General features: G+C 40.4%; 1 long non-coding RNA gene across 1 annotated transcript; it reads left to right on the top strand.

Annotated features, from left to right (window-relative positions):
• The first annotated feature begins 32,675 nt into the window (after positions 1 to 32,675).
• Positions 32,676 to 61,555, top strand: LOC132069871 (uncharacterized). The gene is made up of 3 exons (XR_009417838.1): positions 32,676 to 32,729; positions 61,037 to 61,160; positions 61,272 to 61,555. It is a non-coding gene; the product is annotated as an uncharacterized LOC132069871 (long non-coding RNA).
• Positions 61,556 to 72,089: the final 10,534 nt, after the last annotated feature.

The following is a 72,089-nucleotide window of genomic DNA, read 5'->3' as shown; positions in this document are numbered from 1 at the left end:
TCTATGAAAAACTTAACATAAAAAGAACTGTTTTCCTGTACACCAGGAGAATAACTGGCAAGGAGAAAATTATTGCAGGCTGACATTTCAAGAATTTGTGTGAGTTCATAAAAAAAAAAAAACAAAACTGATTTTTATGAAGATGCCAAATTGTCAAAAAAAGAAGTAGTTACACTCAACTACTGTTATGTCAGCATTTCCATTTTGTCTTTCTGGTTTTGTAGGTCATATATAAAGGCTTACTCACCACTAAACTGAGTTTAGGCTCTTTATCACACATAATGAAAAGGAAGTGTCTTTGCTTCAGAGAGTTTTAAGGCATCCTACCCTAAATATTACTTCAAGTTCAAATGAATCCCAAGGGAAATCTGTTCTGTGGATTTGCAAAACAAGAGTTTACTGATTTTTAATGTTTTAGGAGAGATTAATCTCTTATCCTGTCAGTCCAGACCCAAATACATCCAGGACTGAACAGTTTCATTCACAGGCTTTTCCAAAGCATTTGACAGATTGAGTTTTGAATCTGCTTCTTCCCTTGGAATTAATTTTCTGATGTAGATTCTGAGGAGTTTTCCCTTGACCAGCGTTCCAACTGATTACTGGCAGCTAAGGGACTGACAGAGATGGGTCTTTTTTTTTGGACTTGTGAGCATTTCTGTTTTGAAAATCTGGCATGCTGCCAGAATGGATTTTACTCTCCCTTAGAACATTTGTTGAGTATAATCTGTCAAACAGGCAAATCTGGAAAATTCAAATCTTCCAGGAATGGAAACTTTTTTTTTGGTATGACACAAACCTAGAAGTTTGAACTTGGTGGCTTCCAGCTCTTCACCAGACTGTGACCTAAACATGAGAACCTAGAACTTCCAAAATTCCAGTAAAGGCAGGAGCCTTGCAGCTCCAGACTGGGATGCCCATCACCTGCAAACTTGGGAATGTTGGGAAATTACCAACCTCTGAGTAAGTTCCTCAGTGTTGGTCTTCAAACAACAAAGTCTTTTGAGCTCACAGGGAAATTCTCATTCTCCTCCCTGGGTGACTCAAATCCAAACTCTAGAGAAAGTGTGTTGTTCTTCTTTATTCTAAAAGTTCCCAAAATGTTTTCCAAGACTATCTCTCCTTTCTACAAAACAAGAGAAAAATTACCTATATTCAGTAGTACTGTATAAGGCTGCAAAATATGGAATTGAAGCTGATGGAAATATCTGTGTTGGCAATTCCAGTAAGTCTGAGCAGTATTATTAGGATAGTAGTATTACTTAATTTTTGGAAAAAGATAATTTTTAAAAGAAATACTTATGTTAAACAGTTTTTCCACCTTCAGCAAGGTTTAATATCCTAAGATAATGAAAGTTCATTTAAAATAATCTCTAAAGCAGATTGGTCACCTTATATATTAACCACATCATACAGCTCCTCTGACAGTGACACAGTAGCTTCAGTTTTGCACTCACGTAAACTGAAATCTGGATTAATATTATTATTATTATTTATTTTTTTTATATGCATTGAAAAAGTCTCTGATGGACAGCATTAGAGAAAAAGCACAAGGACTGAGCATTTTTGCTACTATACTTTTGGTATCTTTTGCAAGTTAAACAGGCACTTTTTCACAGTATATTTAGATATCACCTTTATCTCTAGTGTCTAAATTTTTATGGCCAGTAGATCTCAAATGTAAAAAAAAAAAAAATACTCTTTCCTTGTCTGTCAGGAAAAAGAAACCCCAGAAAAATAGCACATTCTTAGAATCACAGTTTTTGTCCCAAAGGCAGTAAATGCCTGCAACACCTCCTTCCAGTCCAGCTGCCAGCTGGGCCCTGGAGAGGCAGGGAAGATGGGATTGACAGAGCCCCAGCTATTTTCTGCACACAGCAGTTTGGTCCTTTAGAACTTTAGTTATGGACAGCAGTTCTTTCTCCTGGAAAATCTCTCAGGGAAAGGGAATGTGTTCCAAGAGCAACAGGGGTGTGAATTTATGTGGAGGATAACAGGACTGAGAAGGATTCCTTTAGGTTTTATTATCAGAAGTGTCCATGGAAAGGGAACCACCTCATCAGAATGCTCCTGAATCTTGGCATGGGAGTGAGGAAGTTCCATTCTTTACCCTCTTCTGGATGCCACGTTTCTGATGTGTCTCCCCTCTCCTGTCACTGCTCAGTTCACATTTAGCTCCTCCCAAACAGATCCAAAGCAATGGCTTAGTGTGAGTAATACCTTACTCTGTAGTAGTATCCTACTAAAATACTCCAGCTAGGGAGGAAAAAATACGTAGGGAGATTAATGCCAAGGTTTGTCCAAGAAAATGTCTAAACCACAGAGGAAGAATTAATGCAGCAGTATTTCCATTAATATGGAGGCCAATGTGTCAATTCCACTGTCTACTCAGCATTTGCTCTCATTCTCTCCTAGACTTTACTTGCCCCAACAAACTCTCCAAGAGTGCCAAACCAAGAAGGGTTGCTGGTAATTTTCTCATCTGCTCCTGTTCAGAGGCTGGAGGCCTTTCTGTGGAATTACCCCCTCGTTTTTTCTTCTTCCAGAGGTAGCTGAGTGTGATTTGCCTATGCAAATGTGAGATAAAGCCTGGGAGAGAAAAGCACAGTGCTCCAAATCCTGGTAGGACACATAAGGGAAAATTGGTTAAAAAGCAATTTGCTAGCTTCAGAATCATCAAAGAATTCTGATTGCAGTGGTGAGGAGAGCAACTAAGTCCATCTGGCTTTCAGAAGGGTGGAAAGTGTCCTTTCATGCCAAAGCTAGTCCATAAATGTCTGGCTCAGATCCCAACTTTGTTGGCTCATTATAAGCACTTTTATTTGACCTTTTTATTAATGTCAGTGTTGTTCCAAGCACACACATGTCTTAGATTCTCAAACAGCAAGAAAATTAAGAGAGATGGTTCCATAAAAATTAAATATACAGCAGGTATCACTGTCCTAAATTCCTTGTCAGAAACCAGTGAGAAGAGAGGTCACTTTGTCATCTGTGGACTTTTTGTACTTGGGTGCCAAACTGAAAATGAACAGATTAAAAAAGGGTTGTAGTCTGTTGAAAGTATTATAAGAAATCCCACCATATGATGTAAATATAAATTCATACTTTGGCATTATTTATGCTTGTATAATAGCTTGTTTAAACAGGAAGTTTTGTTGTTTCTGGTAGTGCTATATCTGTCTTATGGTCTGTTACTTGACACTAACAAACTTATTGTGTTTCTTGGAAATTATTGTACGTAAGGTTCTATGTCATAAAAATAGGAAAAAAAATTAGTTTTAAAAATGGGACCTTTTAGGAAGTTTTTTATGTTCATGAAGAGAAATTGAGCTATAAGTGTGAGTTTAGATGTATTTAGATGAGCAGATAAATCCAGTCTGAAATTTCTTGATACCTGTAGGAGCCAAAATGAAATCCATTATGTTGTCATGGCTTAATCCCGGCCAGCAGCCCAGCCCCCCACAGCCTGTCATTCATTCCCCCATCAGCAGGATCAAGGAGGGAATGGGAAGAATAAAAGCTGAAAACTCATGGGTCACTTCAATGAGGAAAGCAAAGGCTGCACACAAGCAGAGCAAAACAAGGAATTAATTCCCTTTTTCCCATGGGCAGGTGCTCAGCATCCCCAGGAGAGCAGGGATCCCCATCACACCTAACAGTGATTTGAGAACGCAAACCCCATCACTCCAAATGTCCCCTCTTCCTCCTTCTTCCCTACCCTTTATATCCTTAGCAGGATGTCACTGGGATGTCCCTTTGGTCAGCTGGGGTCACCTGTCCTGGCTGTGTCCCCTGCACCCCCAACCTCCTCCCAGGAGCACGAAAAGCAGGAAAGGCCTTGGCTCTGTGTGAGCCCTGCTCAGCAATAACAAATCCATTTCTGTGTGATCGGACCCAAAACACAGCCCCACTTCAGCCACTGGGAAAAAAACTAAGTCTACCCCAGCTGAAACCAGCACAAGTGTGCATGGCTTAAAAGAACATTGTGACACATAAAACATTCTATTTGTTTAATTTTTCATCTATATGTCCAAGTCTAAAATACATGGGTAAGCAAGAACTGGACCTCCAGCTTGGAAATTTTTTTTATTGCAGAACAGGGTGACTCAGGAATTTGGAGTGGATGGAGTTCAAGCCATGTATCCAAATCTGGATCAAGCTGGTCATGATTGCAGGGCAGTGGCGGCTGCTGTGTGTGTTTGAGGGGCTGGGGGGCACACAGGCCTATGTGACAGGCCTGGGCAGGGAGATGGGAACACCAAACCACATACACTTAATGTAAAGTAACCTCACACAACCCGGTCCTGGCAACCTCAGGCCAAAGGCCAAACATAGAATGGGCACTGAGACAGAGCTAAACTTTCCAGCCTGAGTAGTAGTGGCTTCAAACACTTTTCAGCAGGGCGGGTAGTGAGAACGCGCCTTTATTGCCGCCGGCCCTGCTGTACCGAGCCTGTGGAAAAACTGAAGAGTGGAGCTTCCAGCAGCGCCAGCCTGGTACTCCTTAGAAACCCTTTCCCATTCCACCATTGTGCTTGGCTTCTGCTGGAAATTTTGAGTCAGCCCTTTGGGCTTGCACCTCCACCATGGCTGACAGGGGTTCTCAGCTGAGCACAGCTTTGCAATCCATTTCCCAGAGTTAGAGCTAAATGCTGCTCAGGATGAGGTGGCACTGTTCAGAGGAGGGATTAAATTAACACTGTTTTATTCAGTGTCTTTTAAATTATCTGCTCAATGCCCAGATAAAGGGGGTTGTCATCGACTGAGGGCTGAAGAGAGGTCAGGCTGGAACAGGCCCAGGACAGCAACAAGAGCCGGTCACAGACCCCAGGTCTGGCCAGAAACAAGGACAGGGTCAGGTACAGAGACACTGCCGCATTAAGAGTACAGAAATTTGGTAGAAATAAGCCCCCTTGCTTTCCACCTCAGATATCAAAGGGCTGCGTGCATCTGGGCTGAATTTCTGATAACAACTCACTTGGTTATGGGTCACATGCAGTAAGGTCCCAGAAGCACCAACAGTGTGGGTTACACCCTAATTTAGTTCTCATCCCCAATCACAGTGTCGCCAACACTGTGTTTTACCAACCCAACCCTGTAAATCTGGTTTAATTCAGTAATTTTACCAGCAGATACACCAAGAGTGCAACAGGTTTCTATTTTTTTAGATTTATTTTACATTTCTTGAAGTTAAACTTTCCAATTAAACTTTTCCATTTCTTGAATCTAAACTTTGGGTTTAGATTCTGTCAGATTTCCACTTATAACTGGACTAGCTCTACAAAATCCTTGTGTAGCGCTGTGTACAAGTGTTCCTGGGTACTCCAGCAGGGTTGGAGGCACAAATCCTCACAAAGAGTTGTTCTGATTTGTGGATGAGAGAGGACCAAGCTTGTCAAGTTGTTTGCAAGATGGTCAGATTATCATTCTCTAACACTGAGGATTTCAAATGCCCGTTTGTGCTTTGGAGGGAAGTAGAAGAGAGACTGGAGTCAAATACTCTGCTGTTGATGTCATGGTGGTGGCAGCCATTTTGTATATAGTGAGGGATGCCAGAGGTACAAAGCGAGAGTTTGCAGAGCATCTAGTGCAAACACAAACATGAGGCTTTAAAATGTCTCCCACTTCTACCTGGCTGAGGCAGCAATTAGAGTCATCCAGCTTCCCCTTTCTGACCTCTCACACTCAGATGTCACCATGCACGTGCATGTCATGGCACATCCCACAGAAATCCCTTTACCACATCCCACATTGTATCTCATGGCTTTAGGTCTCATTCCTACAGATGGTCGTCAACATCACCCAGACTCACAGGGAAAGGCTGCTTCCAAAGTGATTCTCAGCTCAGGAAACCAAAACCTGGAGGCAGTCAGGGTCCTGTCAGAGCTGTAAGACTCTCGGTGAAACAAACAACTTGGAGCACTCAAACAAGTTTTCTTCTGGCCTTTTGTGTTTTTCAGATGTTCCCAGAAGGGACCTCTGCTCCACAAACAACACTGCTATACATTTCAGTTGAGGATGCAGAATGCACAAAAGCAGTTGTAATTCCTCATTTTGGTTTGGTCCTGGCCAGCATAACCCATAGCATTTTGTGGTAAACAGCAACCTATGATTTACACCTTCGGTAACACAATTCTTGGGACATTTTAATGACGCAAATTTCCTTGGCCCAGAAGTACTGGGATATAGAATGCTCTGGTCAAAATCAGGATCCAAATGGGAAGAGCTTTGTTATGTAGTTCAGAACTCAGTGATCCAAATGGAGATAGTTAGGAAACAGCATTACTGGGAGTTTGGTCTGCATAATATATGCAGTTCAATGGCAACTTTTCAGGCAGATTGGCATAGATTTCCTTTTTTTTTTTTTTTCCCCTGTAATTTTAAGGGTCTCTGGCCCAACACAGAGGACACAGATTGGTCAATTATGCCTCCAGCAAAATTTCTGGTTTTCTATTGACCATGACTTGTAAATTCAAAATGCAGGTTTTTTGGGTTTTTTTTAACAGAAGTGTCTCCAAGGATGCCAAAGACCACTCCAAATTAAGGCTGAAGGCCAGCTGACCTTATCTTCAGACACCAGCACCATGCTCTTTCTTCTTGGCCCCCTTGAACTCCCCATCTGAAGATTTCCTTTCCTTCCATAGATGTCAGACAGAAGACTCTCATTTCCTGAACAAACCCTATGAGAATAAGAAACTTTTTCATTTAAAAGTGTTACTGTGTTAGTTATGTCTAACATACAGAGCTGCTTATTTGTTCTATCATTTTGCATTGGTTTTCATTAAAAAAATATGAAGGAGACATTACACGACAAACACGAAGTAATGAAAGAGTTACACAATATGGTAATGATAGTTAAGCCTCAAAGTACACAAAGTTTAATTTGGCTTGGATTAGCACCCCAAAGCTCTGGTCCCTATTAAAATCTCCATTTTAGACAAGAAATTGGACCTATCTTTCAATAACAGAGTGTCTGGTTAGAATTACAGCCTGTCCTGGTTCTTGTCACACTGAAAATGTCGCAGGATTAGTTTTCCACATGTTTCCACACGGAGAATTCCTCCTTCCAGCCCCCGCGTGATCTGTGTAGGATAATAGGATGCTGACTGAGGTTACATAGCAGTGGCTGTGTGTGTACGAGTCAGGCAAGTGTACAGCCCGTGAGTAAATGGGTCTGGACAACTGAAAAGTAAATAAAATGCCATAAATTTGTATCATTGCACACCCTGAGACCAGAGTTCATCTCATCATTTCAGGGCAAAGGTGAAGCAGTTGTCCAAGAGAGGGATAACTGATGAAATCTCAAGTTTAGGGTTCCATAAAAATGTCTTGAGAGACAGTGTAAGATTTAAACATCATATGTGTCACACACATCACCCTGTAATCAGAACAGCTTTTTGAGACCTAACGTAGCAAGTTTGAAACCTACTCCTCATGAGGCACCACAGAGAACACCAAGCTGCTCAGATTTAGAGTCACAGAATATCTGAAGTGGAAGGAGTCCATAAGGAGTCCAATTCCTGCCTCTGCACAGGACAGCACCAAAAGTACATTCTCTTTGCCCTCTGATGAAAATACCTGTCTCTGAGCACCCCAGACCTCATGGCCATACCATTTCATGCCTCTTTCCACATTTTCCTATATTCTTGTCCTGTCTGGGATAAACATTGGAAAGAAAGGTATCTTTCTCCTTTCACTCATCCCTGGAAAGGATTCATAGGGAAGATGTGGTGTTGGTAATGAAGACTGACAGATTTATGACTTGGCTGAACAAACTTTAGGGGCTAGAAAAGGACTTGCCTCCTTCTCCTGCACCATTGTCCTGCCCATTCCCTACTGCCTCAGTGGCTACTGGAGAGGAAAAGAGGCAGGTGATTCCTGCCAAAAACTCCCAATGTCTCTCCCTTGCCACTGTCCTGGCTGCTGAAACAGGATATGCCAAACTAATCTCCAGGTCTGAGGCTGGAAGAGCAAAAGTGGTTCTTATCAGTTGCCTAGGGCTGTAGGCCATGCCCCTCCCTGAGCCGTAACCCCACTTCAGCACAGCAAATATCCTCCTCACCATCAGGGAAAATATGGGAAAGAGACCCTCTGCATTTCCAGACAGCTGCATCACCTGGGACAGCTCACCCCTATTTCAAGTGAGACCAATAATCCTGAGTTTCATGTCTTTTTGGGCCACAGCCACCTACTTCAACAGCTGGAGCTGGAATTTCCCTGGCAGGATAAACTCAAGTGCCAGAAGTCCCTGGCAGGACACTGAGAGGATGAGCCAAGGCAAGTGGAAGCACGTCTGAGCCATCCAAAAAGCTGGTATGAGCCTGTTGTGGTGGTGTGGTGGTGGTGCATGAGGGATTAGGATGAACCTCACTCCTGCCAGGGAAGGATCCTTGACATAACCAGTGACCCTCTTTGACTTCTTTTCCAATTAAAGGTTTCCTTCATGTGCCTGAGTGCAATTTACAATCTCAAATCGTATTTTTAACACAACAGAATTTATGCTGCAGCAGACATGAGTTTATCTTAACCATAATCCACTTCTTCAATTAAAACTCTAAAATTATTGTGAGGCTTCTAGACTTTTCAATACTTTTTAGTGGTTTCTTTCCTCACACATATAGTTTTGCTCAAGATTTGATCCCTGAGGATCTTTGCTCATCTCAGGTATCACAGTGATAGTTACAAAGAGCTGTCAAACATTTCCTGGTTTTGTTGCAATAATTTAGACTCAAACCCTACATAATTTTCTAGAATGTATGGAAACCTGCAAGCATAACACGACTCTCAAATTACATGAGACTCTTATGGAGTTTCCATTTTATTTCTAATAATTGCATCATGTTAATTTGTGTTGCTAAGTGAATTCTTTAACAGGGTAAATTTTTCTACTCTCAGCTCATGGAAATGGCATGAGATTTTAACACAGGACTCTCCAAATCTAAACAAGGTTATAGTTTATGTTATTTGTGTGTTAATTTAGACCAGCAGGTATCAAGCTGTACAGACTATTGGTGCACAAAAACTGAAATTTTCTTCAATTACTTGTTGCATGCAAAGGCTTTGAAAAGAGGCCAAATTTTTCATTCTTTAATAAACAGTGAGAAATGGAAGATTCTGATGTATTAAAGGAGGAAAAAAATGTGACACATATATGTAAAATTTAAGAGAAGGAAAAGGAGTAGGCAAAACTCAGATGAAACTCTTGTGGGGCTTTTTTTTTCTTGGTTTGGAGTTTTTTCTTTATATAGTTTTTTTAAAATTAATTGTATGTCATATTATCAAGGTTATCCCTGAAAAGTGAGTCATGCAATAACATCTGATTTGTCTTGGGAAGGTGCGGCCTTCCTGTTGGAGCTGTGAACTTCCCATTGCTCAAACAAAAGGGAGTGGAGCATCCTGAGCCAAAAAAGTGAGACAGGAAGGGTCTGCTGAGATAGGATGAAACCTTAAATGGAAGATAACCTAGACCCTGAAAGAAGAGGGGACATTATTATGCAGGCTTTTACAAAGAAATTAGTGAAAATTTTAGTAAACTTTAGATCTATTAAAATGATTTCTCTATAAACATGCACTCTTAAAATGTTTGATGTACTTTATTGTAGTTGTAAATGATAACCAGTGCCATATTTCTTTTTCTTAAATGTACATCAGACCAAAATATATCTCCCACAGTTGAAATTCAGCTGTGAATTTCTCCAAGGAGATATAAATCCATTAGTTCACTCATTTAATGAGTACTTCATGCATGATTTAAGGGTTGGGTGAAGTAACCAAAACTAATTTGTTTTACACAAAGTCAACAGTCCTTTTTTTAAAGTCTGCCTTTGTTTCTAGAGCTCTTCATAACCTGTTTTTCAAGCCTTTCTATTTTATAGCAGAGAAAGGAAACTATTCTACACTCTTTTGTTGAAGAAGGTTTCACTGCTGTAAAGCAAACAAAAAGTAACTCCAAACCATGACATAATTTTTTGTTGTATCTAAGAGTAATCAGTAAGTAGTGTTCAGCCAATATTTGAAATAACACAGTCTGGCTGTCCTGTAGTAAAAATTGCAAATTTCGTAACACATGAAAGTGCTCATTTCCCACCTTATCTGTGGACACACATTTCAGTCCAAGAGCTCCTTCCTTGCCAGGTAAACTTCAAACATGTCATTGCTTAGGGCCCTTTCTCCTTCCAGAAGAATGTGGATTGGGAAATGCTGAGAGAGAAAGATTAGTCAAGCAGAAAGTTCTGGGTTGATTAAATGAATCCTCTTTCCCAGAACATATTAAGAATATGGAATAGATAAGTCTCCCTTTCCATATTTTCAGTGATAACAGACGTGTTCTTACATAACCTTGGAACCACGTGCACTGATCCATGCCCTTACACATTTACAGAGGACCAACTTAGGAAGGTGTATCCTGAACCATAACAAAAAGAGAAGTGTTTAAGAATGAATTTGTCCTTTTTGACAGTAAAATCCAGGGCTGTCCAGCTTGTAGTCCATAAGCTGGACCTAACCACTGATATCCAGTGCATCACAAGCCCCTGTGGCTTGAGGACTGGGGAAGATGGAGCCCTGGGGCTGTGTGTAGACCTGAACTGGGGAGGTGAATTTGGCAGTGCCCAGAGCAAACACTGCTGCTGGGTAAAAGCTGGACAGTAAAAAGATTGTCTCCCAGCAGGACACAAATGTGTGCTTTGGGTTTGAGTGCCCCTCAGAGCTGGCTGGAGGCTGCTGAGGTAAGGGTAAGGTCAGTAAGGGAGGATAACTCTCAGTAAACCTGGGAGGAAGGATAAAACAGTGCTGTGGAAAGGAAAGTGCTTCAAGATAGGTGGGTTTTGCCCCTAACTCCTTTTCCTTGCTAATTACTGCCACAGGACTTTCCTGCTAATTTCCTTTTACCTCATCTGTGGGTAATGAAGCTGTCTGGCCAACACATCTTTGGGAGAGAAGGAAACAAGAAATTGTGATGTTATCTTTATGGGCTGGTTGGATCCCAAAAGATCTCTTTTTCTGTCCCCTGCTTCCTTTATTTTCACAATGGGCTTTGTGAGTAAAAAGCAGGAGCCTTTGGTGGCCCAAACTCCTCTCCCCTGGCCACAGGGGCTGTGCCAGTCAGAGAAGGGAATCCATTAAACTACACTAAGTGTCCCAAGTCCTATTTCTGATCTGTTATGAAATATTTAACTGTTAAACCCTAAATAATTGTGTTATTACCTGTTTGTCCAGCACAGGTTTTGTTTGCTATATTGTGGAGTGAGAGGTGTATTGTATCATAGGGGCAATTAGAAATCCAGCTCTCCAAATCAACAGGAGTTGAGTTTGCCTAATTGTGCTTCAGGCCACTGAACAAATCCCTCTAAATATTTGTTAATTACTAAATTGTTCTGCTCTTTGAGACAGTAGAACCAGGGACACAACAAAAGCTCTTTTGTTGCAGTACAGAAACTTTCTATGGTTCCTACAGCACCTCCCTTCAAACTGATGGGGAAGGAAGGAAAATGTTTACTAAGAAGCTGTACAATCCATTCTGTGCAAATCCTTCTGAAGTGTCAGATATGCTAGCACAGAAATAACATTTTTATTCTAAAGAATGGAGGTCTGCAGGTGAGGAAGTTATTTTGGAAGATATAGATGAACATTTTGATTGTTTTTCCTTGGTTGTCAATGCTCAGCCTGGCACAGGAACTTTACAGACAGTTGGAAGCTGTTCCTGTTATTATCCTGAGCTGTGAAGTGAGAGATGGCTGAAGAGCAAGTTTTTATCTCCCTTTGCTCCAGGATGACAGTGACCTCTGGTAGAAATGTTAGAGAGATGCATTAATCACTTAATCAAGAAGTGCCAAAGTTCATTTGCTTGTGCCTGAGGGCCCATCTTCAGTTTGGGTATCATCTGTCACATAATTTACAAACACAGAAAACCAGACAGCCTCTGTCTTGAATAGATTATTAATAGATGAGACAAAAAGCAAGGAGAAGAAATATTACATGTGGGCACAACAATAGCAATTTTATTTTGGTCTTTCCTGGAGTGAGGAGGAATGAATAAATTGAGGGATGTGTGGGAGGGGTTAGAGCAAGTAATCAACCAGCATGAGGGAGATAACATCCAACAAAACCTGTACAAAATGCTGATGAAAACATTCTCCACATGTCTCTGCTTTGGCTGCTCCAACTTGAAAACCTGTCTGGCTCCACTACAAAATTACTGAACCCGCTTCTTTGAAGAGTATGAAGGAAAATCTGAATTTCAAAATAAGATAAGTCTTCTGCAAACTCTGTTTCAAAACTTGGAGGGCAGCCAGGGCCCAACAAATCTCAGCAGTTCCTGATGTAAAGGCCCTAAAAATGGTGATCACAGCTGACTTCTCTGACATCAGCTCTGTTACATCTCAGGAGGGGGAAACACAACATGTAGAGGCACTTCTCAAACTGGTCTTTTGTGTTCACTTGGCTTTTTAAGGTGCAAATCTTTTCCTTAAGGTATTGAGCTAAACCTTTACTTCAAGCAGTGCAGCTCTCAGACTGCATATTTAAAGCTGATTAAGTCAGCTTGTGAGCATATAGATAGGAAAAAAGTAGTTTTATGAAGTCAGTGAAAAAATAATAATGATTTCACATGCAGAGTTTGCAAGACTGGAGTGTGAGGAGGCAGAAATCATTGGCAGACACTTAATGATCAGGTGGTTTGCTGCTACAATATCATCATATTTCCAGTTATGTCAGCAAATCGTGAGGGAGAATCACTGCAACACTACAACAACTCAGTGCCTATTAGGAGTGTGAAAATAGAGACAAAGAATTCTGAAATGCCTAGCTCTCCATAAACACAGCTCCTGTGTAATTTTTTAGTTAAAAACCTACCAGTTAAACTGGAATTTTCTTTATAAAAACGTTGAGCTGCTACATTACTTGTGACTCCAGTTGTGAACTTCGTTGTCACAAAAATCCAACTTGTGTAAATAAAGGTTGTAATTTTTATATAGTGGCAGTACCTAATAACAGTCATTCTGTTTAGACATCTTGCTGTATCTGCATGTCTTCAGTAAGTTCATTTCTCTGGATTGACTACCCCAGCTTTTCCTGCTGCCTTTCCTGTAGGTAAAGCACAGTTGGTGTTTATCATTAGCAGATTGTTAATGAAGGATGGCCTGGAGGCCATGGTGAAGGATGGTGTTACCTGGGTGTTACAGGTGGACACCAGAGCCCACTCACCCTTGAGAGTACCTGTACTAAATCTCTGAAGCCCTGGAGATGGAAATGTAGGATTGTAATGCTGTGGAGTCCTTTCAAAGGTTTGGTTCTAAAAAAGCTGTGGCAAAGAATTTCGAAAAGCAGCTAAATAGCAGCTCCAAGAATCTGATGTGCTTGCATTGCCTGTGTTTTCTACCCTACAAATAAGAGGGCTGTAGAGGAGCACTGGAAATGAGCAGGTTTCCTTTCTTCTCCCCCTGCTTCTGAGCTGCAGCATCAGGCTTTCCCTCCCCACAAAAGCACCATGTGGTAAAGAGCTTGTGGAGAGACACTGCCCTTTTCTTCTTGTGGAAAAAAGGAGCTCCTGTTTTATGGTGGCCTGGAGGCTGCAGAGCTGCTTGCTGCCAGGGCTGCTCCTCCAATGTTTTCAGCAATCAGCCTGGCTCCAGGGAGAAGCTAAGCCCTGCTTCTCCTCTGTTTAACTCTGCAGCTCCTCTCCCCCTCTCCTCACAAACCTGAGCACAGCACCAGCACAAAAATCTCTGGAAAGAACCACCTGCCTGGGCACAGCTTCTGTCTTTAAGAATGGGACTTTGCTTCACTTTTCATCTCAGCTCTGGGAAAATGTCAAGAGTGGATGAGTCACATGGCCGATCAGATCTGAGTAAGAGCTTTTTTCACTTGGTGTATGAACAAGTTTAGTGCTAACCCCAGTGCCTAATCAAAAAGAGTTTTAATAATTCCACAGATTTTGGAGCATTGTCAACAGTTGCTGACATAAAAATTATCATCACAGAATATCACAGAAAATATTAGTAAAACCCTTTATAAAAAATTTATTTTCCACCAACACCAAACAAAATTAAAACTGCCACAGGAAAGACTGGTATTCCTGGCTATTTCAGTTCTTAGTTTAGTTCTTTTACCCTTTTTTTTGTGCAATCAGGCACTAATGTACTTAAAAAGATATTTGACAAGCTGAGACTTGCAGGCCATTTCAGGAAGTTTCAGGTAGGCCTTGAGGAGTTGCTGATTAGCTTTTATCAGCAACTGTTACTCATGCCTCAGCCACATCTCCTTGCACCAAGCTGCTGCTCAGTCTGTCACGTTCACTTTTATACCAGATCCTGCTGAAAGATGATTCTATGTGAGGGCCAAATGTTCAAACACAAGGGATCAACACTGATGCCCTGACTGTGGTTTGCTCCTCTCTAATCAGCAACTGATACTTGCCTCACATCAGAAATTTCTGGTTTAGATATTTATATTTTATCCCTTTGCAAGCCAGGTAAAATTGTGCAAAGTCCTGGCTGATGCATTAAAGGATCATAGCCTCTGCACCTGAAATGAGAATTTAACAGTAATAATGGGATATTAATATGTAATAAACATAAAGGTGGCATTTGCAAAAAGATTGTAAAACTCTCTTTCCATTACTATCCAGAAATTCCTGCTTAATAGTGACATGAACAGATCTTGAAATCTTCTCTAGCTATCTAAACCCAAAAATCAAACCAGGCAGCTGTTTCTGAAATGCATAGAACATTATGTCTTGACAGTTTTCTGTGAGTGGACTGAGAGCTCTTCTGTGTCTGTCACTTATTGAGCTGGGAAGTGCCATGCTGGCAGACCTGAACTGCTCCACTGTGAGGAGTGAGAAAGGCTTGAAAGTAGCTGCATGTGTTATTTTTCATATACACTGAAGGCCTTTTCATTTTCCAGGCCTCCCCAGAATTAAATCCCATTCAATTCTCTATTCAAGCTTCCATGCAGTACTTGAAGACTGATTATTCAGCAGGCTCCATTTATTCAGGTTGGGTTTTTAGCACAATATTTTGGCTAGTTACAAAAATGTAATAATTCTTCTCCATTCTTTTTTATCTTCTTTTTCTAATGCGGAACACCAGTGCAGCCTAAATCCCCAAGGACAGAGTCAGTTCTGCAAGTTATTACTTGGGTGTACTAAATTCTGATGGCCATACAAACATGTCCCTGATTCACTGATAGAGCTGTGATCAAAAACTCAATCTCTCATTTTTACTTCCCATAGTATCATTTTTATCGTCATCTCTTCCTCTCTCCTTAATGCCAATATGAAAAAAGGTGAGGCAAACATCAGACTTCATACAGAGCAAGTGCCTTTCAAAAGCTGTAAACCTGGAGATGCTTTTCTCATGAATATTAAGAAGTTAAAGGGTTCATATTTTGAACTGAACTTTCTTCCTGAAAATGTCCTAAAACAAATTAGCTTGTTTTCAACTATTATGTTTTTGGTCTATTCAATAAAGACAGACAGCAGAAATAATTTTTATTCTCCTCTTCTCCCCTCTAAAAGGGAGGGTTAATTTATCAGGTTTCTTTACAAATAAGAGTACTTTTCTTCTGCAGTGTTTCTCATTTGAGCACTTATAATTCAGATATGATTGTGTTTATTTCCCTGCTTTCTTCTTTACCAGATTCTGACACCTGTCCTGAGTTTCTGTCCTGATGCCTCTGTACATTCATGCCTGTGCCTCTGTTATGTGATGAAGTCTGGACACTGACTTGTGTAACACCATGTCAGCCTGGAGGAACTGACTGGAATTTATGGCCTTGGGTTAATCCCTCTGCTTTTCACCTTCCTTTTGGATAACATTCATTGCATCATGTTGAATACATGCCTGATCCCTTGGTGGTTAGGTTAACAACGGTGGGATCCTGCTTGGAGACAGGGCTGGGGCTGTAATGTCCTTGCAGCCTCAGCTGTTTTGCTCTGGTAATTGTGCATACACTTTCTGCCTGCTGTTTTGATCCTGCTGTTGCTATTGTTTGTTGGAGACCCACGCTGCCTCTGTGCCCAGCCTAAATTCCATTGTACCCACCCCACGGGTCTTTTGTGCAATGACAAGCCAGCAAAAATCCTGGCATGCAGCTCCTTTGTTGCCCGAGGGAGGTATGTGGGAAAGGCAGCTCAGCACTCACTGGGGACAGGGACTTGGCACACGCTGCCCAGCAGTTTCCACTACACGTCCCTTGGGCTGACACAGTTTTGCTTCAGGTGCTCCTACATTCATTTTCTGTGTTTGCCATCGAGTTCTGTTTGCCAGAACAGCAGAGGAATGCAGCTGCTGGGATTTTATACCCTGGTTTTCACACTTCCAGCAGCATGTCCTACTAATGTGTTATTTGTATTACAGGAGTCCCCACGGGCCTTGCTCCACATCTGAATCCCATTGTTCTGGCGGTGTAAAAACAGAGGAAGAAACAGTCCCCAGCACAGAAAAACTTACAGAATTTTACTGTGACTAAAGGAGAATTTAGGACTAAAGGAGGATTTAGGAGGACCTCAGCATCCAAGTCTCTGAGAATTTCTAAGACCTTTCAATTTTGAAGCAGCGCTATAGTCCTGAAAAAGGACAGGCACCAGGCAGAGGTCATAAAGGGTTATCTAAAATAAACAGAAACCACCCTGTGCTCAACCTCGTGCTCCTCCACAGGCACAGAAATACCCTGAATGAACGAGCAGGAGAAAGCCAGACTAGTCCCGTAGGATGAGAGGAGAGACAGGGTCTTTTTTTGCTGGAACAAGTTGGGGGAAGCCCCCAAAAGAAGCAGAGACGGCAGATCAAAAGGGGCAGCAGCTCCTGGCACACACAGGGACAGTAAATTTCAGATGTCTGCACTGGGAATGTTTTGTGTTACTCTGCTGTTGACTATTAATATCAATGACATTTTTTTGTGTGATGGTTTTTCTTCGTGACTCACACAAAAGAAGACAGGCCACAGACGATGTCTTCAGTTGGGGATTTGGCTGTTTGTAGCTTTCTTTCCCTTTCTTCTGTTTTCTCTCCCAGGTTTTATCATTGACTTTAGCAGGCCATTAAAGGCTGATGATTTTTTCCTAGAGAACAGGTATTAAATAACCAAAGGCTTCCGAAGTGCAGGACCAGGCCCTTTGGATGATAGCTGCTGCTGTTGGTAGTCTTGGTCCCTGCTTTTCCTGACCCATGCCTCTTTTAGCAAATCTCTGCGGGGCTCCAGGACTTTCCATTTCACACTTAGAATGTTGTCATGGTGTTGTCAAACAGAGAAAGAAAACCTCCACTTTGATTTAGGGAGATTAATAATGGGGCACAGCCCTATTCAGAGTTCATTTTCTTTCCTATCCGTGGATTTTAAGAGCCTTGCTCTGGACAGTGTGAAGCCAAGACTGTCACATAGCTGGAAGGCAAAGATGTGCTCCCTCGACTTCGAAAAAATACTCTTGTTTTGCTTTTCTGCAATGTTATTTTTTGTATAAGTCTCTCTCTAGTCAATATTTATTGCTGGGCTATGTTGTCCATTAAATCCTGATGGTGGGAGGGCTGAAGCCTGGAGCCTGCTGACAACATCCTCATCTCAGGAACATTTTGCTGGCACCGGGGACGCTCCAGCGCTGCCAGAACGAAACGCAAAGCGACTCTATCGCAGATAGGTCACACAGTGTGTTTTGGACTCCATTCCCTCCATCTGTTTGCCATAACTATCCCCTTCTGCTCCAGGAAAAAGCTTTTTCTGGAGCGTGTCATCCTGCTGTACTCTCGCAGCCGAGTGCTCCTCGGCGGCAGCAGCGGTCGCTAAGGCTCAGTGATGAGCTCACCCCTGCGGGAAGGGGAGGGACAGCTTCCAAAACAAAGCACGGCCCTGGAGACGTGTAAAATGGTCACATGCAGCTTGAGGCTGGTGCATAGGGAGCTTGGAGGTGTTCTTTTTTCTTCTTTTTGTTTTTAGGGTGTTCTAGAGCTGAAAGGTCTTAATGTTACGAAAAGCAATAGTGCAGAATATCTTAATCCTTTGGTTTCAGGGGCCTATTTGAGCCCCATTCTGTTGGATATTTTGTTTGTTTCTTTTTCTCTCCCCAAGCAAGAGACATTATTTAACCTTTTGGCCTTCCATGTGAAATTACTGATATAACCAGGTTTTTTCAGGTACCCTCACGTACTTGCAAGACCAGCAAAAAGATAAAATTACTGATAGTGCAGAGACCGATGTCTCTGTCAAACTTACACACCACAATAAAGATGTGGCTGGAGTAGAAGCAAAGGCATTTGGTTACACAAAGTATTTAAGAGAAGTTTGCAATTAGAGCCTTGTCTGCAATGAAGGCTCAGCTAGATAAAAGGTGAGTTTGTTTACTAGGGTTTTTTTATCCGTTTCACTATTATATAAATTGATTCACCTCAATAAAAATCAAACCGTTCAGTACAATCCATCATGAAAAATTCTATGGAAGCTTGGTTTTTTGCTACAAGATGCACTTGAGGACAGATGACACTGGAATGATAGTAGTGAGGAAGAAGTCCAGAAAAAATATTGGAAATTACATGGGTTGATCCTGATCTCCTCTGTAGAATTTTATCCTGATATCAGATGTGAGTCCCCTCTGAGAAATTAAAGACTGATTGTGATCTAGGTCCCATATCCTACCTGAAGATTTAAAATGCTCTGCAGGGCACTGACTGCTCCTTAAACTTTATAGAAACCTGCTCCCTGGCAGAATCCAGGGCAACAGTCAAAAGGACTGTTTATTTTTGTTTTATTCTAAGGCATAGTAATTGTTTGGCTTCCTGTTGCAAGACACCTGCATACATTGTGCTGCCCTACTGATCCAAGGCTGGGCTCTAAAGAGGCTGTTCCTGCCTGCCTATGTTTCCAGTTCCGTGGGCATGTGTCTATGTTATTATATCTTTCTCCATATGGATTGTTTTTCCACTAATTTCTCTGCTTTTGTTTTTCCAGAGCTGACTCACCAAAGTTTACATAGTCTAGAAAAATAGATTTCTAAGTCAGACCTTCCTTCCTAATACTTTGCTGTCTCTTGTTTCTTTTTTCTTTTTTCTTCTCTCCCCACATTTGGCAATGCCTCAAAGTCCATGTGCCAAGCATTGTATAAATAGGAGTAGTCATGGTGGTGCCCTGAGCAACTCACAGCTTAATTAAAGACAGGAAAACAAGAACTAAATGTAAAACAATAGGAAAAAGACTGAGGGCAACAGTAAATATGTCACGGATTTAAAATAGGCTCGATGTGCACAGTTGGTGCAGAGCTCCAAATCAGAAACCCAATGTCTTTGGCACCAGCTTCCCATGGAACCAAGTGACCCCTCAGCATTTCCTCTGCCTTCCCTTCTTCCCTTGGTCACTCATGGAGAAGCTGCTCTGCTGTTGGCCTTAATGGTGCTCTGCAGGTTGGAGGACATAAATGAATTAGAGCAGCTGCAGTCAGGAGGGCATTCCCTGAGCTATTGGCTCTGCTTTAAGCTTGATTTATTTTTGTTTCAGGAAAGAGTATTTTCAGCTCTTGTATCCTCTGTTATGCAGCTCAAGCGCACCTACTGTGAGTGCTTGGTGTGCAACAATCATAACCAAAATCTGCTGGGTTCCTTTTTTTTTTTTTTTTGGCAGATGGGCAGAAGCTGGAGATGTCCTGGCATGGCCTCTCTCCTCCTCTCACAGCCCCACTGCAATGGCTCAGCAGTCTTCTGACAAGGGTGAAGCTGCTGTCCTTGCAGGGCCTACAGAGAGATAGCAGCATTTCCCAGCACAGCTCATCTGCTGATGTCCTATTACGCGTCCTATTGCAGGCAGACCAAGGCACAAACACCAGGGTTCACTGTTTCCCCAAGGGATCGGTGTCTACCTGGGGAGTACAGGGGCTTGGAGGGAGAAAAGGAAGGAAGGCAAGACAGAGGAAATACTGGTGCCCCAGAGTCTCCTTTTCTGCAGGCTGAGACACCCCCAGCTCCCTCAGCCTCTCCTGGTTCTCCAGCCCTTCCCCAACTCTGTTCCCTTCCCTGAACACACTCCAGTTTCCTTCTCGTCATGAGGAAGCAGAAACTGACCCCAGGATTAAAGGTGTGGCCTCACCAGTGCCCAGCACGGGACAATCACAGCCCTGGTCCTGCTGCCACACCATTGCTGCCACAGCCCAGGTGCCCTTGGCTTTCTTGCCCACCTGGGCACACCTGCACTCATGTTCAGACACTATTGCCAATATTGGGGAAAATAAATTTTAAAAAATCACTTATTCTAGTCTCTTCTGAATGGATTTTTCAAGCCTCAGTCTTATTTTTGACATCTGACAGATCTGCTTCCTCAACATCAGTATTCTAAAGAAAGCAAAGGTAAAAATCTTCTACTCAAAATTACAAAATATTGCATGATCTCCTTTTTCACATAAATGAAAATGCACATCACTTAGACACATTAAAAGTTTCCATGTTAAAAAGATGACATTAATTACTGCAGTGCCTTCTCAGATCCTGAGTCCTAGTTTCAGCTGAATATGAGTTCATTTTCTTCTTGATAGCTGACACAGTGCTGTGTTTTGGACTTGATATGAGAATAATGCTGATAACACACTGTTGGTTTTAGTTATTGCTAAATAGTTCTCACCCTAAGCACTAAAGTCACTGATTCAGATAGAAATTCTGCTGTGCTTATCTGGGACATGGAGAACAAATGATGACACAATCTAAAATACACAAGAAACTTGCAGTAAACTAAGTCCAAAGCCAGCTAAAGTCTGTTCTCTGTGAAGCAGCTGCTCTGCTGTGGGCAGTTGATTTTCCATTAGAGTACATTTGGGATATCTGCAAAATTATAGCTAGAATTAGAATTAATTAGAATTCTGCTTTGCATTGGATACTATCACAGAATAATAAATGCTTTGAGTTGGAAGGGAGATTTTATAGCACTGTTCCCCAGGTGTTAAACTACTGGAAAATGGAACCATTTAAAAATTTGAAGCGAAGCTAAAAAATAAAATAACCTATTGCCCCTGAGACATTTCTGCACATTATTACACTTGAGGGTTTTTACTGTAGTTATCTTAGCCAAAGATCTGATTTGTTTTTGAAACCTATACTGAAATTGCTATTTATGTTTGCATTCATAAATCCATTTCCTTGAAGTAGTAATGCATGGTATTTGATGATGTTTTGAGCACTGAAGAGCTAAATTATTCTGGTTTTTTTATCAGGGAGGACAAAAAAGCACCATCTCTGTATGACAAATGAACTGCAAAATCTGTGCTTGTCTCAACTAGATTTTAGGCTATTTATATTTTATTCCATCCTTTTTTTTTTTAATTCTTTTCTTTCCATCTGCAGAAACACTGGTGTACATAGCTGACATCTGGATTAAAAAAAAAAGCTTTGAAGGCCAACATATTGACTCTTAAGTCTTTGCTTTCACTCTTAATAAGAATAATATTTTCATTTTGTAAAGCTAAAGAAATGAGGCTCACTCACAGAACAGGTTACATTTCCTGAAAGGATGTAGAGATATCAAAAAGTGGAAAAATAAAAATAATGGGTGTATACTGAGAGGATTTTAAAGAATAGATGTGAATGAAATGTTTACTTTAAATAAACTGCAATCTGGGTCAATAATTACTTAAATTTTTTTGGTGATGAAAAGATGGATGAAGAGAGAGGACAGTCCAAGTGACAAAATTAATTAAAAGAAGTCAAGATGTAAATCAGTTTTTCAGTGTTGTAAACAAACTGAGCTGTGCTCATCCTTTCTGTTTGATTTGGATTTTTCTGGCTGGAGATTGGAAAAAAGGCAAATTTCTGAATTAGAACAGGAGTTTTCTTATAGTATTATTTCACAGCTTTTTCAGAAGTAAAAAAAGACAATATAATAAATCATTTCTTTTCATGTCTGAAAGGTTTTGAAATAGGAACCAGTTCACTTCATAATACACTTGTTCAACTCAGAGCAAATGGTAATTATATAGATATGTAAATCAAAATTGAGAATTAGAATTATAAATTCACAAATGCTTGTCTCAGATTTCACTAATTGTTTAGAATTAATAGATTACATTTGAAATGATAAAATTAGTAACAACCTTGATAAAATTTCAGGATTTAATGAAATCTGTTACATCAAAATTAAAGTGTTTGGTTTTGTTATGATTTTTTTTAATAATAATGCCTACTTATACAAGTATATGTAATATATAGAACCACTTGTATATAATTTTTTTTCTACTATCTAGAAATAAAAGATTTGATGTCTGATATAAACTGCCCTAAAACCAAGCAAGTCTTTCTGATTAACACCTGATTAGCTTTTGGATTGAAATCTCAGAAATCTAGGGGAGAAAACAAAGCATTAAAATAAATTACAGAATCCTAGAAGGTTGGAAGGGATCTCAAGGATCATCTGGTCCAGCCTTTCCTGACAACAGCCCAGCATCCTGTCCGGCTGAATCTTAAATTTGCCCAGTGGTGCAGAATCCAGTATTTCCCTGGGGAGATTACTCCAGGGGCTGATTGTTGCTGTGCAAAATTATCCCCTGGTGACAAACTGGAACTTCCCAGCAGTAGCTTGTGCACATGATCGCCCATCTTTTGCAAGTGACTCCCTGCCAAAAGGAAGGCTCCACCCTCTTTGCAGCCCCCCTTTAAATACTGGAATGGGAGGATACAGCTCTTCCAGCTTAGCCAGGTCTCCCTGCAGTTTGGTTTTTCCCTCTGGAGTATTCCCTTCCCCACTCACTTTGGTAATTTCACTGCAGAAAAAACAAACAACTGTGAGGAAAAATCTCTTCATCAAGGTACAGAATGGGCTGACCATGTTTATAAAGATAAATAATAAAATTTAAAACTGTTTATAATCTTGTTTATTTGTTTTCCAGAGCAGAGAAGAGTTGGAAGTCAATAAAACACACGCCAACAGGCCTTAAAAACATCTCAGTTGGAGAAATTACTTTCTCTGTTCTCTCGGCTTTCTCCCTCTGAATGTAACCACCTGGCCTCTAAACAGCTTTTTCCTTGTCTGCTCTTACTACTAAGGTTTATTACAGAGATAAAGCAGAAGTCCAGACACCAAAAATCTGACTTTTGTTCCCAGATCAACCACAGCCTTTCATGTGACCTTGGACCACTCAATTATCTCAACTTCAAAGGCAAGAAGGAGGATAAAATTAATCACTGTGGTGCCCTCAGATACTGTAATGGAAGGGTCACTCTCTGCTACCAACTAAATTTTTTAAGGGAAAAACCAGACTAGGAGTATGCTGACATAAATTAAAAATTTAATATCTTCTCCTTTGTCCTGCCCCTGCCATCTGTAGGGTAGCCACCCAAAACACAGGAAAAAAATTATATATCCTTTTCCACTGAAGACGTTACTAGGTTTTAGTGACCTAGAAGGATGACCTCTTCCTGGAAATCCTAATGGCAGAGGCTCTTAGATATTGTAGAAAACTAAAATTTTCCATAAAACTGTGCCTGTGTTCCATCTGTTTGTTCTGTGTTTGTTTTCACCTGGCTGTGTCCCTGTGCAAGCTGCAGCTCACAGGATGGGAAAGGAGTCTCAGAATCTCACCTCGATTTTTCACTGGCAGCTTTTCCTCAAACACAAAAAAAGTGTCCTTTCATTTCAACCGTTTTTACAAAAGCAAGACATTCTTATGCAAGGCATTTGTGTAGCTCCTTCTCTTTAATAGAGCTTTTGAGTTGAAAAATAATGACATAGAGGTGTTTTCAATGTGAAGACAATCTTGAATTAAACCCAGATCTGTTCCAAAAATAGTAAATTCCACGGTGATTTTTGCCTATGCTGCATAATGATGATAACAGAATTTCTTTCAAGCAACTTTTTTAGCTGAGAAGAAAATGAGTACTTTTCTTTTTTTCTTATTGTGTACCATCTTGACTTACCTAAATACCTCTTAAGGGAGACACAGTTCAATGCTCTCAGCATTAAAAACTGCTGAGTTTCTGTGGTCTGCATTTTGCAAGAAGGTCTTGCTAAATCAAGGACCCCATGACCTCAAAATCACTGAAGCTGTGTTGCAGCCTTATGAAATCTGAAGCCTTTTATGGTTTATTCTGAACAGAATGGGAGGCAGAAATGTGTTTTGTGGTGTGCCACAAGTGAAGTGTCATGGAGAGAGAGAAAAGCAGAACTGAGCCTGTAATTACTGATCTCTGGGATTTGTTGTGAGATATATGAAAGGAGCCCTTTGAAGGCTCTTAACTGAATTCATATAATCATCACCACAGAATCATCACAGACTGGTTTCAGTTGGAAGGGACAATAAAGATTAGGTGGTTCCAACCCCCTGCCATGGGCAGGGACACCTTCCACTATCCCAGGGTGCTCCAAGCCCCATCCAGCCTGGCCTTGAGCACTGCCAGGGATCTGGGGCAGCCACAGCTGCTCTGGAAACCTGTGCCAGGGCCTCACCACCCTCAGAGACAACAATTCCTTCCCAATATCCAAACCTCCTGTCTGTCAGTTTGAAGCCCTTTCCCCTTGTCCTGCCACTCCATGCTCCTGTAAATTGTCTCTCTCCATCTTTCCTGTAGGCTCCTCATTCTTTATTAAAAATCCTTTTGTCCATTAGCACATTAGGGATGTTTGTCCACTGACTTTGATTATTAAGATGGCTTTTGTGAGTGTGCAAACCAACCACCGATCTCTGTGCTGTACCCAGCTGAGAACTGTCCCTTCACAGAGGCGACACCCAGTTTTCCTGTCCTTTCCTGAATCCCTGGAATGAAAGGAAGCAGTAAGGAGGGAGCTGTCACTGAGTACAAATCCAAGTGTGACTACATTGTGACTACACTGTCCATTGGCACAGGAGAAGTTACTTGCAGACAGAAAATGACACTTTGCTGCTCAGTGTGAGAGGAATTTTGAAGCTCAGAGAGCAGAGGTCTCCGTGCCATGGCTAACCAGGGCTATTTCATGCTCCCATTTCCTCTACACTGATTTTGCTGACTCAAAAACTGCTGAAATTTTACATTGAAAAGGGATGACTGATTTTTTAATACTCTGATGAAATTATGTAAAAGTACACCAAGGCTGCTTGATTGATTAGATGGCTTCGTTCCTAAAACTTTATGCTTAGGTGGAGATCTCAGTCCATGTCCAAAGAGAGATCAGTTGTTGCCTGACCCTTACTGCTCATTTCTTTCACCTGTCATTGTGTCTGCCAGCACAAAACCTTTTGCTTTTACCTTATTGCGATTTTTCCCCCTAAATCAGATATTTCATGCATTTTCTGTGAACATAATTACAGTGCTCTTTGGTGTACAACAATGGCACTAGCAAGCTCATAAAATTCAGATATTATGGCAGGATTCACAATGCCACCTCTTGCTGGTAATTTTGTTGGTCATTCCTAAATTTTTGATGCACAAAAAGACTTGCTGTGAACATTTTTTCTTGGATTCAAGGGTATAAAATTTTTTGATAAATAATGACTGGACTTGTATCTGCACTGATCAGAGGTGTAAATGCTGCCCTAATTGTTGTTGGATCTTCTGCACACTAAATATGAGGGGGGACAAAGCTGTTAAACACCATATTTAAATGTGTAAACAAAGTTATAAATATTCAGCAGAGTTCCATCATGCCAATGTTAAGTACTTTGTAACATCTGAAAATTACGTATAAAAGAATTAAGAATCTTAATTAAGGAGTGAGAGACACTCATAGGAAGTGCACTAATGAAAGTGCCTATGAAAGCCCCTTTTCACTTGAGAGATGACCTTCAAGGGAGCTGATATAGTGTTTGGTTAGGTTTAGCTCCTAGAATTTAAAATAAAAAGAAATTACAGAAGTTGGTTTTCTGAAGAGATGTCAGCATTTGCCAGACACCAATGTGACACCATCTTGATTAAATTGCAGCTACACAGCTCTTTGATTCACTGTTTTCTCTAAACTTTTTTTCCACATTACTTAAAACTCCTGTCTCTGATATGCATCTAATGCTTGCACGCATGAAGAGTCTGAAATATTTATTTTAATCCCTTACAGGACACCACATTTCTAAGTCTATTTATGCAGCTCCTTCAATACTCTGTGGGGCCATCACCCTGACTTTTCAAGCCATGAAAATGCTCCATCCAAAATAAGATTTAAAGCAATGCAGTTGTTTTTTAATAGCCTATCAGGAATGTGTTAAGTCCAGACTGTGCAGCAGACCCAGCAACCCCATGCTCTGTGTGTTTATAGGCATCAGCTTTAATGGCCCATTGTGATAGATGAGAGATATTAAAATCTTACAGTCACTGCCCGGTCATTTACAGTCAACAGAGGGCTACAAGTGAAAGGTCAGGCCTAGAAGAGTTGGAAAATCTGCTAAGCAAACTCTGGAGCAGGGAATGGGCTGCTCCAGGGGCTGGAGGCCACAGCTGATTTTTCTGCTCTTGCTGTTGTTCCTGGCCCAGGGTAAGTTTATGCACAGCCCAAAGCATTTAGGATGAAATATTCCCCTTAATGTCAAAATAAATGTGCACATGATCCACTAGAGGGTTTCTTTAGTTGAATACATTTACCTGGTATGTTTACTAGAGAAAGAGACTTGTTTTGTTTGATCAGCCCTTTCCAGGCAGGCTGTTCAGTGTGAGAGAATGATTTCCAAACTGGTTACTTCCCAATGTGCTGAAGATCCTGTCACTCCAAAAGACATTTTAGCCTCTGGGTCCTACCACTGCCAAGCATTTATTGCTGCCCCTGGGGATCAGCTCAGGTGCTGGCTCTGGAAACTGGAGCATATCAAAAACAAGGATCCAAAAAGAGCACAGTCAGCAGGGCCAGCAGCAGAGTCACTGATGAGCAAATATTTATGCTGCACAGAAGTGTCCATTTTATTATTTAGTTCCCTGAATAAGACTGTGTCTCTGAACCAAATCTGTTTATTTAATCAATGAGAGTCCAGGAGCAGCCTGAAGCATGAAGATGACCCCAGCTTCCCTTTCCCAGCACCCTGATGTAAAGATTAAAATGATGGAGGCAAACTCAGGTTGCTTCAAGCCACTTTTCCCTGCTTTGTCCTGGGATCTGGCTCGGTGTCAACCAACTCCCAGTGTGTCACATAACTGATGCTTTCTGTATCTCTCTGCCTGTCATTCTCACTGGACTTTGGTGGCTGAAAATGTGGGAACAGCATAGCATACTCCGGTTCCACAGCTGATAGTGATTCCTGTGAGAGCTGGGTAGCACTGCTGAGACATCCCTTTCCATGAGTTATATCTCTTGCAGAGAGGCCAGGGAGCTGATTACACCCTTTTAAGGTCTCTTTGCTCTGGTGGGATGGCACGTAGAAACCCTGGAATAACTGGGAATAGAGCAGGATGCCACAGGAATAACTACAGACAACTTTTTCTTGTGCCTTCAAAAATATTGTTTTAGTCTATCCTTTGTGTCTGAGGGAAAGAAATGTTCTTTAATTGAATTGGAATATTTAGATTAGTACACAGCTGTGGTGCTGGGGATATGTGTGCCCTTCTACATTCATGCACAGGCTGGCTCCTGCTTTTTTTGTGGAACAGAAAAGCATTTTTTGTGCTGGGCTTTGTGTTGGTGTTGAAACTCGAAGTGCAGCGGCCCCAGCCACTGCCTTACATAAACCCTGTGCCTGTGCAGTGGACTGCTGCCACTGTCCTGTTTGGAGCAACAAGATTTCCTTTCTGACCTACTTTTCTGGTCACTGCTTTGAGCCAGGCCATCAGGAGCATTATTAGAACATTTTATATCCTTCCCGTGCCACAAAGCTGCCCTGGCACCACCCTGAGCAGCCAAGCAATGATCCCATCAGCCCAGAGGGATCCACAAGCAACTAAACAACTCCTTTGTCTTCTTTTCCTGCTGCAGCCAGCCCAGCAGATGGATTTAGTGTGCCCTAGGAGCAGGCAGGAACTGCTCAGGTGCTCAGGAAGGACCTGGAATGGTGCTCAAGGATTTGCTGGAGCATATCCTGCCTGTAATTGCCTGGGATAAATGGATATCAAGGGGAGTGATACCAGTGGAGCCAGCTTGGGCAGACAGGGTTTTGAATTGTTTAGGTTGGAAAAGACCTTCAAGATCACTGAATCCAATCTGTGAGTGATCCCCTCCTTGTCACCAGCCTGGAGCATTGAGTGCCACGTCCAGACCTTTCCACGCCACCTTCAGGAATAGGGACTCCAAACCTCCCTGGGCAGCCCCTATCATCCTGTCCCTCTTCACCTGGGAGCAGAGGCCACCCCCACCTTGCTTTAGCCTCTTTTCATGAAGAAATTGAAGGAATATTGAAGGAGTAACCTAGAGATAATGAAACAAAATAGAATTTCTTCAACCTTCCAGTAATTGTAGAATATGAAACATGCAGCCTTTGATTACACAAAACTTTCTATAAAGAGCTGTTATAAACAAATAAAAGATTTTCATGGAGTAAAAACAGTAAGGATAGGACAGGCCCTGTTGTATGTCTGTATCTCAATTTAGGTAGGTATTGAGGATGGCAAAAGGCTGAGACCAATCCTTCCCCCTCTGAGAGCTGTGAAGTCAGTGCCTGTTTCTGTCTCCCTCTCAGAGCTGTTCCAGAGAGGACAGGTACCCAAATCTGAGTCATTGTAATGATATTTAATAGAAAACATCAATTGCCTACCCATAGCTTGTACTCTATAATGTTATTTTTTTACAGCCATCTGGTTAAATTACCCTCATATTTACTGGAGACTAAATTTCATGCTCCGTTCTGCTCAATTCCTTGCACTATGGCTGACACTGGGAGGGAAAAGCAGTTTCAGCAGGCTCCTCTGCACAGGAGGAGGGAGCAGAGGATGGGAACTCTCCCAACAGAGAATCACAGGGACGTGGTTTCCTTGCTCAGGGAGTCCTGTTAGGCTGAGAGGAAGAAAACAACAGCAGGGGAGAGGCTCTCAGCCAAAGGCAGGCTTGAGGGCAGCTGATCTTGAGCACATCCTGCAGTGACGAAAGAAGTGTGGCAAGGAAAGCGTGCCAGTGATCCATCATGTTTTGCCTACAGCTCCTTCACGAGTTCCATTCAGCTCAAAGAGTGCCTGGGTTAAGAAAACCTCCTGTAACACTCACCATATGTGCTTATGCATGTCCTGAGCTGCTGAGGATTGTCCAAAAAGCCGGAATTTGGCAAAAAGAGGCAGTCTCCTCGGGTGGCTGAGCAGGGTTTCACGGCCCACAGTGATCTGTTATCCCTTTCCTGACAAATGCCCTCAAGAGTCCGTGCCTCAGGGATCAAAGAATAGACAATTTTGCAATACAGGTTTTAAGGGGTCACAGCCCCACTGTGGTATGACCTAAACCTGAGGCCCCACAGCTCGCCAGGCTGTTACCCTGGCCATGGAAGCAACATGGCCTGCCTGTTTTTATCCTGGGAAATCTGTGCGACTTTAAATCTGATTAAGGTGTTATGATCAGACAGACTTAATGAAGAAATAAAAGTTAAGGAGTTAAAATCAGACATGCAAGGCTCTGGTGAAAAAAGTTAACAAGTTTCATGCACTTGGAAGCTTGAAAAATTTGGTATTTCTGACAAAATATTGTCTTTCTTTCTGGGACTTTGTAGCTGCTCAGAACTCCAAGGGACATTTTATTTTGCCTGTGTAACATATTTGAATGGTCTATATCTCAGAACATCACAACTTCCTCATACAAGGCTGCTGTCATAATTCCTGTTCATTATTTTGACATTGCTAATTTTAAAAGCCGGATAGATTCTGCTGTTGTCATCTTAAGTGTCCAAAATATTTCTGTAACAGCTTCCTGTGCCTTACTAAGCGCCCTGTTGAAGGTAATCCCAAAGATTACCCAAATCCCTGGGCCCATAAGCAGGTGCATGGCACTCCTAGAAATGTTCCTATATCCTGGAAAAAACAAAAAAGGAATGTGATTTCCTAGCTGCCTGGTTGCTTGTCATCCTGCAGCACAGTTTACCACCCACACATTTCTTTGTGAGGGTGCAGCACAAACAAATTCAGTGGAATAATCAGCACTGGAAAAAAGAAAGCACTCACTCCCTGTTTTCAAATTATTTTTTATTCTGAACTAGGTGTGTGTGCATGTGTGGGCTTTTTCCTTCCCCTCAGAGTTGGATTATTTCATCAATCTGGGTTACAGGATGAGTTGGGATGTTAGGAGGGGCTGTTAAAGTTCAGGAGGGCAGGAATGAGCAGATGTTGGAGGGAAGGGGGTAGGAAATATCACAAACTGCTTTTGTCATGAGAGTAACTAATGTGACAGCTTTTCCATGATTTCTCTGAAATGCCTGCTCACAGAGGGTGCCTTGTTCAGGAGGCAGAAGACAACCATGACTGCTGATGACCATCAGCTTCTAAACATTGAAATATCTTTTCCCTCCAGCATCTGGTTGTGCCTCTGGTACTTGATGGTGCCAGGAATCAACCTCACCTTGTGCTGTTAGTCAGGGAAGCTGCTGCCACTGTTCAAAGCAGCACAGGAGGGCATTGTGAGGGAGGACAAGCTCTGTGTCCCTGCTTGGGGCTGGGTGATCATTACACTGATGCTTAATTGCCTCAACACAAAGGGCTTTGAGAGCTATTCAAGGGCAGCAAGTACTCTCTGTTTCCTAATCTCTTCTGAGCTGTCAACACTGCCCATCCACTTCTAACCTGGAAGTTTGCTCAGTCTCTAACTGTATTCACAGGAAAGGGAGTAAAGTTGACAGGATTTGTCCCTAAATACTGGTGGTTTTGGCAGCTGAATGGAGTTCACATGGCTGGTTGTGTTGCCAAAGAATGTGTATGAACTTGAATCTTGGAGACTGAATGCAAAGTGATATTTTTATATAAAACTATCTTCAGTCACTGTTACCTATTTAGCCGTATGGTGCCAGTCTAATACCAAGTGTAAGGGAGACAGCTTAAATACTGCCTAGGACAAGATTAAATAATCTGAAAAAAGTTTCATAATTCTTCATCTTTCTCCTCTTATCCCAAGGTAAACCCTCTGGTTATTTCCTACACCATTTCACTTATTTCCCTGTTGCTCTGATTGGGAGCTGCTGTGGTCTGTCACTGACCTAGTGCCAGGCACCCAGGAGAGTCACTCGCTCACCCTGCCCCGCTACAGCTGAGGACAGAAACAAAAAAATCAACAAATGCTTCGCCATGGTGTTCAGCAGGGCCTGCAGAGGAACCTCTGCTCCAGCACCTTGAGCACCTCCCCCCCCTCCTCCAGGGACCTGGTGTTTCCATGTTTTCCCTTAGGTGTTCTCACCTCTTCCTCTTATCTGATTAGAGACAAAACTGTGTGACTTTGGGTTTTTAGTCTTTACTATGTCATCACAGAGCTGTTGCCAGGCTCTCTCATTGGCCCAGTTTTGGTAGCAGCATGTCCATCTTCAGAGCCACCAGCCAGTGGCTCTGCTGGGCAGGGAGGAATCTTCCAGCAGCTTTGCACAGGTGACATCTTCATGGCTCCCCTGCTGCCAAAAACCAAGCCCTGCAAAACCCCGATCCCATCCTGTCCAGATTTCATGAGCTCGTGGAACACTTCAGAAGGACCAGGATCAATGAATCAAGGCAGGGGGTGAGCCCAGGGATTGCTTAGATTGCTTCCTAATCACTCTTTATAGTGACAGATTAGGAGCGGCACTCACATGGCCATGGGGAAGAGCTTTCCACTAACGAAGAAATTTTCTTCTTTCTCTGTGTCTTACTTCTAAGCTTATTTATTAATCTGTTCCTGGGAAAACTGCAGTGTAAGTAAAAGTGGTGGGAACTCCCCAGTTCAGTTTGCAAAGCAGTGGCATTGTACTCTATTAATTAATTGTGAGAAACAACTGCCCACCTTGAAAATTTTAAAAGGTTTATTAAACCTTTACAAGAATACAAAAAAAGGACTAAATGAGGAACTCCTGGAACTGCCCACATGGCTGGTTCGTTTTCAAGATGGATGCTGAATCTTTTACAGCCCTGGGGTTGCATCCGCCAGCCCTGGCCCCTCCTAAAGTCTGTCAGTCAGCTCTTTGTCATTTATCAGTGGAGACTGCTTTCATGTCACTGGTGGCAGGTCAGGGGTTGCCATGCTGAACCCTCTAAGCACCAAGCTTTTCCATTCCCAGCTGCCCCATGCAAGGGGCACATGTGCAGCCTTCTTTTTATCTGTCCTGGACAACTCCAGCTGTCTGATGGACACAATACAGGGGGGAAGGGAACTCTAGGGAGAACATAATCATAGAGGACATTTGAAGTACAATAACATAACTATACATTACAAAAGCTTCTCTTAATATTCACACAATATTCATCCCTTAACTGTGAGAGCAAATAATCTCATTACCCATCTATAACATTAATGTACAATTTTTCACCTGCTTGGAGTTTTGCAAGATCACCCCCAACATCCCTTGCTGCTAAATTGGAAAGATAGGGGTTTGATGGGTGGAGTGTGACATGGATAAGGAATTGTCTGGATGAATGATTTCAACAGTCAGCAGCTCAACATCCAAGTGGAAACCAGTAATAAGTTATGCCCCCCTTTGGGTTCATACTGGGATCAGCATTTGTAGGGGGACACAGTATGGGTAAATGAAGGTGGTGTAGAATGTAATCTTACCCCCTAAAGAGTTGCAGCTGAACCAATTACTAAAGATTAGGAGCAGGCCTGATGTTAACAGGCCACACCTGTAGCCAATAAGAAGAGTGTTATAAAAGAGTGGATTGGGGGGGAACTGGAGTCAGTTGGCTGCTGCAAGGACGAGTCGGTGCCTGGAGGGGTTGCCTGCCAGAAACATCAAGGAGGTAAGAAACTGTAGCAGTATGGAACCATTGCAATGTAATGCTACTAGAACTATTGTAATATCTATGACAACAAGCATTATTTAATAACTCCAGCAATTTTTTTGTACACAGAAAGAGAGACATTTTTACTAGAGCCTGGAATGACTGAACAAGAGATGACTTGTTTTTATCAAAAAAGGACAAGTTTAATTTGTTTTTTAGTAGTAAGGCAACTGAGAAGCAAATCCTGAGTTAGCCCTTTTTGCACATCTGCTTCTTTTGGAAACTTGAGAGCAAGAAGTTATGCTCTAATTCAAGGTTCTAAGTACTTTTATTATTCACCAGATAAGCAAAGATAAATAATAGAAGAGCAACAACTTCTTCTGAAATAGAGTTGTGGAGGGATAGAATGTAAGAGAATAGTGCAGAAGGTAATCTCACACCTGAGGAGTTGCAGCTGTACTAATCACTAAAGATTAGAAACAGGCCTGCTCTTAATAGGCCACAGCTGTGTCCAATAAGAAGATGAGTGCTACAAAAGAGTGGGTTAGCTGGGTGTGGAGAGAGTTGGAGTTTGGTTGTGTTGTGAAGATAGTTAGGGGTTGTTGTTTGTAGTGAGAAGGAGTCAATGCTGTGAGGAGTTGTCCATGAGAAATCACGAAGAAGGTATGGAAGCCTTTGAAATAAGGTGACAACATAGAATGATGAGAAAAATATTTCAATGAATCAGACAGGGATCATATTTCCATCAGTATATAATAGTTTGAGCTTGATGTTTAGCTGAGAAGCCTTTATTTCTCTCAAAATTGCTACCCCTTTCAGATTCAAAAAGGAATACAAAATGATGTAATTTCTGGTCAAAACTTTTTAAAAAACTATTTGAAATCTTTTGTTCTTTAAGCAGAACAAAGTGATACTTTCACCACACAAATTAGCACTGCAGGGCAGTGGTTTTTAAATGGGGAATGTCTATAATGAGAGCTACTATCCCATGCCCTTGGCTAGAATGAAAAGTCTGTAGAATGAAAAGTCTGTAGAAATATAACTTCTTTTTAATCTGTATAAAAAGTTGTTGAAATTGGGTAGAACTCTAATGGGGTCTTATGAAAAAAAAACCCAGATAAGATAAATAAATTTCTGGCTGCACTAGTATGGAAAAACAAAAAGGAGCAAACAGAAGCAGGGGTTTTGGGGCTTCAGAGCTCTTCACCTTTGCTTGTTGAGTTGCTTTTTAGTGTTTTGGAGAGGTTTTTTGAGCGTTGCATCTGAGCCTCTGTGAAATAATTACACTGATGGTTTTGGTTTCTAATGTAGAGCACAGAAATCTGCAAAAGCCATTGGGCAAATTTTGCTGAATCTTTCACCTCAGATCAGCAGCTCTCAGGTCATTAATCATGCTTTATAAGCTTTAATAGACTAAGTGTTTTAAAGACATCTGCTGAGTCTCAAAGAATAGAGTTGCAGACTTTGCTGTTCTGAGATTTCTGTATTAAAACAGCAATGTTGTTAGGAGAGAAAAAATGACCCAACAAAAAAAGCTTGGCCTCTCCCTTTGGTTCCTGCCATGCTGCCGGAGAGGATGATCATACAAGTCATTTATAACTGGAGACTGAGGACATTAAGCTCAGCAGGCATTAAATATTTCCTTAGATAAAAGCATTGTTACTACCATCACTTGCTCAGGCAGTGAGCATGTAAAGAAAGAATTTAAATAAAGAAGTGCTTTGCATTAATTGATATAGGAATAAATCACAGTTTTGTCCTGCACAACACTTCGTGCATGCCTGAAAATCACTGCAGGTGACTAGCCTTTTCCTTGTATACTCTTTATTTTGTTCTGATTCAGCCTCTCAAACACATCTTTTGGTGAAGGCTGCTTGAGCGAAAAGACATGAATTTAGTTTGTTTTGTCTCACATTTGAAGTGATGCTATGCCAGGCTTGGAAAATAAGTCTAAGTTTGGTTAGTGAGTCAGAAATATCGTTCTGTAAATACACCATTGCACTTGTTACCTTTTTATTTGTAGGGTTTTTTTCCCATGTATTTTACTGTGGAGAGTAGCAGCTTTTCTGTACCACAAAAGACTTCCACAATGGAAAGGAAGGACAGAGGTGCAAAAGAGCAAGCTCTTGGTTATGGTGAAAGTTTGTTCCCAAACAAACAATGGGACAGGCAACAGTCTGGCATGGTTTTGAGCTTATTTGTGTTGGTCTCCTTTCATTCAGTGTTGTGTTATTTTGATTTTTGTGAAGGGAATTTTTGTTTTGGTTTAGGTTGGTTGGTTTTGTAAGTCAAGGTTGTGTGCAGAATTTGGATTTTAATGATAATTCTGAAATGAAGCATCAGTGCTTGAGCTAAATGCTTGTTCTGTACTCCAGTGTTTAGTCTCCAGCACTGAAGGTGCACTCAGGAAATCCAGTACCTGCTGTTTGAAAGTGCTTTACCTCAAATGTGCGAAATGAGAGTTCATTTGTCCTTCTCCCACGCTTTCCTGGGAAGCAACCCCATTCCCAGGCTGACTGCAATCAGAGCTGTCTTTCCATTTTCCAACCCCAGCAAAGCAGAGCCTGAAAGAGAGATGTTCTCACCATGAAGTTGAGGAACCACTTTGCTTCAGTCCAATTGATATTTAAGGTCATCAAACCCCCTTCCAGGTTGTGTTAATGGAGCAAAATGGCCAACTTTGAGGTGGCACACCCAGCTGTAACTTTGGTACTTCAGTGGGAGAATTCTGCTCCGGGGGTGTAGAAGAAAACATCAGCTGCAGGGCTTGCTCCTCATTTCCAATATTTTTCTTACAGTACTTGAAGAAAGTGTCTTATGCTGAGTCAGATTTTCTTTGTCTGAGATGATTTTTCTTCCTGGTGTTTTCTACTGGTTAGGGAAAAAAAATAAATAATATGAGAAATTTGCACATAATCCAAAGTAACTTCCCCTTTCTCTTCCCTGTGTTTCTCAGTTTGGTAGTGTAGACATTGATTTCTCTTCCAGCCCTTTGAGGCCCAGAATAAAGCCAAGAAACTGAATGAGAAGGTAAACAGAGGCAAAGAAAAATAGGTATATGATCAGAGACACCAAGCAGGTTCCTGGCAGAATGTGGAACTGAGCCCTTTTGCTTTCTGCAGAATCCAAGCTTCCCTTAAAAGGATAACTGAAGGAAATAGGTCAACTCAAATAACATTAAATCATGCTGGTTGAAAATGTATCCCACTCCTCTCTGAGCTGCAGGATGGCACAGAGTGTTAAAACTCCATTTGCTGATGAGCGTCTGGGGTGTACAAGGGAACTCTCTAGGATCTGAGCAGTGTCCCCTGCTTTGTGTGACAGGTTTCCTAACAACTTTCTCACTCTATCTGCTCTCAGCTGTTCTGTTTCTTTTCTTTTTTTAAGGGAAACTTGAGTCATTGCCACTTTTAATCCTCTCCTTGCTGCCTTAATGGGATCTTCCTTTGCTTCCTGCTTTTTTTTTTCTCTTTCCATATTATGAGAATTTTATTGTTCTCTTCATATAATTTCAACACTTTTCACTTTTTCTCTCACTGTAAAAAAATGGAAGCCTTATGCTATAGCATTTTGAAATAAAACTCCAGCATAGCACTTCTGTTTCAGCTGCTCCTGGAGAAAGAGGAAGGCAGCTTTATTTCATTTAATTTTTTTCATAAGTTTTTTATGATCCTGCTCTTGAGTTCAGAGTTTTGACATCATGCAGGGTCGTCTCCAAAAATACTAGTTTCAAATTCATTGCTGAATGTTTAATGAATTGCAGAAACATTTCCTAATGGACTTCGTGCAATAACATCTTCTACAGGATGAGTCCTGGGAAAGGTGGCAGAGTTGAGGATGAATGACACAAAGGAGAGAGGGAATTATATTTGTCTTTAGAAAAATTGTCCAGAAAGGGAGCTGGAAAATTGAATTGAATGCTGCCTATTTGCTGCTTGAAACTAGTCTGTAGATAGATATGTCGTAGCCTTCCAAAAAACCTGATTTTCAGGGCAGACAGATGAAAAGTCAATTTTTAAAATTTCTTTTGGCTGCTTTGTCCATTTATTAATGTGATATGTCCACATTAATGAGCTGAATGGGTCGGAGTATTATTAACAGTGGAATAGAAAACAGCACTGAATATCCTAGAAATCAGAAATTGAAAATGCGTGTTTAAAGCTAATCCTTAGGCCTACTGTAGTGTGATACTGCTTGTTGCTAATTATCTTCCTGTTTATCTCCCAGCATTGGCTTAATTTGCATTTACTATTTAAGCCACACCTGCTAAAGATAAACAACCTTGCTCTAAAGTTTTCCAGAGCTGATAAATCCCAGCCTTATTTGACTTTCCTCAAATGCCAGGATCTGAGCAGGTGCTTGAACAGAATATGAATTTTAATTTCTCCAAGGTTTAGCACAAGGGATTGAGTCTATATTCCCTGTCCATTGTGTTTCCTGGAAGCAGATTGTGCCTTTATTATTTCTTGCATGTTCCCAGAGTGCTCAGATTCCTTAGCCTTCATCTCCCCCTCCTTCTGCCTGGGATGAGCATCCCAGAGAGACAGTGCCCTCAGAGGGTGGACAGGGACACTGTGACAGTGCCAGTGGCCAAAACCATAACCCGGTGTTAAATCCATCAGTCAAACTTTGATGTGGCCCTGTAAATCTGATAATCATCTAAGCCAGGCAGTAAACACAAGTAGTAGCAGTATTAATGGATTTTTTTTTCTGCCTGTGAAAAATATTGTCCCAGATTGTGGAGCTTTTTCCAGGTAAGCTTAGAGATAATATGGTTTGGATATCAGGAGTGAGAAGCCCTGCAGTTCTTTCAGGCTTAATTGAGTTTTATTGTCTTATTCTGAGAGCACTTTTGTGTTTTCGTGCTGAGGCTCTCCTTGCATGAGGAGCTGTTTGACGTCGGTGCTATAAAAGCTGCAGTTCATGGTTCACAGGTTATGTTTCTGTGTCAGCAGTGAGGTAGAGTGGCCTGGGGCTAAAGATTCCTCAAATTTGAAGCATATTGATCCTTTTTCTTGTAAGATGGGAATTCTGAATAAATTTTATCCCCTGGCATTGATTTGCAGAGAACTTTGCAGTGAATGTTCTGTGTGGTTGCATTTATTCAAAATAAATTCCAGTTCTGTAACGTGCTCAGGGAGGGCGCTGGAATGAAAGGATCCAGCGCTGGAGATGGGCAGCAGGTGGCACCCACACACCGTGGAAATTCCTGCCTTGCTGCGTCCAGCCAGGTGAGAATGGCTTTTAAAACCTGCTGGGACCCAGTTTAACACACGTTTACCTTTCCTGGGTTACACATTTGGTGTTTGAAACAAAACAAGTGGGATTTGTTCTGTCTAGCAGCATTTGCAATGTAAAATATGCCCACAAAACTTGTCTGTTGCCTTAATGTTTGTGTTACACGCTTTGTTCTTAGGTATGGTGTATAGATTAACAAGTCAAACAATAGAATGGAAAAACAGTTATGGGAGAAGTGTGTTTCAGAGTTCTCCAGCTTGCCTGACCTGCCCCTTATCCTTGGGAAAAAAACGTTGCTCCTAACTCCCAAGCTGAGGAGGAATGCTATAACTCTGGCTGATTTTAAGAAATATATAAATACGTTCTGGAAATGAGAAGATAAGAGGGACAGCTTTTTGCCCAACTGCAACATAAGCCTTTATTGTTCACAGTCTTTCTTAATCCAGCTCACATCACCTCCTCACCTTGTTTGTTTATTGTTTGTGTTGTTTGGTTGTGGGTTTGCTTTTATCCTGCACTGGAAATAAATTGTTATTTACACACAGATAATTTTATGTTCTGTTTTGGTGATGTTTGTAAAGATTTTAAAAGATTAGTCCCCAATGGATGTTCTGCTATTTTAGAATTTTCTAAGCTTTCTCGCAGTTTGTTGGTGGCCTAAAAAATAGATCTTTATAAAAAAATAGAATTCAGTGTACACCAGTGTGCACTTTTAAATGTGTAAAAAGGAACATTATCAACGTTTTGTGCAAATATGCTCAATGACTGGTTTATAGTAGCTTATATTTTCAGATGATTTCACTGTAACAGGGCCATTCTTAATACAAATTCATAACTTGAATTATGGAATGGTTTGGGTTGGAAGGAATCCTTAATAATATCTGGTTCCAACCCCCTGCGATGCCCCTTTCACCAGACCAAGGTGCTTCACCAACCTTGCTTTAAGCACTCACCGAGTTGGGGTAACCACAGCTTCTCTCAGGTAATTTTCCCTCTTTCTCTTCATTTTGCCTTCTTTCTTAAAGGTTTTGAGAGGGCAGCATAAAAATATCACTTGGGTCTTCATCTTCACTCTTGAATTCTTTCTCACAACATATTTGCATTCTTGGCCCATGCTCCTGATGTCAAACCTGAGCAGTCATAAAGATCTCGTTCAACAGGTGTGGTGTGAACTGGAGATTTTCTTTATTAATTTATTCTTTCTGTTCCATGGAAAATGTTACATGCAGTGATTTCTTGGTGTTGTTGCAATAGTTAATAGAAGGAAGAGGTTTTATTCCTGGATATTTCATAACATGATTTGCATAAGGGATGACATTTTTTTGTCATGGCATTAGATCTCCAGACTGCTAATTTAAGTCTGACAGCTGTTGGGATTAATATGGGAACTACTTGCTTCTATTCTCCAAGGCTAGGTTATCTTTTGGGATTTCTTTTTTCAAACAAATTTGTTGTGTTTTGTTGAGTTTACATGAAGTAATAGTAATTAAACATTTGTGTGTCTGGCAAAGCAGTTTGTTGCTGGCAAAAACCTAATTTACTGGCAGGAAGGATACAGAGATTTATCTGGTTTCATGGTTGAATTATTATAATCTCGGAATGCATCTGAGGATATGAATCTTAAATTTGGACCAGGGATTGAAACACCCTAAGTTTCATCATGTTTTTAGGAATAGAACATCCTCTAGCATTACATCCTGGCATGGTGGTGAGAGAATGTGGATTCCTCTGACTAATTTCGGGAAATAATGGGATTTCATTTTCAAGGAAACTGGAAAGAGGATATTCTGCTTGTATAACCCAAAGGTTTTCCCAGCAGAATACTTCTGAATCAGGACATGGTTTGTCAAACACAGACAGCATCATGAATGGTGTAACATAAAACCTGGGGTTTGCTCTGTTAATGTCTTCACAACCGTTCAATTTAGGATGGCAAAATGTTTAGCAAGGGGGACTGTGAGGCTTCCCCAGTGTTGTGGAAACACGGCTGGAGTGGGAGGCTCACTCTGCCTCCATCCAGTGGGTGCTGATGCACCTCAAGCTGAAAACATTTGGCATCATCCACACATTTATCTGTGTGGGCTGGAGGTGCCTTTGGAGGGAGAGATCTTTTCAGGCTACATCTGACATCATGGGTTAGGTGTCATGCCACCCAGGAGCAGACATTCTGAGGAACTGGTTTCCTACTATTTGTTCCAAATTTAGAGAATTACAAATGAAAAACAAAAAATCCTGTTCGTTGTAAAAATGTAAACATGGGCCTTCAAATGTTCATGATAAAATTCTGTGTCTGAGTAATTTTCTCCTCTCAACATATCAAACTAACCCGAACTCCATTTCTTCATGCCTTTTTTCCTCTCTTTGCTTCATCCCCTCACTCCTTTCCATAATCATTACTTTGAATTGCTCCTTCTAACTGAGCCATCATCGTTCCTATTTAGGATTTCTTCTTGTGTTTTTTATTCCTTTTGTTTTCCTGTGCTCCAATTCCAGTCCTCCTTGTTTTTTTCCTGCTTTCCTTTTGCCAACCTTGCTTGCATTAAAGGCTTGCTGAGAAATTGTGAATTTACTGTCTTGAGTGTGCCTTTCTTTTTTGTTCATTGAGCTCTGCATTGATAGTTTCTATTGATTATTAATATCTGTGCAAAGTAAGTATTAACCAAGAGCATGGAGCAGGAAAAAAAGTGGGGGTGGTGAGCCCTGGCACAGGCTGCCCAGAGGAGCTGTGGCTGCCCCTGGATCCCTGGAAGTGTTCCTGGAGAACAAAACTCAGGATGTTCTATGATTCTACAACTCAGCAAAACTTGCTTTAAGCTAATTATTGGTGGCAGTGTCAGGGATAAAAAGTTCAATCAAGATGCCAAGCAATTAATTTTAATTTAGATATTATTATAGAACAAGGGGAGACCATGAGGTTTCCAAATGTAACAGGGCCAAGGATTGAGAAATATATGCCTTGACACATTTTTGGGTTGTCAGGAAAAGAAGCTGCTTTTCTTTTTACTTACATTGAGGTACAACTCTACAGAGATGATAATTCAGGGTTGTTTTTTTTTTAAAGGGACCTACCATATGGAGCTTTAATTACAATTGGCTTTAGGGAAGTCGAATCTTTTGTAAATAAAGCTGGAGGAAATGGTGCTTGCTTCTGAAATGGTTCTAGATGCTTTCCTTCTGCAAAGATGACAAATAGGAATGTTGTTTGTGGAAACACTCAGCTGTTTCCAGGAGTGTTACCCATGTGCAGGAACAAAAAAGGGCTTGCTAGAATTCTTTGGAGTATGCACAGGACCTTGTTTAGGCAAATTCTGGCTAGCCAATCATGCCTTGAGTGTGGAATGTATGAGCAAAAGTGTGCATCCCTTACCTGATGTAAGGAGAAAGTCAGACAGGATTTATTCAGTTCCACCTTCTCCCTTCAATCAGTCCATAACTATATTTTTCCACGGTGAGATATGCATGTCTTTTCAATGACTCACTAGAGGATTCACCTTTTTGAAAGAAAGTGTAGCTGTACATAAGCTTAAAGACTTTTATTGTAGTTTCAGACTGAATTTCAAAACTATTTAAGGCAGTACCAGATGTGTAGTAAAAAGTTTGATTTTTCATAGAGGTACACAAACCAATGCCATTATGGTCACTATTATCATCAGGGAATCAGCATATATTTAGAATTTATCTGTTCTACTGGCCTTCTAGGTTCTAATTAGAAATAAGTGTGCTATGGAATACAACTGAGCCATGGTCAATGTGTTAAAAAAAACCCCAACACAAGCAATGATGAGATATGGCAACATTTTAAGGTTTTGAACATTCCCTCTTTCAGATGGAGTATTCATACTGCTGTGTTTAAATTAAGGAAGCAAAAGATTTTACAGGGCAAATTGATGGCAGCCTGGTATGACTTGGCACTGGTCACAGGTAGTCATCTGCTGTTTGAAGTCAGGCAGGCAGGTTTCTGTGTCCCCCTCAGGCTGACAAAAATCTGGTTGGTGATCAAGTTTTTGCATGAGCATAAAGAGTTGATTCATGAAGCCAATGAAAAGTCTGATTTAAGAGTTGATGAGTCTCTGACACAGCCCCTACAAAAGCTTAATCTGAAAGTGGAGGAAAAAGTCCTTTTGGAAAAGCTGAAGTGTTTGTTCTTGAGGCAGCAGGATCATCACTTCCGTCTTGCCATGACCTTGTCCCTGTTCCTGGATCTGCAACCTTTGGGTAATGAATCCCAGTGAACAGCTCTGTCAAGTGATATCAAAGGTTTCAAACTTGAAGATTTGATGGATTAAAACTGGTCAAACACATCAATTAAAAGTTCAGGTTCCAATTAATCTTATTTACTTATATTCTGGAACAGATTTAGCAGAAAATGCCCCGAAAATGCCCCAAACATGCAAGCTTGAAATACCATTTTGATAGCAGCTTTTTTGTTGCAGGAAAGCAAGAAAGTAAACTTTGAAGTTCACTTTCCTTCTAGAAACATTTAACTGAAGTAGTTATTTCTGTAAGAACAGGAGTAAGTCTTTCTGTAGGTTTATTGCCCAATCTGATTGTGATAAGGAGCTGGTGTTTGTTTTATTTCTCCTTTCACACTCATGCACTGATGGACAAGGAATTTTGCAATTTATGTGAAAATTCTAAATTTTTTTATTGTTTCAAAGCCACTTTATGTTCTTTTAACAATGGAGGACCATTTTTTTTTTTCCGTTGCTGACAAAATTTTCTTAGAATTAACCAGGATGTGAATTGGGATCCAGAACCTTGTGGTTTTTGCAAAAACAGTTTCTATGCCAGGGGATCTGCAGATAAACCCAGATACCATTTGTGTGTGTCTTTGTACTTACAGGTCCACTAATTGATGCCCTATATCAGGATATTAATGGTAATGAATTAAAATATCAGGAAATTAATGGATACTGTTTTACTTTTTCTGTTTAAAAAACAAAAGAGACTCAGAGAGGTTTTAATAACCAGAGTTGATAGTATAAATTATTAATTCCCATTTGTAGGGAACTACCAACTACAACTACCAAAAACCCCAAAATGTCCATTTTCATCCTCCATAAAACCTAAATGGGAATTCCCAACCAGTTCCTTAAGAGAAAGCCAATCCCTTCCTGAATGGGGTCACCCGAGAATTTCTTGAGGCAAATTTGTTTTCAGATTTGTTCTCTCCCAGGGAGTGAAATTGGTTTAAACACTGGAAAGACTCCTTGGAAGTTTCCAAGTCTCTCCCAGCACCATGAGTCAGATATCTCCAGGTTGTGTTGTGCCAGATTTGACGTCAAATGATCATCCAGTGGGGTTTTCCCCTAGACTTCCTAATGGAGATTCAATGAGATTTTACTGCGTAAAATAACGGGATTTTGTCTGAATCACCCAAGCCAATATTAAAAATCTTGTTCTGTTAACAGGCTTGTTGAAACACATTTTTAAAGACTTAAAATGTTTAGGAAAAAAAGTAAAATTTTAATTTCTATGAAGTGATAAAAAATTTTAATATTAATTAATTAGCATACTAATGCAGCACTAAGTCCCTGGGTAGTCTTGGTGGCAACAGCAAGCTCTGATTACTCCTCATTTTCAAATTATCTCTGCTCTCCAAGACCAGGGTGTGCTTTCACAAGAACAGTTGTTGCTGCTCACTGGAAATTTTCTGAGGAAGAAAGGAAGTGTTGCCTCATGGCTGGGTTTGGCAGGTCCTCCCTGAAATTTGGGAGCTGTTGGTCATGGATGGCCTGGTGACATGTGCCCTCGGACCAGCGTCACTGGGAACCTCTGTGGCTTAATGCAACTTATTTTTTTTTAATTTTACTGAATTGGTAATAGATCCAACAAGTTTCCAGCATTTGAGGATTTGGGGGTTTGTTGTGTTTATTTTTTTTATGTTTTTTGTTCTGTTTGGGCTGAAACCAATTCCAAGAAGTCTTTATTTTCCCACAGACAGGCAATCCAGCTTCTTTGGCGAGCTGCAGTTGTTCTGTAGCTCCCACACTGCTGAGCATTCTTGAGCAGAGCCGTTGTCTTCATCTCAAAGTGAAAAAATTAAAGTGTAGATTTGTGAATTTGGCTTTGGCACATTCTGCCCTTTCTTAAGTAAATAATAATTTCAAACACCTGGAACTCAGTTTAGGAAGAATACATTAAGTCCATGTTTAAATGGAAGCCCTGCACCTGTTTTCTAAAGATCTTTTAAGAGTAGGCTCAGAAAATTGTCCAGAGAAGAATAAACATGAGAACCCCAAATGGCAGATTAATAGATGACAAGTGCTACTTCTATCCCAGTCCTGTGGAAAACAGCCAAGTAAAGGGAATATGGATTTTTTGAAGCCATGGTTAATAGAATGTCACCTGTACAACATGGAGCTTGATTTTGCATGAGGGGAGTAGGTTGCTGCTCAGTTGGGAGCCACAGAAAATTCATAGGTACTGTCTTTGTCATAGAGTTTTTAAAAATTATCTCAGTTTCTATTAAATGCTGCTGTGTATTTTGCAAGTACAAATCTGCAGTAGATGTCAGTGACTTCTGCCCATCTCTGGCACCCTCAATGCCCAGACAGGAAAAGGAGTATTGCTTATTTTGCTGTCAGCTTATTTTTTCCAGATAAGGAGATCACCCGATAGTTTCCCACATTCTTGGGAGATGGTAGACAATTGTTCATAAAAGAAAGTTAAAATGGTCCAGGGGATTACTGGGTGGAGAAATTTCCAATGTCTGCCTCTGCCTTAGCAACTCATAGTCTGCCTCCTTTTATTTATTTAGTTTTTTAAAATAAGTACCTTAATTATAACCAATATAAATAGATCTATTGTCTTGTAGCACCTACAGTTGCAAGACAAACACAGAGGAGTTTGTCCTCACCAGCAGTGAGGTGAAGTCAGTGAGACTGTTGATGCCAAACCCTTGTTGGGTTTGGCTGGCTCCCAAATGCACGTATTAGCAGAGAATCTTTCACCTGATGAGGATTAATCATGCTGGAATGTGTGGCAGCAGGAGGAGATGTATAGGAGCAGCTTGCTGTAAACAAAGTTTATTTTTGTGTGGTTATGGTTTTTGTGCGAGTCAGAGTGGCAGTGATCTGGTGAGGTAATCTGCTGGGGAATGGGATGTGACATTCCTCTCTCCCTCTGTGCCCCCCCTGAGCAATGATTGGATTAAAGATGGGCACAGTGTGAATTGATGGGGCTGCCTGTGGAGTTGTGTTCTTAGAAAGGAGCAGCATGGGTACAGACCCAGCTTATCAACTGGCCCACAGCAATATTAGATGCAGACATTGATAAGAGCTATATTTAGGAAAATGAGGACAGTTGCACTCATGCAGGTGCTCACCAAGCTGCTGTGTTTAGTCTGTGCCTGTGTGTCTGCCTCTCCTTGTCCCACTGTTGGAGTGTGGATAGACAGCAGCTTTCACATGGCTGAGGGGGCCAAGACATCTTAAATCACCCAGAACAGGAGCTGTGTCTGTTGCAGCTTCCCAGGGTCACTGGAAAAGGGAAAATGGCTCCAAACTGGGAGAAAAAATGGGTTTAGATAAGCTATCACGAATTCTTCACAGTGAGCTTGATGAGACACTGGTTTGGAGAGCCACAGAGAAGCTGTGGCTGTCCCATCCCTGGAGGTGTCCAAGGCCAGGCTGGGTGGGACTATGAGCAGCCAGGGACAGTGGGAAGTGTCCCTGCCCATGGCAGGGAGTGGAACTGGATGATCTTTATGACCCCTTCCAACCCAAACCATCCTGTGATTCCTTGATAATACCTAAGCTAAAAGGTAGTGACCGCAGAAACATCTATGATTACTGACTCTTCTGCCGTGTTTTTGCTCGTGTTTTAATTGCGTACTATTATGCCCCTCTAGCAGGCACAAAAGAAGCTTTAGGAAATAGAAAACCTATGCATTGCCTTTCTTTTATCTTATTTTCACAACTTCAGTGCTGTTCTTATAGAGAAATGAAAGTTCTAGCCAGATTGTTGGGATTCTATAAATGGTTTGTATGGACTTAGCTTTACTTTTTTATGGAATGAGAGGGGAAATGGGCACCCAGTGTGGCCGCATGAGTCACAAACATCTGTCTTTGTGGGTGTCCTATTTGATTAATTAAAGTTTACAACCATTTCAGCTTTCTTCACACCAGGCCCCCAAACTGCATGTGAGTAATTTTGTACTGTAGGGATTGCCTGGAGGTGACAAATTTTCCCAACTTTTTCTGTGTTCACATTGTGGGGGTTTTATTTTTGGCTTAGAGAGGTCATTAATGTCTGCCCCTTGCTGATGGTAAATAGGATCTTAAAAAACTGAGGATAAAAGAAATGAGAGCTAGGGAGGGCAGCTCTGTCTTGAGCTTGACACATTTTCCACATGGTTTAGTTGTAATTTCTGAAAACTAATTGCAGCTTTTTTCTGTTGGGATGACCGAAAATCAGTAGCAGATGCCTTTAATTCTCCCACATTCCAGGTAATAGCACTTTTCCAGGAATGGCTTTGCTTGGTTCAGAGACTGTTCCTGATGTGCCAGACTGTAAATGTCAGGCTTGGGCAGGGTGGTGGTTGCTCTGCTGTGTCCTCCTGAGCTGTCATCAGTGTGAAATGAATAAGGATGTTTTGGCTCTTGCTGTAGTTCTGATTAGCTGAGCAGTTTTATGGGCTTATTCTGCATTTTTAAACTATTTCCATCCAGCATAGTACAGACAGGTTCAGTTTTCCTGCTGAAATCTCCTCCAGCTTTTTATTCCCTGAATGTGCCTCTCTTTTTCCCCAGTGCTCTGTGGCCAGCTGTCATGATTTGGGAATGGTGCTCCTCATTTTAGGGCTGCTACAGAGATGCTCCAAACCTTAATGATTTCTCTGGATGTGTGAAAATCTGTCTTGTCTTGCAGTCTGGTACCTTGTGAGTTGTTTTCCCTGTTTTAATATGGGGAAAAAACCAACCTTACAGCCTATCCACAAATCAGAGTTCAGAATTTTTACATCAGTGATATATATTAAATATCAAAAAGCTTGCTTTCCTGAATGTTTCCAGAATGGATAACTTAACACCACCAGATACTTGTGTTCTCCTTCACTTGGAAGTAGGGCAACTGAAATACAAAGTCAAGTTTATTTGTACAGAAAACCTGTTAATGACTGTCACCATTAGTCACCACTTGATGTAGGGGGAATTGGTGTGGAAAGAGAAAGCAAATACAATGGGGAATGAGATATTTCCAGTCATTTACACAGGTGGCTTAAGCCTTGAGTACTTCTATGTGCCTGTTTCACTGCACTTTGTTTGAACTTTGGCTCAGATTTTGCTTTTTGTTTCCCACACGTTATTACAACATTGCCAAGGAAACATTTGCTATAATGCACCTCTGTATAATTCTCTAGATCCTGACTAGAGGTAATTATGGAATCTGCTTTTGTACCCAGCTCTAATGATTGGTGCCATGTACAGCTTTGTCTACCTGATTTCTGCTCAGGTACCCAGATATCCTCTACTTATCCCCCCCAAATAAACAATAAATCAGAGCAGCAATCATTTCCAGTTGTGCTCTCAGGAAAAGAACTGAAAACAATTTTGTTAACAGGCTTCTGAAAAAATGTTGGGAAGCATCATTTCATTTGCCAAAGTGTAAACTGCTTTTCCAGCAGTGCTCTGTCAATTAACTGGCAGAGGCCTCATCCATCAAATATCCTCAGTGACCAGCTGGAATTTGCTGAGAAATAAACATTTTGACTCTTATGTAGGAGTAAAGGTTTGGCCACTGGTCCAACATGTGATTAGGGTTATAACCAAACACATACTCCCAGCAAAAACTGATTTTTTTTTAGGGAACACAACCCAATGTTTGCTTGAGTGGGAGCCTCTAATTTTTCCAGGCATTAAAGCCAAAAAGTAAGGGCTGTTACTTTGGACCAACTTTCCTTGGTTTTGCTGCAGATTTTAAGAGGAATTCACTGAGCTCCTGTAGACCCATGGTAGACATGCAGTCTGTTACCACTGCTGATATCCCAAAGGGGAATTGAGCCAAAATGGCTTGCCAGAAAATAGTTTCTGTAAATCACTTAAAGATGAAGGCAATTTCACCCTCTGCTCTCATGAAATATCAGTATTTATTTACTAACTTTTCATTTCTTTCAATTTCTCCTGATTGCTTTGATTTACTACAGAACCTACCCAAAAATGGTCCTAAAACAACTGAGTTTTCACAGTGAGAAAAAAATACAGTAGAAAAAGGATTGAAAATAATACTTAAATTCTTTAATATTTTTACAATAATGGCAGCTGTGTCAAAACTATTTAATAATTGGTGTGCATTTATGAAAGAGTGTGTTTTTGGCAGGGTGAGACATAAGATGTGTTTTTATGCTACTTTTCTCCCCAAATTTGTATTTGGTAGTCTTGCATCAAGTGCATGTATGGTCTTCACTGTATCCATGTTGTTTTCTATTTAGAGAGGCTGCTAAAGATCAGATGTTTTGACTCTGCTAGCTATCCAAATAACCCTACTGAAGGTGTTGTAGGTCAGTGGGTTTAGAGCAATATTGTTTAAAGCATAAAAACTGCAAAGCCTGAAAATGGTGTGTTGCAGCTTTTTCCTTCCGTTTTTCCTTCTTTTTTTCCCCCCTTCCTTTTTCTCTTCCTGTTCTTCCCTGCCTTGTCTAATCCAGCACAGGCTTTGAGAGACAGCTCTGCAGGCTGGACACATGTCCAGGATCTTTGGTAGCTCATGGGCTTGGCTTGGTGTGTGCAGAGCTTTGTTGTTCCTCACTCTGCTGCCAGGACACACACAGGAACTCATGTGTTCTCTGCCTGCTCACCTTCCTTTCTCCCAGTCAGGTCCTCCTCAGCATTCCTGCCTCAAACCTGCTCCTCTCTTTCTCTTTTTGCTGGCCAGATGAGCCTGTGACAGGCAGGTGCTTGCCCTTTTCCCTGAGAAGAGCTTTAGGTCCTTGCTGAGCCCCTTCCTCACCTCTTTGGCACCCCAAACATCCTCTGAGAGATTTTCATCTTCATTTATTGCCGTGGGCAGGCCAGGCTCCAGGTGATCTTTGCATTGAGAGCATGTTTATTGTGGGCCCATATTAATATGTTCTGCAGCTAGAAATTGTTGCAGCCATACAGATCTCTGAGGGATGATGTCTTGGCTGCAGGATCAGTGAGGGCACCACTTGCTTAAACACTTCCTCAAGTCTACATGTCCTCTGTTATTTCCCTGATGCATAAAATAAAACACAAGGATGTTGAAGGGAATGCAGGGTTTTAAGAGAGTTCCTGGCTGTTATTGCCTGAATTCTAATTCTTTGGGTGTATTTTGCTTCTTTAGGCATCAGCTGCGCTGCTGGGCACAAGAGGTTTTCCTCATGACCTTGCACTACAAATGGAGAAAACAAAATGAGTCCTTAAATTGAAGATTTTAATCACATTTCTGACATCTCCTAGGCCAAGATTCAGTGGATCTGGATCCATGCTTGCTTGTTAAAATCATGCTGAGATAACAGAAAAATCAGAAAAGGTTATTTGAAATTTTATACAAACGTTAAGCCTGTAAGTTTTTAGCTTTGTTGTGGGTTAAGATTCAAATTGGATCATTTATTTTCCATTCTGTGTTGCTTTCTTATAATTTGGGCATCAAATGCCATGAAAAATCTGCATTTTTCCAGGGTGTTAGAGGAAAGCAGGTGGTACCTGATTATGTTCTGTGAAAAGCTGACATATCCAATAGACTGCAAACTCACCATTTTTAAGGTTTCCAATGGTCTGGCTGGAAGGGTAGGTGGGTAAAAAAATAGGACAGTGTAAAGGAATCTAATTTTTCCCTTGTCTGGCCAATATTCCTGCAGCAGTTCTCATTTCAGAGATGCAATCTCACATGTACAACTTTCACTTTAGAGGTGCGTTATTTGATGGTCTAGACAGACTATATCCTGTGTCTGTAAGTAGAATCAAAGCCACATTTTTGCTGTTGTATATTTGGCCACCTCAGGCATGCAGGTTAATGACACTGAATGCACAATTTATTTAAAATATTGCATTAATTTCTTTTGTGAATGCATTGGCTTATCTATGATCATGGAAATGAAGAGGAGAAAAAAATCTTAAGGAACATTACCTTTTGTGTGGTAACAGAAACATAACTCTCATTTGGTGAACCATTACATTATTACCAGTTTCTCATTTCTTTTTCAGTGGAAATATTGGCTCTGACATTTGGTACACTTTTATATGTGCATTATTCCTTACCCTCTTTATATGTCCAGGCAGGCTGTCAGAGAGACGTCTTAATCTCTGGCAGATAAAACCAGATAAAACCACCCTCAAGTGTTTTAGATCATGCGGGCTACTTGTACCAACCAACATCTGCTTGCCTGGGGTTTTAAAAATTTCCCTGGAGAAGAAACTCTCCAGTCTGCCGCAATTTTATGTGACAAAGAAATAATAAGAAAATCTGGAAGTGATGGCAACAAAGGGTCACTCTTTAGGTGAGCAGTGGGGAACAATTTTGGCAGTTCTGAATTGAAGTATTTCTATCTGAATCAAAAGTATGCCCAGTTTTTAATTCCTTGGGCATAGGTTTTCAAGTGGTATATAATCAATTATTTTTCAGAAAATCACTTCCCAGTTGAAAAATACTGATATTTCGAGAAATGGATAACACAAATGATTGGTTTGGGGATCTGTGCAGAAGCAGCCAAATGAAATTAAATCGCCTTTCTGCTTCCATGGCTGAGGTTTTACAAACAGCTCTGAGCCTCTGTATGTGCTAAAAGCCCTTTTCACCTTGTTCTGGATAAAGCTATTGTACCTTTCTCTCTGTAAGCGTTAATAACTCCTTGAGAAAGAATGATCTTTGCCTTAACGAAACTTGACCAAGGTTAATGATCAAAGAGCCAAAACTCTGGTTGTTTGCCTCTTTGAAATACTGACAATTCTATTACTTGGAATTAGTTTTGTGAAATACTCCTTTTACTTCTTTATGTAATCTATTTGAAAAAAATAGTCCCTGTTTTTGTTTTTATTCACTTAGTTTTCCTACGTCTTTTTTCTGACTGCAACCACACATTAGAGCTTTGGAAAAACCCCTATGCATGGCTTTCCTTCTGGCTGGAGTTTTAGAGAACTTCAAGAAGAAGCTTGGTAGCTGGAAGATGACACTTGTGTCAGGTTAAAAGTAGCCTTAGAACTGAAATTCTGTAACTCTGAAGTTTCTTTATCTTATCTAAGGTGAGCATTTATAGCTTTTGCATAATTCCTGGGAGAATTAAATGTCATCACTGAACTCCATTGAACAGCTGGGGCTAAAAGCACTCCTGTCTCCCAGCAAAAAGGTGAGGAGAATCAGGCAGCAACAGGAACAAGACAGAGCTTCATTGGGTTGTTTTCCAGCTGTTTCCTGCAACATTTAACCAGTATAAACCAGTTGTGTTTTGAGACTGCTCTAATTTGCACTTGACAGGAGGGTGGCTGCTGGCTGGGAAGCCTCATGCCATGAGCACGGCAGAGCTGAGGCACAGATCTCTGCTCCCTGCAGGGTTTTGGAGCAGCAGCTCTGAGCTTTTCCTTGGAAGGGTCGGTCCAAAGCCGCAGACGGGAGCAGGGAGGAGCTCCCCTCCCTCTGGAAAAGGCACTTGACAAGGAAAGCCAGGCCAAAGCAGACACGAATGTTTCCAGAGAGTTGTAACCTCATGGTGGCTTCACTGCTTCTGCATTTTCACTTTCTTCCAAGATATCACTGACAGAATTCGCTGTTCTCACTGTTGTAATTTTTTTTTCTCTTTTTCTGACGTTTGTTTTCCTTAGTCTTTTCCCAGAATACAGCTGTTGGTTTCTCTTTTACCACTGTATTTTCTATTATCTCTTGATCCAGTCCAAGGCTGACTACTGGCAGTATGAATAACCTTTTCCCTTAACTCCTTTCCATTATTCTCTGTCCACACAACACACGTGGTAGTTAAGAATCAGGTCTGGGGCCTTCAGGTGCTTTTTATATCGCAAACCATGAGTGAAATTCCATAAAAATTGTGCTGACTAAAATTTTTCCATCACAAATATCCTCAAGTGTTTTAAGTCTTCTGAGTAAGTTAATTTTTTTTCCCGTTTAGTTTTTTTGCGTTTTGGTGCATTAAAAACTCTGTTGCTAATGGCAGTAGTTATTTTCCTGAACTGCTCTTTAAAAAGAGAGAGGAGTTAGGCAGAGTTTTCTTACTCTGAAAAAGGGAGCTCCCACAGCTTTTGGAAGTTAAATCAATGATCACCTTTCCCCAGAACTTGCTGCTCCTTTTTCTCTCAGGTCCTTTTGGTCTTCTTGGGAATGGTAGTCCAAGCAAAGCACAGTCTTTCTGCTACCTGGCCCTTACCCAAGCCCTAAAATGAAATAAAGTGGAATTAGAAATGCCGGTACTTATTTCTTTTTTACAATTCTCTTTGAAATGTTGCAGAATTTGCAATCAAGTGAGGAGTACTAAGTCACTTCATGAAGCAGAATTAATATTTTCTTGCCGTTTCTACAAATTAGGACAGAATGTAGCTGCTCTAGAATTGAGCAGTTTTCAGTTAAATGGGGTTCAGGGGGTTTTTGGACTTCTTGTTGTGAAAATAATTTCTTTTAAAGGGTAACTAATTCTTAGGATGTTTCTAAGTGCTTACGGTGCTTTATATATTTAATAGTTTAGATTTTATTGTGCATTGATTAGAATAACTTGCTCTTGGGCATTGTCCTGCCACTTCCCCACCTCATGCAGTCTGCCACTAGAATCTATAAAATGAAAGGAAGAGCCTTAAGTTATCCATGAGTTTTGAAATTAATCATGGGTAACTTAAGGCTCTTCCTGAGATTTCAGAAAATCAAAAATCAGAGCAGTTTGCTGTGGGTATTTGCAGGTGGCTGACTGGCTCTCTCTGAATTTTTCAAGCTTGGATGTGAATCCAAGTGCTGTGGATGCAAATTTATTTCATTTCAGGATAAAAACGTACAACCTTTTGTTTTTTCCTTTTCTCAATTGTTGTATTTTAAAAAGATTCTAAACCAAGTTGAGGGGTGGATCACATGGGAATCCAAATAATGAAGACCTGTATTTTCCATGTAGACTTTCATGTGTAGAACAGCCACGGGTTGTTATTGAAGCAGGAGAGAATTTGGAGCATTTATGAACTGTAATGGCCTTGTGAGAGAGTTTGAACATATTTTATAAATCATGAATACAGTTCCTTTCTCTTTATGTCAAACAAATAAAGCTATTTGGACTGTATCTGCTTTTTTTATTACCTTGAATCAAGTAATTCAAGACTTCTTTGCAAGATCCAGTGAATGGAAATTCCCACCAACAGTGTGGCTTAGCTCAGTGGAAGGTGACTGAGAAAAAAGATGGAATACTCAAGCAAAATCTCATTTTATCTTGGATTACTTTTTCTTCTAAGACATTGAAGTTGTGTTTTAGAAAATACCTGGGAAGGTGATGTTACAAATAATCCTTGGGTGTTTTATAAGCTTTTCTTTGTCAGTGGCAATTAAAGCACACCATGGACTATGTGTTCCTAAAAGCAATTCTTTTCATCTTTAAAAAGCCATTAAAATGTAGTAAAATAAATTACCTATATTTGGAATTAAAACCATCTCAAGAGAAATACTAGGGTTAATATTCATGAAAGAATTAGTGAAAAATTAAGGCTTAATTTCATTGGTATGGTTTTTTCCTTTTTTTTTTACATCTTGTCTCAATTTTTATTTCTTTTAAGGTTGATGTGCTTTATAGATATTAAAATATTTCTGGGCTGCAGTGAGTTGAGACTAGAAAAGGTATATCTGAAAGCATTTTACTGACATGATTTATGGTTAAAAAAAAAATCCTAAACAAAACATTGTATTCACAGCAGCCACTAGAACTGAAATTTCCACCTGCAAAGAAACAGGTAAGGGATATATGGAGTTTAAAACGTTTGTCCTGTTCCATTCCTGCTCTGAAATCTTTTAGATTTAAATAGCAAGAAGTGTAGGTAGCAAGGAATTGCAGGGATCTCCAGTGTCAGCCTGAGTGTCTAATCAGCCCTGCCAGGCGTGGTGCTCCCTGGTGGAATCTGGGAAAACCAGCCCAGGAAGGCTGAAAATAACAAATAGCATTCCCTTTCATCAGAACCTGGCTCTTCCATCATCCTCTCCTCACTTCAAACCCACAGTTTTGGGTTTGCAGCTAAAGCCAGGCCTAACAAGGCCTTTGCTCCACAGTGGAAGGAAAAAATCCATGTTTGGGGCAAAAGGATTCCATCCCTCCATAGGAAGTTTAGGCTGTAGCTGCTCTGGGGTAACAAACTGGGAGATGAGGAGTGTCCAGAAAAATCCTTTGGGTAAATTGATGGGAAAAGTAAAGCAGCTCTAGCCTCAGGTGTGGGGCAGTTGGACTTGAGTGGAGCCAAAAAAGGAGAAGCATTTTCTTCATTCCATGCACTGTGCTGAAAAGCTAAACCAAATACATGATTCCAGCTTACAGATTTCTGAGTTTATTTTGGCATGTGATTAATCATTTAGGACCTAGTCTTATTTGAGAAAGCCTCTAAGTACCCACTTAAAACAAAGCAGATATTTAAGGGCCTCATTGAATAAGTGTTTAGAATTAGGAGGTGCACATCTTCGTAGTGTAAGAAAAATCCAACAAAGAGACCCAAACCAAACCTTAATTAAAATTGAAACAAGCCTTTCTTCATTAGTACTAAGTGATAATAAGTTCTCCAGCCCAAGAGCTGTTCTGAACTTTTTAAGTATTTAATTAAAAATGATATTGGACCAGTATCTGTGTAATCATGTTTGCAGTGGGTGTGAGAGCATGCAAGACCTACCTGAATGCTGCTGTTGCTCTGACTTTTTTTTTTTTTTTCTTTGGAAACCTTTCAAAAAGTTTCCACAGTTTTTGACTCATCTTGTGGAGTTCTTCTCCTAGAGAGGCTAAGATATTGAAACAAATCCTTACATAATGTCGTTTATTTGGCAGAAAATAACAGCAGAAAGTTGTGGAGATTATCTGATGGCCAGAGATTTTTCTTGTTTTGCTCCTGCATTAATATTTTGGGGAGATATTTATGTCTCCTGAACTTTTTACTGAGAGGGAAAAGAAACAGGTATCAGGTGAGATAGGAAACAGCAGTTTTAATTCTGCTTTTAGAATACAGGTTCTGTGAAGGAGCTGTGTCTAGGTGAGGATTTCAAAAGGGCGCTGTCAAAACCAGCCCTACTCTTCTGCAGAGTTCTTAGTGGAAAACTTTTTTTAAACACGATGGAAATATGGAGGTGTTTTCTCTGTGGAAAACAAATTAATTTAACAAGTATATATTAAGAAACACAAGCACCTAAGTGAGCCGTGAATTCTGGAAAGGCAGGACTTAAACTTCATAATTAAAATGCTTTCTGTATAGACTGAGTATATCAGAAACCGTGCAGACAGAGGAGAGGAGCTCTGATTCACCAGTATTTTATTTTAGTCATGTGAAAACTCCTAATGAGAAAGGGGGAATTTTTGAGGTGTATGAATAGGGTGCCCATAATCTCAGAACTGAGTAAAGCAGTAGAATAATTTTTGAAACAACTGTTGTCCATCATTAATAAGTCAAGTGAAAGCAGTTGAGTTCTTTTTAGATCTAAATCATCAAAAGCAAGGACATTATTTAAAAACAGTTATTAAGGGAAAACAATAAATATTCATCACTGTAGCCAAGACTGATCATCAGTGAATTACTCAGCTTCTCCAGACTACACCCTATTTTTCTATAGATAAAAGCATATTTTGCCTACACTTGCAAGTTGGGAATTGAACATTGGGATCTTGATGCAGAATAAGAATGTCAAGCTACTAAATTAAGATTCTTCAGGTTTTTTCCCCTTTGAGCAACAGTGATCCAGTCAGGACTGTTGGTTGCACTGGAATACAAAGAATTAAAATAACCTTATCAGGACCAGGAGCTGCTGCCAACAGAATTATTGTTCCAGGGAAAAGAGTTACCTGGAGTCAGGTGTTCACTTCTGGTCCTCCCAGTACGTGTTGGCTTAGAGGAATGAACCTAGGAAAGAGCACAAAAATTATATTCTGTATGGGGGTTAACGTGGGAATGAGACCTCAGCCCTGCCAGAGACAGGGATAAATGAGGCAACTGATGCAAATTAAAGCCCAGAAATTCCCTCTGAACCCAGCCAAGCACCATTTTACTGTAAGAGCGGACAAACAGTCCAAGAGTTTCCCCAGAGAGCTACTGGAGTTTGCGTTTTGTGGAGGTATTGAAAGGCAAATGGGGAACAGGCCATTTCTGCTGGGAGTAAATCTCTAGAGGTTCCTTTCAGCCTTCTCCAGTCTGAGATGCTGTGAAGGAAAGGAGGAAAATCTGCAAAGCCTTCAAAAGAGTCCAATATGTTCACTAATAGTTCAAAAGGCAAAGAATCAGAGGCATAAACAAAAGCTGAATTTTCCAAGGGAAATCCAGGTCAAGTTGTTTTTTATAACATGTTCCTGGATTAGTGCTCTGAGGTTTCAGAAAGGCTGTGCTGTTTGGATTTCTGTAAGAGTTATGTACATCTAATGTGAATATAAATATGAATACCTCTTAATATGAATCCAAAGCTCTGAGTGAAACCATAAGGTTCTGATTTGATCATCTGCCCATTTGAAGACACCATGAATCACTTCAAAAATTCTGTTGGTGTCCAAATGTCCAATTCAATTGCTCTTCAATCTTCAAATTTTGTCTTTTGGGGTTTATGGTTTTTTGGTTTGTCCCTTGAGGGGGATCAATTGGGAAATCAGTTTATCCATCAAAATAACAGACTGGAAATAATAACAAGTATCTGTAGGGGTGACTTTGACCTGTGTGGAAGTTTGAAAGAATAGGGATAATGTAGAATTAATATTTAGTGTAATTTCTGTGTATTAAAGGTACAAAGTAACAGGTGTATTATATCCATACAGTTATTAAAAGATCAAAAATTGTATGGATTATAAGACAGAATCTTTAAGAGAATAATACTAACCCAGCATTTTCTTTAAAAACCCAGTCAGCTCCTAGGTCTGTGCCTGGCCCTCAGGAAGTCTGTTCAGCCATACCAGCAATATCAAAAAGTGCCACCTCTTCATCTTCCATCCCTTCCTGGCATGCAGCCAGGAGTAATAAGTCACAGCTACAGCAAAAAACCAACATAATAGTCCAAGAAACGCTGAATATTACAGGAGTGATTGAACCATGAGAGCATCTAAAATCAAAAAGTGGGAGAGGACCAAAATAGAGCAGTGCAACTCTGGAGCTCTTGACTGTAAACTGGGGAGACACAATTCTTAACTATGGCAATAAAAAGATTATTGGCTTATGAATTAGGTTCCTTCATCCATCTGGTTTGAGATAGAATTTTTGGCTGTAAGAGGTGCATTGTGCTCTCCAGTTTTCACCTTATAAATCAGTTTGTCCGTAGAGTACTCGGAAGATGTTCCTGGATTCATCTAATATTGTTTAAATAGCCGTTTAATATAAATCGTTATTTTTAAATTCATGTGAGATGAGTAACAAGTGTTCTGTCCATGTTTACAAGATATCTAATGGCAAGAGTTTAAGTAAATATTGGTTAGAATAAATAATGCTATATGAGAGACACTGGGAGTGATGAAAAATGCTATTTTAAAAGAGCCATTAAAATTAACTAGTTCAATGCTGCAGACTTGGTTAAAGGATCATAAAAATGACCAAGGATTATTTCAATATTAAGTTAGAGGAATCTCTCTGCCCAACAAAACGCTGCCCAGAAACAGCAAAATCAATAATCCACCAGGAGACACACAGGCTGTTGAGAATTGTGAAATGAGGCAGCAGAGCACCAGAAGTGTAAGGGGAATTCAGCTTTGAATGAGTAAAATTCCATAAATATCTTGTAGTGATATGACTACATTTTAAGCAGTGCAGAAACTTGGATAACAAAGGCTTGGACACTGGACTGCAATGTACTCTGATAGAAAATAAGAAATTGAGAAGTTTAGGTGGTTAATCAAGTAGTAAACTATAAAATCTGGGTGTATTTGTGGGACTCAAGTAGTAAAACAAGTTAGCATGATCAAGATGTGATAGCCATGCTGCTACTCACCAGCTGTTAACTTAAATAGGAATAACCCTCTTGATTTCAGAGAGATTTCATTCTCAGTTTAATTTTATTTTTGCCTTGAGGGGGTGCAGAGGGACTTTCAGAGCACATATCTGCCAAGATTGCAAAGGGTGGCACTGGTAAAAATCAGGGTGCAGAAAGCAAGAGGGGAAATTCAGCAAGCTATCTCCCTTCTCTATCATCCCTCTTTCTAGAATCCACTTTGCCTTGTTACGAAGGCTGAGATTTGCATGTTTTCTGGGAGTGTTGAACTTTCTGGTACCAATTCCTTTTGATCAAACAATGTTGGTACTTCACTTCTTCATGGATTTGCATTTTTCAGCCCTTCAGAAAGGCCTTAAAATTCTTGAAGCTGTCTTTGCTGTTCAGAAATAAACCCCACGTGCCTGGTAATTTTGGCAGGTCTATCTATTATTTTATTAAAGCCCAAAACGTCTGCTGTATATCTGTTCTTGTGGACAATTTTCAAGTGTATTTCTCCCCTCTGTTGTACTGAATTACAATTTGCACTTATTAAAATCCAAAAGTAAATGTGTAGGAAATACAGATGAAATACAGGATTAAAGCATTTCATTGGGATAGTCCTATCATTGCTCCTCAGCACTTTCAATAGCAATTTACCAGGACATTTTAGTACATACTGGAAATTTTCTAGATTTTTTTTCTTGATATATGTGAAATTAGGATTGCAAACACTGGATCCTGATGTGTACATGCTCTAAACATTCTTGTTCAAAGGATATCTTTTCCTTAACATCCCTGAATTGCCAAAGAAACTGGCAAACTTAAAATATTGTGTTGATTCAAAGCTGAGTGAGGCTCAGTTTGCTGTTCTGGCAGTCCCCTCCTCATAGATGCTGCATGGTAATGTGATTTTGTGCAGCTCCCTGGATAACTGCACTTGATAGCAAATTCACATTTTCCCTATTGTTCCTTCGAATATTCCCTGTGGAGAGATATCCAGATCCTCCAAATCAGCAGATTGGTGTTTCATTAAGAATAAAACTTACTGTGCTCTCTAGTTCTTTCTCACTATAAATTGTCATTATCTGAAATTTTGGGAATGCAGAATAGTGTGATGCTGGTTTTACCTATCATTAACCTTTGTATTTTGTGGACTTGAGATTATCTGAGAAATATGACGGTATGTTAAACCAGCGTTTTTATTTTCTATTATATGAAAGGCAGGACACCTGGTGTGTGAGATCAGCAGGGGCACAAGGTATTTCTTCAATTATTATTATTGTTTGCCCTAGCTGCACTAATCAAATATCTTTACTGTCACTCCTGTGAAGGGTTTAAATAACCTACATTCTGATTCCCATTATAATTAGCATAGTCAAGCAGAAGAGCAAATGTTTTTCAGAAGCACACATCTTGATTTTCAATTCTTACTAGATTTGTCTCTTTTCATTTGTTTGCGTAGTCTTTGCATAGTTTAAAGTTTTTGCATAGCATCAATGCAGTGGCACTGAAGGGAAGGGAGGACAATCTGTTGATCATAGTGACAATCAGGCACTCAGGACATCTTTGTCCAATAACCTGCTTCATCACTTTCCTTCCTGTTCAGCCTTGGCCAGCCTGTTTGATTTACAGGGCTATTTCAGGGTGACATGTTCCCTGATAATCTGTCTTTTAGATTATCAATTTCCCACCTGTCATGTAAAGATAATAACACAGGATTTACAAGTGTGGGCATATTTGACCTACACATGAAATTGCACACGGCAATGAAGTTCTAAGGTGGCTGTTCAGACCTCAGCTTCATACAGTTTTTCCACCATGACTTTTCTGAAATGGAAAAAGCTGATTTCATTGAGCTTTTGAGCTTTTCAATGTGCCCTGCTTAAACCAGGAGTCCTTTGGGAGAGTGAAGGCCAAAAAGTCACTGACTGGTCCTGCTGTTTAATTCCATGAACACATCACCAGTGCCCAGGAATAGGCCTGGGCATGATTTAATTTCCTACTCTAGGTGTAGTCTTTCCCCACTCTGGGCTTTTTTATGAGGGCAGGATGTCGGATGTAGGTACAGCACATTGAGGGTGGAAAGGATATTCCCTTTCCTGAGACAGAACAAAAGATCCCTGGGAAAATCTGCATGACTTTCACCAGTTTTTTAGAGGCTCAGATTTCATAAGGATGTATTGTGAATTCAGCATGTTCCAATGAAGTGTATTTGAGCACACCCCAAATACAAATCCACAGTTCAAAGGCTGCTCAACCATTTTTTGAGGAGCTGAACAAAAATCTTTGTTTCCCCCAGTTTTCTCTTCCCTAGATGGTTTGAACTCCACTTCTCCCTCTTTTTCTGGCAGAATCATGCACAAAGGATGTCATAGCACTTCTCAGGATGAGGTGACCCTTCACCAAGGGGTCCCTCTTTACTCACTTTTGTCTTGAGGAGTGTGAATGAGGCTCATCCCCCAGAAAGGCAGCAGATTTCCGTGTGAATGGGATTGGGAAGCACTTGCACAGCTGTAACCACTATTGTGGCTATTTCCATTCTTAGCTCCATGGTGTCACTGCCTGCAAAACCTTGTAGGAAAAAGATGCTTAGTCAAGGGCTTTGAAAAAGGGGCAGTCCTATTTTTGAAATTTGTGTCACCATCCTGTGTTTGAAAGTCATTATCCTGTTTCTGAAAACCACTTTTTTTATTACTTTATGGGGCTTGCAACACAGCCAGGTGGTGAGTACACTGTGCGGTGCAATGTTTCAACAAGGAGTACAAACACAATGGGGACAGGTGGTGAAGGAAGGTAGAGCATCTTCTTTCCTTGTTTGTGAGTTTACCCTCCATAAAATCCAGTCTGTGCCAGACTAGGGGATAATCTGCTTCCTTTTCTGCAGGAAGCTGCAGAGATAGCTGGTTGGGATCCTAAATGACTGCACAAACCGTGCAGGAATGGGTTGCCTTATTTTCCCAGTTAAGCTCTGACTCTTGTATAAGTCACCGGCAGATGCAGCACAGTTGTTTCCTTCTCTCTCACAGGTACAGGAATCGCTGGAGGCAGGGCAGTAAAAGAATCACAAAGCTGGCAACCTTGTAGAAACGTCTGCGTAGGGGAATTATTCAACAGCAGTGATTCATGCTCCCCAGTTGTGCAGAGGAGATGGTAACAGAGCTTTTTTCCACTGGGAGGAGGGAGGCAAGGGGCAGACAGGCTTGACTCCACACTCAAGAAAAATGACTGAATTTTCTCATCTTTCCCTCAATATTTTCTCAGCTCCTGGATGTGTGGGAGGAAAAGGAAGTTATTCAGGATCTATTATGACTTTCCACTACGTTGCTGCACTTTGGATTAGTGTTTGTCTTACGTCTGCAGCCCATTGTCTCTTGAATGAGCTGATTCCTACCTCCCCATTCTGTTATCTCTCCATCGAGGCAGCTGAAATTGCCTGTGAAGAGACTACTTGGATTTGCTTATCAGACCTGGGTGAATGTACATTTAAATTCCTTTTAAATGTACAGAAAGACTTCAGTGATTAAAGCATGCCTATGCTATCAAAACCGTATTAGGGTAATTTTGGGTTTGAAGCTCTGATATCAATTCAGGAGCCTTAAGATAGGAAGATTTAGAGCCAGCCTTCTTCAGAACATTTAGGAAAAAGCAAATGAGAGCTGAGACCTTACTTGGGAAGAGGAAGAATACCCACAGAATATTTAAAACCCCAGTCTGAATTTAGTGTAGCTTCTCAGGGAACCTGTAGAAACAATGTCTTGATGTTTCCTCATGTTTTAAAATCTTTTTAGCCTCCTATCGTTATTTATACAGAGGGAAATGGCATCCCCTTAAACTCTGTGCATAACTAGAGAGATGTGTCTTGTTCATGAAGTTATATTGTTAAAAGTAGTTCCTATTCTACATAATTGGATATAAAGTCTTTACTTGAAGTAGGAGGATCTTTTTTTCCACAAAATGGAAACTAAATGCTTATTAATGTTTTCCAGGTGTGTAAAAGCAAATAACAAGGCCAAACTCTAATCTATATTCAACATTTTAAACAGAATCTTAGTGCACATAAATGTATGCTGTGATGCTGACCATTCATTTACCCATTTTCATGGTGTGTGGCCCTATTAAGTTGGGAAATTCATCTGCTGTTCACACGTACATGCCTCTGTTTCTGGTAGCAGGGGTATTTTGGTATGTACCAAACACCAAACCCTGACATCATTTTTTGGCAGGCATGTGGATATTTTGGGTTATAATTGCTGGCTTACATGTCAGTGCACTCTTGCTGTCTGTTAACCAGAACCATCTCCTTGTGCTTCTGGGGTTTTTTGCCAATCCTTTCTCTGAGCTCAGCAAATTAATAATTTTTCATCAGCTAAATGGGTTTAATTTCTGTGTACAGTTTGCTTTTGTGCAATGCAGAAATGCCCAACTCCATGTGCTTCAGCTGGAAAATCATGTCCTAAAGTTCTATGAGGATTCCCTTGAACCCTTTATTTTTACTTGCTTGTTTAAGTGCTTGCAGTGAACATTCCCAGTGCAGTGTTTTCCAGTTTAGGGTCTTCTGGGGGTCATAAACAGGGCCCCAAATACCCCCTACAGCCTCTGCAGCTAAACTGGAAGGGGTGGTGGTGGTGGTGGGGAAATATTTTGCTGTAAATTAAGGCCATAAACATGGAAAAATGTTGACAGTCATTAACACAAAATGGGTAAAAATTTGGTGGGCAAAATTTTTGGTAGCAGTATGAAACCATTTTGATTTCAATATTTAGAAAACAGTCAGATGAAGTGAAGATTTATTTTTGCTCATGAATAGAAATCTCATCCTTATCCTAGAGTTTCCTTTTTGATAGAAGGAACTGCAAAAGTACTCTGTAAAGATGGTGAGAAATGTTTGTGTTTTACACATTAGTGAGATAGATAAATATATGGCTTAGAGGCACTCTAACTGGAAAAAGCTAAATCTATTCAGTGATCAGAACCAAACTAATTTACTGAAGAGAAAAACTTCTTCAAATCACTCTGATTTCTTCAGCTTTGATGTAGACATGCAAATCACTATGTGAAAATACCAGTGATGGATACTTTAATTGTTGTCTAGAATTCCCTCAAACCAGCTGGTAAGTTGATATTAGTATTTCTTCTCTGGTTTATATGTCAGCACTGAAGAGTTTACTGGAACTTGCCCAGTTGTGCAAACCAAAATACAAATAATAAGGAATATCACATACAAAATATGGTATTATAATATCACATACAAAAAATGGTATTTCTGGACTTACAGTGGTTTTAGGAAATACTTTCCACTTTCTCAAAAAGGAGTAGTTTGATATTCAGCCCAAAATAAGTACTAAACATGTTTGAGGATTTGACATATTTGGTATCTTCAGCAAAAGTGTAATGAGGTGGTTTATAAAGTTAATATCACTGGTACAGAGCAAGGTTTAGTTATCAAAGAGGGAAGGACCAGGTTGGAGAACACCGATCTGCTCAATTGAGTTTGACTGAGCCTTATACTCTTCCTTTTAGAAATTGCAGGCACATCTCCAATCCTATGTTTGTGGAGAATAGTGAAGATATTTAAAAAGAGAAAGGAGTCCAGCAGCTGATGGGCGATGTTCCTCATAAAAGTGCAAACACACTGGGTGCCATAAAGAGCTCAAAATGCCACTTGAAAATGCAGGCAATGTCCTGGAGAAGAAAATCTAATTTTTAATTAGAACTTAATACTGCATTCATGCAGGGAAAGGAATAATCAAGTGTTTCCTCAGAAAGATTCTGGAAACTGTAGAAAATCTTTAGGATGTGATGTTACAGAGATGTGGACACAAAGAGGTTTATGTGGGATCCAATACAGGAGAGTCCTGAGGGATGGGATGCAAAAACTGTTCCTTTGGACTGAGACAGCTTTATCCAGGCAATTCCTGGCACAGCTGGAAGTATTTAAATTCAGGTGAAACAAATTAAGGTTGTTCCAAAACTGCTGCCCCAGGTAATTTAAATCTTGTGCCTTGTTTTTTCTAGTCTCTGCCTCTTTAGAAAATATAGGCCCATTTCTACCCTTTGACCCCTGAAGGGCAGATTCTGTCGCTCTGACACTGGCACAGTACCCCCAAACCAATCTGTGCTTTCCAACCTGAACATTTCAGGGCTAAGCAGAGGGAAATCCTGGGGAGGGACCTGAGCACTTCTAATTCTGGGCTGAAATCTGAGGGAAAAGGAGTGAGGAGCTCTTAGTTTTGGGAAAAGACCTGTAAAATTCCATATAATATGATAAAAGTAACTTCAAAATGCTGAATGTGCTGATTTTTTTTTTCTTCCCCAAACCATTGATTCTTTCTCAATGTAGGTCCTAGGGGCAGAGTCCCATATTTCTTAAAAGAATGACTTACCCACATCCATTACTTTTGTTTTGTTTTCTTCAAAGTTCACTTAAAACACAGGCTGGAAAAAATTCCCCAGCTGTTGTCTAGAGGGAGCTCTTGCCTTTGATTGGAAACTAGTTCATCATAAAAAGTGTATGAATGTGTTTGAAAACTGCATTATTCCTGGGTTTAAATGTTTAAATGGACTTGTCATTTAGAGGAAGACTATAAATTATTAGGTGTAATCAGATCTGATGTTTCATGCATATATATGGATTATTTACATGTATCCATAATATATATCTATATATATATATAAAACAGCTGAAGTTATATTGGAGTGTTTAAGGATTCTACATGTCTTGCAGTGAGCTCTGTTTTATGAAATCATAAAATTCTTCCCTAAAGCAACTTCTGAGACATTTTATCTAGCTTATCCTGAGTTGAAATCAGTATTATACATAAATATATACTTATATATATGTGTAAATGTTCTCAATTTTTGAAGGAAGTAGATGAACTGACAGATTTTTTTGTTATAGTTTAGCTAGAGATGTTCTCAACTGCCAAACTGAAATCTGCTCATCAGGCTGGTATGAATAAGAATATGTTCTTCAGAGTCTAACAATGGCAATTACCAATTACTGTTTGAAAACGTTCAGCTTAGAGGTGGATTTGAAGGAACACTTTGTTTTTTTGGCAAGGGGAGGTCCTCTGCTGCCTCTTCAGCCCTAAATTTTCAAATTAATGAGAATTTGCTATTTAGTTTTCATTATTTTTCTATCTTTTGTTCACTTGTGTAGACCAGACAAGTTGATCTTATCAACATGAATTTAAGGAGGGTTTTCTTTAGTTTTCTTTCTTTCCAAAAAATGAAAAGCACTTAGAGCTACAATGTCATCCTTATTGCAGTCTCAGCCGTACTGTTTTCACCCTCATGTTGTAAACATCAGGGTTTTTCCCCATTCCAGTAAAAACTTAGTAACATTAAAGAAGAGCACAGCTCAGGCTGTACTGACAGCTGCTTGTGATGGATGTGAAAGTGTGGGGTAACATGATGCTTGGCTTATAAACCAAAGCTATCTTAGAGCACCCGAGAATTTGGGGCTGCTTTGATAGGAAATATTTATGGTATTTTAGAGAAGCACACCATGAGGGACAACAGCTTCTGGTTTTGTGTGGGGATTAACTACTGGGAGGTGTGATGAAGTGGAGAAAATCAGAGTATAGGAGATGCAGGCTCAGAGAGGAAACGTGTGATAACTGGGAGACCTTTCCCTTCAGAGCTCTGGATGAGATCAGGGTGTACAGGCCCAGGTGGAATTGGGAGGGAAGAACCTGGCTGGACATTTCTTTACTGCTTTAATTTACTACTTTCACAGCAGGCCTGGGCTGTGGAAGTCCCTGGAGAAGAATGGGATCCTGTCCATTCCCTAAATTCACTTTATGATGGTCACTGTGAAGCTGATGCTCTTTTGTGAGGATGTTTTTCCTCAGCTTGGTCAGCTCAAATGAGATCCTCTCCCTCTCTTTGCTTGCTGTAGAATTATAGAATCATCCTAGGGATCATCCATGGCTCTAAAAAAATACATCCATGGAAAAGCAGCTTGAAAAAGAAAGAACTGGTCTCTAGCAGTGCAATTCTGTACAACACAAGCCCACAACTCTGGGCATACAGTGAGATTGTGAAGCCCGACAAAGAACTGTTACTGTCTCAACCCTTCTTTCCTCATTCATGGATTTGATATTCAATGTTCTGTAAGAAAGATTAGTGCAGGATGCGTTGGTAAGAAAGTCTATGGGTCCAGTTTGTATTTTCTGCTCTGTGTGTGATTGATTCCCTAAATAGTTCTGTCATTCTCATTCTGTGTTACATCCTGTGGCTTAATATTAATAATAATTTCTGACAGGTTGGTTTCTAAGTTGCACCTTCAAACATTGATCATAGCAACAAAGTTTTGCAGATAGTTGCATCCAGATATCAAAGTCTAGATCTGTTTTGGTGACTAAATCCTGAATTTTCACTTCTTTCCCAAGTAAAACACGTTTATTTGAGGAATGTGTCATAAGATTCAGTTCCATAGAGGAGAGAAAATGTGGTAACAGTCATAAAACCTTGTTAAGTGCATAGCACTGACAGGCTTTTCCTAACTACACTTTTCCAGATCCCTACTCCTGCTATTTTTTTTTCATGATAGAGCAAACATGTGCCAAGTTTATTAGACCCATATCTCCCAGATGCATTCATTAGCCAAGATCCTTCCTGTCTGGAAGGGTGTTCCCAGCAAGTGTAGTTTGGCTTCCAGTTGCTGTGACCTGATTCAGAACAGGAAACTTCCAGACATCATTCCCTTCTCTGACAGCAGTTGAACTGTTGTGGAACAGAGATTGCAATGAAGAAATCATTAATGACCTTTCATTCTTTGCTTGTATGTTTTAGGGTGGTTTTTTGTTACTGTGGTTTCTGAGTCCAATTTTTATTAAGAATTTGAATAATTGTTGCAAGAGTCCATATGAGCTTCTTATATTAAATGCTGAAAGAAAGCATGTTTAGCTGTGAGTTAATGGCAATAGACATCCCTCACATGATTCATAACATCAATACATGGGGCAAGGATGAGACCAACTTGCAATCACCACACTTTCATTTAGCAGTCAGAAATGTCTCTTAAAAAAATTAAAAGTTAAAACTTCAAAACTGCTAGAAAATACTGCACAGAAAGAATTGAGAAAAGGAACCTCTAAGAGCAAACTTGCAAATCTGACTGTGATCAGTTGCAGGAGAGAAATATAATCTTGTGATTATTAACTCTGATAACATCAGTGGCTCAGGACTAGGGCCTGTCATTCCAGCTGCACGAGTAGACAGAACCAACCTCCAGATTGCCAAACTTGCAGCACACACTGGAACACAACAGGAATTGTTTTGTAACACTATATGAAGAACTTTAGAATCTGAAAATAAACAAAAAAAAAAAAAACAACAACAGAAAACGGAACAAAAACCAAACATAAAAACTAAGAAACCGGAAGTAGGCCAAATGAAGTTCTCTTCATGATCTTTAGTCTTGCTGATAGATCCTGCAGTGCACAGGAGAATAGCACCTGACTGACAGCTCTCACAGAAGAGCCCCAAAACTCCACATCTTCCTTGTGAGAGGAAGAGGAGGGGCAGGCACTGATCTCTGCTCTATGGGACAGGGACAGCACCCAGGGAACAGCTGGAGCTGTGCCAGGGCAGGGTCAGGCTGGATTTAGGGAAAGGTTCATCCCCAGAGGTGCTGGCACTGCTCAGGCTCCCCAGGGAATGGGCACAGAGCTCAGGAGCTCCCAGGGATGCCCAGGGTGGGATTATTGGGGTGTGTCTGCAGGGACAGGGGCTCGATTGAATCTGTGAGCCCCTTCCAGCTCAGGATATTCTGTGTTTTTGTGATCCCAGTCGTCCTAGAAACCTGGATGGTTTTACTGCAGGGAGCAGGGACCAGTTGTCACCTGAGCTGTGTTAGCTGCTGATCTCATCTCAGCACCAGCTGTGAGGAGTTTTACATTCTTGTTAAGGTTATTAAAGCCCATTTGTCAAGTGAGCAGAGTTCTGCACATGGCCATGCAGCAGTGCTGCTCATAATGCTGGGCCATTTTGGTGGTAATGTGTCCAAAGAAGAGTAATTCATCTTGATAAGTTTTCAACATCACTTACCAAAACATTGCAGCAGCATGACACAACCCAAAGGCCTCTGTGTGCTCAAATGGACACAGGTGCTAAAACTGGAATAACCCAGGCAGCAATTCAGACCCTGCAAATCCTGAAAAATGTTCCAAGGTCAGGGATTTTCAATTAAAATTAAGGATTTTAAGCAGATCATTAAGTTTGGTTTCCAGGCCAGCACAGGATCTGAACTATTATGGGCCATGTATCAAAAATAAAAACAACTAATTCACTCTTTTAAGGGCTAATTGAAAAGTCAACATTGCAGCAAGATATGTTAGAGCTCAGTCAGCAGATATGTTTTATTTTGGGTTTTTTTGCTATGCAGGAATATTTAGAGGTAATTAACACCATATTTGTTTTGTTGATTGCCATGAAGGAAAATAAATACATCCCGTTTCCTACTATAACTCACTTAATTTGCTGCTTTCCTCATCTACAAGAAACAAAAATATAATAAACCTAGCAACAGGAGTCCCTCTCTAGTTGTGGAGGCTGTGATGGGACATGCCAAGTAGGTTTACAGAGCTGACCTCAGAGGAGCGGTTCTGTGAACAGAAAAAGCTCTTCTTGACAAGCAGAAGAGCTGTGAGATGGATTCCCAGCACCATGGTCATGTTTGTAGTAGAGGAAAGACAGGATTAAGGTTTGGTCTTTAGCTCTGCTCTTGTATCTAATCATCTTCTATGATGTTAAAACATATATAAAAATACAAACCTTCACTGCATTTTACACACAGTCTCATATGCAACAAATTTATTTATTATATATGCTTGTATGCAGAGTAATCAATACAGAATTTAAAGACACAAACCACATAATTTCATTCTGCATTGGCCCTGTGTCCTTGTGTTTATTCTTTTGTTGCCTGGTGACGGCCAAGGCTGAGCTAAATCTCCTTCCTCTCCCTCCAGTGCTCACTTGAGGAGGTGGCCAGCAGGAATACTGATTTTGCTATTTATGTCTCCAACTCAGAAGTTGTCCCAGTAAAAATAAAGTTTCTTGGCATGGGACAAGAAAACACTGCACTCACAGAACTGGACAGTGCCACCCCTTTCCTCATTCCCACCAGGGGTCAATGAAATTCAAATAAATATTGTGACTCACTCCTTGCCGTGAGCTCCTTCATTCAGTAAATCATGGATTGATTTAGTGAGTGGTGTGGCAGACAGTGAAATGCACGTGCAGGTGCACAATGGGGCTGAGTTGACCCAAAGCTGATTTACTAACATCTTACCACTTAATGGCTTCACATTTTTTCCCCAAAAGTGTGTGTTCTTATGTAAGCACATGTTTTTGACACTCGAAGGACTGTAGCCACTAAATTTTTATACATCCTCTGTGTATCCTTTTCACTTTAAAATCAGGATTTATGAGCTGAAAATGAATTGCATACTTCATCTGCACCATGCTTTTCATTTTAATTCATTCCCTACAACACCATTGCAAGGTCCTTTGCTTCATCTGGGTTTCTTGAGCTTCGTTTTCATCAAATAGGAGTAGAAGGAAGCTGTGTTTTGTGTTTCCATGAGTGTATTTCATTTCACTGGATAAGGAGATTTGAAAAGACAAAGGGTACATACACTTACATGCAGGAAACCCAGCAACCCAGGGCACAGCTCTGCAGGTTTTTCTGGTTTGTCTTCAGGCCCCTGCTCTGCTGATCCGCTTTGAACTGAGCAGAATACAACCTTATAAATATGCATGTCCTTTGACAAAATGCAGCTAAAACAAACACATTTAAAGCAAAGCTATTTTAGCAGAAAATGTTGGTTCTCCGGGGCTTCTGAAGATTTAGGGTTCAGGTCTATGAAAATCTGAGTACAGGACTCTTCCCTTAACACATGTGACTCTGGTAGCCAAGGAACATTTCCTTAATGGATGTCTCAGTGTTGATCTTTTTCACCTCACTGAGAAGTGGATTTAAGGATTGGGATGAGGACAGGATGATTGCTTTTTGGTTTATAACCATGTTATAAACTTCAATGACAATGAGCATGCAGTCAATCCACATTTGGGCTGGAAAGGCTGAAAAACCCCAAAGACAGAGCAACCAAAGACTAACTAGGTGAAACCCTCTGTGAGCACTACCTGATGTTCTTCTAAAAGGAAATTTTGCTATTTTTCTCCATATTCTGCCCCCCTCCCACTGGAGTGCTGAGTTACCTGCTGGGTTAAACAACAGTATCACATTCTTGAGCCATTGAAAATCAAACTCTGTGTATCACCCTGGAGTTCTGAGGTGTGGGATGAAATGTGCACTGGCAAAACAGCAGGCAGCTTTTAATTGAACAAGTTAATCCCTCATGGGAAGGGGCAGGGATGTTTGGAGAACCATCCTATTTCCTCATGCCCTATTTCTTAATGAAGAGCGAGGTCCTGGCCTAGGCTGCACCTCTGAACTGCTGCAGTTGGGTGAGCACCAGCTGTTCAAACACAGCAGGAATGATGTCAGCTCTGGCACACAGCACAAAACACAGGAAAGAATTCTGGGTATGTAGGTACACTCTGAGGCCTGACATTTTTATAAGGAAAGCCAGTGCATGTGACATCCTAAAACCCTTCCTATTAAAAGGATCTTGGTAAGAAGTGAAGCACAGTGATAGAAATGTTTTACTGAGCTTTTAAATGAGGCTACCATAACACTTGATTAATGCTTCTTGAGTCATACTGCTATTACAGTGCATATACAAACTGTTTTTAGATTTATTGTGCAGTAAAAAAGTCTCATTAGAGAGATGTGTGGATATTCAGTGCCATGTAAGTCTCCTTTTAGCTCCAGGCCAGCTTTAAAATCCTTTTCTGTACTTTTTTTGGAAAGTTTCAAATCCAAACACTTGCATCTGACAGGATTTAAGACAATTAGACATTAATAGTCAATTTAATACACTTTTTTTTTTTGGGATTGAGGAAATAGCATTATAATCCTTTTAAAATTGGGAAAAGGAAAAGAAAAAGGCTTTTACATTCCTGATTTTTATACCCATTCCTTTTCAAGTATGTTGTTTGGGAAGTAGGGGTTTTTTGGTGTTCTTTTGTGAAACATTTTAATATATTTCAGTGCAAATTTGGTATCAGAATTTTTTTTTTTGTTGGAAGGATGATTAGATACTTTCCTTCATCTTTCTTGGGAATAAAGAAGATGTTCTGTGTCAATGGAGGCTCAGGTTTGAATGTTTTACTCCAAACTTTTCCACAGGTCTGAGGCCAAACACAGGTCACGTGCTAAACAAATTAATTGGAAATGACTGCTTGTAGTTAAACTGGTTTCTCCATGACTTGTCTTTTATAGAAGTGTGCAGGCTTCTACTTCTTTTGAAGCAGAATTTGGTGGCAATTTATAGATTTTATACATTATGGGAGAGGCCAGGCCATGTTTTTATTCCCACAGGATCTCTGCCATCGTTTCTAGTGTCAGCTCAATCCTCATGAAATTGATGCGAGCTACAACCCCCATGGTCCCATTTGTACCAGAGATCTGTGATCACCATTTCCTATAAAGTTCTGAAGTCCCCTAATAACTCTTGAAATAGTTTCCTATCGAGGAAAAATAAATAAAGTAGTTGTAAAAACAAAAAGTGCCTCCAATGACAGTGAGATGTCTCTGCTGGGCTCATCTGTTGCCAGGAGCACTTTCCACATGGTTTATGTTTTCCCTCTGGTTTGGTCTGTGGGGTTGATACGCATGAAATATTTCCTGGGAAAAAAACCAACAAACCAAACCATTTAAAATCTTTTGTAGTAATATTATTTATATTTCTTTTTTATTTTCTTTTTTTCCTCAGCAATAGATTTACAGGCTATTCTGCTTTGAAATACTAAATAAAGCACTTCTGTATAAATGATATGTACTAAACCTTTAAGATCATTTCTTTTCAAAGCAAAAAGTAAAACTGAATAAGAAACAAATTTACTTTAGAGGAAAAAAATATATCTTCCTCTTGTGCATCTTTCTTTCTGCCACACACGTCACATTCCCCTCATTTACTACAAAATCTTCTCTTTTGCCGTCCGTAT

Source organism: Ammospiza nelsoni, chromosome 2 (genome assembly GCF_027579445.1).
Source record: "Ammospiza nelsoni isolate bAmmNel1 chromosome 2, bAmmNel1.pri, whole genome shotgun sequence".
NCBI classification, from domain to species: domain Eukaryota; kingdom Metazoa; phylum Chordata; class Aves; order Passeriformes; family Passerellidae; genus Ammospiza; species Ammospiza nelsoni.
This window is presented reverse-complemented; position numbering and strand designations above follow the sequence as displayed.